This window comes from Anastrepha ludens, chromosome 2 (genome assembly GCF_028408465.1).
Source record: "Anastrepha ludens isolate Willacy chromosome 2, idAnaLude1.1, whole genome shotgun sequence".
Classification (NCBI taxonomy): Eukaryota; Metazoa; Arthropoda; class Insecta; order Diptera; family Tephritidae; genus Anastrepha; species Anastrepha ludens.
Window position 1 is genome coordinate 25,226,388 of NC_071498.1, and position 61,047 is coordinate 25,287,434.

General features: G+C 36.7%; 9 protein-coding genes and 1 long non-coding RNA gene across 16 annotated transcripts in view; 4 read left to right on the forward strand and 6 right to left on the reverse strand.

Moving 5' to 3' along the window:
* LOC128865796 (sodium-coupled monocarboxylate transporter 1) overlaps nucleotides 1-3,624 on the forward strand; it is an 11,226-nt gene extending 7,602 nt beyond the window's left edge. Inside the window, exons 5-8 of the mRNA XM_054106151.1 lie at nucleotides 910-1,061; nucleotides 2,314-2,519; nucleotides 2,596-3,014; nucleotides 3,074-3,624. Of these exons, the coding sequence (XP_053962126.1) occupies nucleotides 910-1,061; nucleotides 2,314-2,519; nucleotides 2,596-3,014; nucleotides 3,074-3,475 (1,179 nt within the window). The 3' untranslated portion in view covers nucleotides 3,476-3,624. The remainder of the gene's footprint in view (nucleotides 1-909; nucleotides 1,062-2,313; nucleotides 2,520-2,595; nucleotides 3,015-3,073) is intronic.
* A 6,429-nt stretch (nucleotides 3,625-10,053) lies between these two features.
* Nucleotides 10,054-26,595, forward strand: LOC128865804 (sodium-coupled monocarboxylate transporter 1). The gene is made up of 10 exons (XM_054106164.1): nucleotides 10,054-10,507; nucleotides 13,723-13,882; nucleotides 15,217-15,334; nucleotides 20,991-21,058; nucleotides 21,129-21,280; nucleotides 21,468-21,608; nucleotides 21,687-21,795; nucleotides 21,884-22,264; nucleotides 22,331-22,488; nucleotides 25,188-26,595. The coding sequence occupies exons 1-10, from the start codon at nucleotides 10,254-10,256 to the stop codon at nucleotides 25,534-25,536; spliced, it is 1,890 nt and encodes a 629-aa protein (XP_053962139.1). The 5' UTR covers nucleotides 10,054-10,253; the 3' UTR covers nucleotides 25,537-26,595.
* A 4,171-nt stretch (nucleotides 26,596-30,766) lies between these two features.
* LOC128865812 (uncharacterized) lies at nucleotides 30,767-35,475 on the reverse strand. 3 transcript variants are annotated; one of them, XM_054106175.1, is made up of 4 exons: nucleotides 34,886-35,475; nucleotides 33,408-33,746; nucleotides 32,468-33,338; nucleotides 30,767-32,394 (listed from the first exon to the last, which is right to left on the reverse strand). In XM_054106175.1, exons 1-4 carry the CDS (start codon nucleotides 35,129-35,131, stop codon nucleotides 32,324-32,326), a joined length of 1,527 nt encoding a protein of 508 aa, XP_053962150.1. In that variant the 5' UTR covers nucleotides 35,132-35,475; the 3' UTR covers nucleotides 30,767-32,323. The 3 variants fall into 3 exon arrangements, with proteins under 3 accessions (XP_053962150.1, XP_053962166.1, XP_053962158.1); XM_054106191.1 differs by lacking the exon at nucleotides 34,886-35,475 and adding an exon at nucleotides 33,992-34,120; XM_054106183.1 differs by lacking the exon at nucleotides 34,886-35,475 and adding an exon at nucleotides 33,975-34,119.
* A 146-nt stretch (nucleotides 35,476-35,621) lies between these two features.
* Nucleotides 35,622-38,219, forward strand: LOC128865828 (deoxyhypusine hydroxylase). 2 transcript variants are annotated; one of them, XM_054106203.1, is made up of 2 exons: nucleotides 35,622-35,771; nucleotides 37,165-38,219. In XM_054106203.1, the coding sequence occupies exon 2, from the start codon at nucleotides 37,193-37,195 to the stop codon at nucleotides 38,093-38,095; it is 903 nt and encodes a 300-aa protein (XP_053962178.1). In that variant the 5' UTR covers nucleotides 35,622-35,771; nucleotides 37,165-37,192; the 3' UTR covers nucleotides 38,096-38,219. The 2 variants fall into 2 exon arrangements, with proteins under 2 accessions (XP_053962178.1, XP_053962187.1); XM_054106212.1 differs by lacking the exon at nucleotides 35,622-35,771 and adding an exon at nucleotides 37,036-37,084.
* A 91-nt stretch (nucleotides 38,220-38,310) lies between these two features.
* On the reverse strand, nucleotides 38,311-39,484 carry LOC128865874 (uncharacterized). Its single transcript, XR_008454904.1, has 3 exons — nucleotides 39,395-39,484; nucleotides 38,702-39,321; nucleotides 38,311-38,642 (listed from the first exon to the last, which is right to left on the reverse strand). It is a non-coding gene; the product is annotated as an uncharacterized LOC128865874 (long non-coding RNA).
* A 28-nt stretch (nucleotides 39,485-39,512) lies between these two features.
* Nucleotides 39,513-40,395, forward strand: LOC128865852 (nucleoside diphosphate kinase). Its single transcript, XM_054106235.1, has 2 exons — nucleotides 39,513-39,754; nucleotides 39,959-40,395. The coding sequence occupies exons 1-2, from the start codon at nucleotides 39,581-39,583 to the stop codon at nucleotides 40,289-40,291; spliced, it is 507 nt and encodes a 168-aa protein (XP_053962210.1). The 5' UTR covers nucleotides 39,513-39,580; the 3' UTR covers nucleotides 40,292-40,395.
* LOC128865841 (uncharacterized) lies at nucleotides 39,982-41,389 on the reverse strand. Its single transcript, XM_054106224.1, has one exon. The coding sequence runs from the start codon at nucleotides 41,386-41,388 to the stop codon at nucleotides 40,582-40,584; it is 807 nt and encodes a 268-aa protein (XP_053962199.1). The 5' UTR covers nucleotide 41,389; the 3' UTR covers nucleotides 39,982-40,581.
* A 141-nt stretch (nucleotides 41,390-41,530) lies between these two features.
* LOC128865861 (tubulin-specific chaperone A) lies at nucleotides 41,531-42,184 on the reverse strand. Of its 2 annotated transcripts, XM_054106254.1 has the most exons (3): nucleotides 42,036-42,184; nucleotides 41,732-41,961; nucleotides 41,531-41,660 (listed from the first exon to the last, which is right to left on the reverse strand). In XM_054106254.1, the coding sequence occupies exons 2-3, from the start codon at nucleotides 41,938-41,940 to the stop codon at nucleotides 41,531-41,533; spliced, it is 339 nt and encodes a 112-aa protein (XP_053962229.1). In that variant the 5' UTR covers nucleotides 41,941-41,961; nucleotides 42,036-42,184. The 2 variants fall into 2 exon arrangements, with proteins under 2 accessions (XP_053962229.1, XP_053962221.1); XM_054106246.1 differs by having other exon boundaries at nucleotides 41,732-42,178.
* Nucleotides 42,185-45,571: 3,387 nt separating this feature from the next.
* On the reverse strand, nucleotides 45,572-58,672 carry LOC128865880 (elongation factor 1-alpha 2). Of its 3 annotated transcripts, none has more exons than XM_054106282.1 (5): nucleotides 58,575-58,672; nucleotides 49,279-49,361; nucleotides 48,093-49,011; nucleotides 47,349-47,554; nucleotides 45,572-47,268 (listed from the first exon to the last, which is right to left on the reverse strand). In XM_054106282.1, the coding sequence occupies exons 3-5, from the start codon at nucleotides 48,913-48,915 to the stop codon at nucleotides 46,909-46,911; spliced, it is 1,389 nt and encodes a 462-aa protein (XP_053962257.1). In that variant the 5' UTR covers nucleotides 48,916-49,011; nucleotides 49,279-49,361; nucleotides 58,575-58,672; the 3' UTR covers nucleotides 45,572-46,908. The 3 variants fall into 3 exon arrangements, with proteins under 3 accessions (XP_053962257.1, XP_053962249.1, XP_053962265.1); XM_054106274.1 differs by lacking the exon at nucleotides 58,575-58,672 and adding an exon at nucleotides 58,469-58,568; XM_054106290.1 differs by lacking the exon at nucleotides 58,575-58,672 and adding an exon at nucleotides 49,766-49,863.
* A 597-nt stretch (nucleotides 58,673-59,269) lies between these two features.
* Nucleotides 59,270-60,319, reverse strand: LOC128856890 (nucleolar protein 16). The gene is made up of 3 exons (XM_054092318.1): nucleotides 60,110-60,319; nucleotides 59,781-60,041; nucleotides 59,270-59,726 (listed from the first exon to the last, which is right to left on the reverse strand). The coding sequence occupies exons 1-3, from the start codon at nucleotides 60,205-60,207 to the stop codon at nucleotides 59,486-59,488; spliced, it is 600 nt and encodes a 199-aa protein (XP_053948293.1). The 5' UTR covers nucleotides 60,208-60,319; the 3' UTR covers nucleotides 59,270-59,485.
* Between the last annotated feature and the right edge of the window lie 728 nt (nucleotides 60,320-61,047).

Here is a 61,047-nt window from a genome sequence, read left to right on the forward strand (position 1 = left end):
ATGAGTGAGAGCTCGCATTGCCTTGGTGAAGGATGATTCATCTTTGACGGTTGGATCTTATTAATTCTCCTAAAACTTCTGCCACACAAATGTTTATGTGCGACTTAGAATTGACTGTTTTAAGTTTCTCTTATGTTACAATTGCGTCATGACCAGATTTCCCACAAAAACAGGCGAACATTTGATTAGAGCTGTTTCTTCCGGGAACAACTTTTATTGAATTACGTTCATCTTGGAGCACCCACACTGTCGATTGCTGTTTTGTTTCGGGCTCATATGCATGGATACAAGTTTCGTAACCTATTAAGATGTAATAGCCGGTGGTTCAAACCGCGGCTGAATTTCTTCAACATTCCTTTACACCAGTCGACACGAGTCCCTTTTTGGGCAATTGTCAAATTATGCAATATCCAACGACAACAACTCTTCATCCAATTTGAATCTATGCTGCCCCACTAATGTCCAAAGATGCCTCTGTGTCGCGATATGCCACATGACGGTCTTGCGTTATTAATATTTCTGGCACAACAACCATTTTTGGACGGCCTACACGAAATTTATCCTGCAAGGATCGACGATCACATTGGAACTCGTTGGACCAGCGTTTCATAGGGGTTTAGTGTGGTGCTTTAACGCCAAAAGTCGACGTAAGTTGATCAATGCACTCCTGTCTCTATAATCGTAATAAATCATCCGTCGAAAATTTTCACGTGTTAATTCCATCGTTTGGACAAGATTAAAAAAACAAAAAACTTTTCAATAGAAATATCGAATTACAGCTCACAACACATAGTGTAGCAAAGGCGCAAAATATGAGAGGCAGCCCTCGTATTAACTACTTACAGACATGTACATATATATATTTATGACATCTCAAACCTTTCAAGTATTTGAAACACATACTCGTAGGGCGGCATTAAAGCAATTGTGTGGACTGATGTAGTGCAGGCTGCCGTAATGGTTGCTTCGGTGGTAATTGTCGGAGTCTTGGGTGCGGTTAAAGTTGGTGGTGTGAGTAAAATGCTTAGCATAGCACACAAAGGCAGGCGCTTGGATGTCAGGTAAGTTGAAATTTGAAATACGGGAGCTTCGAAATGAATTTTAAGATGTCCGAAAGAATACTGGAAGAATGTCTGAATAGTCCTTGACCCGTTGTCTGCACTCGCCAAAGTATCAAAGACTGTTTAAAGACAAAATAGAGCAAGATTGTAAAATGTGAAAATTTGTCTTTGCTAGATATCACAATGAAGGTGGTTTGTTTTGGTTTGTTTTTGATGTAGAGCCTTGCCTTTCGGCTCACCGCACTAAAAATCCACCCCTGCTCCGTTTCCCTTTGTCCGTAGAACTATCTTTAGGTATTGCTTAGCGGAGGGGGAGCGGCGTATTGCCTTTCTAAATGTCTTGCACTAGGCAGAAAACGGCTACATCACCTTGGTGGTGTTGCCGTGCCTCCATATAAATTATGGAACTTTAACCCCAGAATGTGCTAAAATTTTCAAAATGCCTTAAAATATAGTACGCCTCAGCAGGCTTTGCACAATAAATCTCTTTTGGTCGCAATGAGCAGTAGCCTAATAATAATAATAATTGCTTTTCTACGAAAATTTACGGATACGCTCCGTGCAAAGAGACTTTGTGATGATTTTATTTGCTCTGTTTCTTTTGACTCAAGCTTAATATCAACCAGATTGTTCAGCTTAAGTGGTTTCCCTACCTTATTGCACAATCACACCTCTTCGGTTTCAAATTGCGGGCAGACAAAACCAATAATGTTGTGCGTCTTCAAAAAAGTCAATTGCACAGAAGGTGCAATAAGAGTCGTCTTTATGTCCGAATTTATATATATATTGGTGTGTACCCCCTTTTTTTGGTGTTTGGCCGAGCTCCTCCTCCTATTTATGATGTGCGTCTTGATGTTGTTCCACAAATGCCCGAATTTATGCAAATAAAATTTGAAGCATTCGTATCCTGTCAATTTTTGGGAAGGTGGAAATCCACTTCACAATGTCTCATCTGTGTAGCCAATTCCGTACGGTAGGAATCCAACAAGAGGTCGAACGTCCGTTCGGCGAATCGCTCTGCCATTTCTGCCAACAACTCTCCTTCACTGTTTTGACGACTCTCCTTATTTTTTGAGGATGCAGCCATCTCCCTCACCAAAATGTCTACTGAGCAATCCCAGATATTATAAGCGCAGCTTCCTCTAATCTTATACTGCAAAGTTGGGTACAAAGATCTCATTTCGCGTGCATATGGGTTTTTGTTCTTGTAAATAAATTTTTGAAGCCTTTGCCATCTTTATTTCTATTCCAGTTTCGCTTTTGATGCCACCACTCGCGTCACCTTTTGGAATTCTTCCATTACCTCTATCGTTTTGTGGGTTACTTATGTGGGTTTGCATCAGAGTTGTGTACAACGAATTGTTTCGCTGCCTTCACTCAAACATGCGAGGCATGCGCTCATCATTTTTGGTCTTGGCTTCTTTGTCATCATGTTTTTTACTTGTTTCACCGGCATGAGTAAGTGAATGCTATTTAGAATGTATACTTCCTTATTATTTAATGCTTAATTTCAATTTAATTTTCCTCATTTCAGTTATGTATGCACTCTATCACGACTGCGATCCGATTACCCGTGGCTACGTGCAGAAACTGGATAAAATGGTGCCGTTCTTTGTACAGGACGTCGTCGGCCACCTCAGTGGCATGCCAGGTCTATTCATTTCCTGTGTGTTTAGCGCCGCATTGAGCACCATGTCGGCTAGTTTGAATTCACTCGCGGGCGTGGTTTATTTCGATTACATCAAACCGCATGTAAAGCATACCGAAAGAAAAGCTAACCTCATAATGCGCGCTTTCATATGCGCTTCTGGTGTATATAGCATTATTAGCGGTTTCTTAGTAGAGAAATTCGCTTCCATATTACAAATGGTTTATTCAATTGGTGGCGTAACATTCGGCTCCGTTTTTGGCGTTTTTCTTTTGGGCATGTTAGTGCCACTAGCACATGGCAGGGTATGTAGAGATTGTAGTAGTAAGTTAATAACGGCATTAATAATATTGTAATATTTTAGGCCGCTTTCTGGTCCGTCATCACAAGCATTATAACTATGTGTGTCATTATTATCGGTGCACAGGGTCGTCTGCACTACAATTCTTTACCGATGTCGGTGGAAAATTGTACTGCAGCAAACGCCACTGTTTTGCTAAATTCTACATCTACAATTGCCATAACACCAACTCCATCTACAACTGAAAGTTTCAACATTTTTCACCTCTCCTTCAATTGGTACGCCGTTACGGGCAGCATAGTTCTTTTTGTTGTCGCAATACCCCTCAGCTATATTCTGCCTGTGGAGCAGAATTACAAATTAAATTTGAAGCTGCTGTCGCCTGTTTTACATCCATTCTTCAGATATGAATTACCGCCTACGGAGGAGCTACCAGAGTTAAAGCCGCTTAATTTTGAAAAGTAAATACTTCAGCTTAATCAACAGTTTAGTTTAATACACAAAATATGTATATTTGGTATGCTATGGTATATGAAAAGAGCTAGCAAGTTTGAGCGAAGAAGAGTACAAATAAAATCTAAATAATCATTAAAAACTAGCTTAATTATAATAATTCATTAAATAAATGTACTCATGACGTTTTAACTTACTGCATATGGCGGCCACCGTAGCCGAATGGATTTATGAGTGACTAGTATTCGGTAAGTCTACGCGTATTGGATAGCAGGTTGCGATTGACAATTACGAGATCGGCGTAGTCAAGGACTTTGTTTACTTAGAATCCAGCATTAACAGCAACAACAACCAATCTCTCTACCAATCACTCATCCTCTCGGTCTTACTATATGGCGCTGAGTCCTGGGCATTGACGAATACCGATGGACGGTTATTAAGAGCTTTCGAGCAAAAAATTCTTCGCAATATCTATGGTCCAATTTGAGTGAATGATACATATCGAATACGATGGAACCACGAGCTGTACGCCGACATCGACTCAATAAAGCGCATTAAAATTCAGCGTCACTTTGAGCGAATGGATAATAACGCTCCACCAAATAAGGTGCTCTGTTCGAAATGCACCGGTGGAACTCGCAAAAAAGGACGTCCTCATCTATGTTGGAAAGACCAGGTCGACAACGACCTGGCCGCCCTTGGTGTTTGTAACTGGCGTCAACGTCCGCAATGCAGAGGCGATTGGCCAGAACCGACGACATCGGTTGTAGTTGCCAGCAAAGTCAGTAAGTAAGTATTCGGTAAGGCCCGGTTCGAAACCCACTGTGGGCATAAAACACCAAATGTTGGAAAAGGTTTCTTTCTAATAGTGATCGCCCCTTGGCATGAAATGGCATACCTCTGAGTGTATTTCTTTCATGAAAAGTTTCTCAAAAAACCGTTTGTCATTCGGCATTCGGCTGAGTTCTATCAACCAATAGGACGTCAAATTTCGTCTTGCAAAATGAAAATTTTTCTTAACTCCAGACGACTCGGTCATATAGTGACTGTTGCAAAGTGCCGTTGGATATGCAACTTGAAGGGTCACGATTAGCTCTGCAAACGGAACTGAGGATAGCGAGAATAAGTTTAAACAAAAGTCGCTTAAAAATTGGATTTTCTAATCAAATTTCACCGTAAGCTGAAAACCTCAGTTGTTGAGAGGGAGAATCGGATGACGGGAGAAGTCGATTTATACATGTCTATCTATCCATTCACACGTTAACTCGGGCAAAAATTAGTAAATTTCAATGCAACTTGGGACACATTGCCTTGGGTAGGTTGGTATTGAAAATTGGCGAAATCGATCAGTAACAAGCCTCATCTCCCATATTAGGCTTTGGTGCAGATCATGGAATAAAGTTTCTGAACCATTTAAGCACGTTAAAATCACCAATAGTGCGTACGAGTAAACTATCCAAATGTGACAGATACAAGAATTATCTATTTAATTATTCTGTTATTATTATTATTTTGATAGTTCCCTACTAATAATAAACGTCAATAAACAAAGCTAACATTTAGGATGAACAACACAGGTCTGGCAATAAAACCAGAAGCGAAGAACATTAATTAAGAACTTTCGATGGCTTCGCGATAGAAAACCACAGCTTCAGATCTCTCGAACATTATAACTCAGGTGACGTCACCAAATCAAGTGATTACTACAAAATCGCTGAGAGCCGATTAACGATCCGATATTAGTCACACCACGAAGTCGCAGTGGACGGGTGAACAGTCGAAGCGACTTCCAAAAACTATTGCGCACGAAATATTGAGAAAGAGCCTTAGAATTCACCTCTTCAAATTTCAAATCATGCATGCGCTTAAGCTTAACGATTACAATTTGCGTAAAAATTTCTGCGAGACAATGTTGGAGCGATTTCGAATGTCAAACGCCAATTTTTTGGAGTAATGAAAGCCGTTATCATTTAAAAGGAAGTGTAAATAAGTAAAATTGCCGTTATTGCTCCCCTAAACGACAGAGCCCACTATTAAAATAGCAACAGCCACTTCACATACCCAAAGTGACGGTTTGGTGTGCATTAGCAAGCAGTGGAATAATTGGACCATATTTTTATGAAAATCGGCTAGGACAAACAATATCTGTGCGCGGTGTCTCTTAACGGCGCATGCTAAACGATTATTTTCTGCCAATAATCAGAGAACACTCTTCCTTCAATACACACATACATATGGTTTGAGCGAGATGGTACGCAGATGCGATGGCATGCCACGCAGGACAGTGGCAGAGAAAATGTCTGACGAACTCTGTAATAGTCGAAATGAGGTACGTTCAATTTTTGAGCACGTCGAACTAGGAAACAATGGCCGGTGATCGAAGCAACTAATATACATAGATACGGTTTTCCTTGACGTCCCATTTTGGCCAAATTCTTTTGGTAGCGTTGCATGGCAGACTATCAACTCATCTCGTGTTGGCTGAAGTGACTATGCTGTTTGTACCATAGACACGTCATAGACTGTAGATATACCCCTACACTCTCCATACGAAGAATGAGGCGAGTGGTGCTGCCCTGTCTCGCTAATTCATCTACCTTCCAATCCCCGGTATGTCAATTTACTCTGGCAGCCATATCAAATGAATGCAGAAATATTCCGTCATCTCGTTAAGAGATGTCCGCCATTTGCAAGCAATGATGGTATTAGTGACACACCCACGCTATAGTGATTAGGCAGATGGACCGCTAATTATTTCTTAATTTAGCTTATAATTCCTAATTCTGTCACGTTACACCCTGTACAATGTGGTAATTTGGTTATCAAAACTTGATGGAGGATGTAAACAAACAAAAAAGGCAATAACAAAGAAGCACGGCATTAAGACATTCAAACAGCATATCGCTAGAAAAACACACATCGGCTGCTTTAGATAACTCATCTTTTATGGATTCGCCTTGGCATCACAGATCAACGAGTACTTCATATTTTACTTAGTGCATGAAGAATTGCATAAGGAAAAGCTGTTCAGAATCATCATTGGAGTGAAAAAATTCGAGATTATACAAATAAAAAAACAGTTTAATTCAAAAAATCATAATATTTTATTTTTGCTTTATTACTTTTCAACCAACCTGTGCTATATAACATACATAAGAGTACTTAAATGCAAGTAGTCGATTATGGCGTCGGGTATTTGTAATAAATCCTTAAGGGGTCACGGTGCTCCAGAGCTCGAAAAGTTAGGGTATTTTCATGCATTTTTTTTACAATAAGAAAAATGAAAAACGATATGTAAAATTTTTAGGCTTTTACATACAAAACTGAAAAAAAAAAATTTTAAATTTTAAATTTATTAATTAATACAATAATAATTTTGATAAATTAAAAAATGGCGCTGAAGTTGACCCTCCCGAAAAATTGGACCTGGACGGTGTTGTCCATTTTGGCTATTCTATTTGCCTGAAACACAAAAACCAACAAAATTATTCATCGTATGACTGTAGCTATGTTACGTACTAGATCAAAAAAAAGAAAATTTGACAAAATGGCGCGGTTTTGATTTTGACGCTCTAAAAACCGGTTTTTTTCTATTTTTTAATAAAAAAAAGAGATAATTGAAAGAATAGTACTGGCGATAGCCATTGATGTTGTGAAAAACATATTAAATTTCAGACGATTCGGTTGAATAGTTTTTTTTTTGACAGCACCAGGCCGAAAAAAGTCAATTCGAGATAAATGAGTTTAAAGTTTGAGGTACAGGAGCGCGCGGACCGCTCTCTACCTAGTTAATGGGCTGTAGAAGCTATAATATTGGGAATTTCCGCATGAAAATTTCAGAGTATATCCTTAAGATACTTCGAAATATCGAAAAAAAAAAATCGTTTTTTTTTTTATTTCTAGACCACCGGGTCCCCTTAAGAAATAGTTACTTCTCTTCTACCATTATTAAATAAATGAATGTAGAAACGCCCATACTCGTCAAACTAAGTACGCGTGAATAAACTCGATGCTACTCACTTCTTACAGCATACAAAGCGATAATCATTTGAATGATTCAGCGAAATTATGCCTATAATAAATTTTTAAATTACCAGTACCTGCATATTTTATCAGGCGAAATATAAAGTTAAGAGCCCAATTAGGTGTATTTATTATATGTATTAGATTGTCACACCAAATAGGTGTTAATCTTTACCACTTTGACAAACTTTGATAAGCGCATTCTTCATATGCTTTTTATCTGAGTCGGATCCACATGAGTAGTACACAGGCATTTGCATATGGCTGTGTTGTGTGGTAATTATTATCTGTCGAAAAGTGTTAACTCATCTGTTTCGGTAAGGAAGTGAAAAATAGAATTGCCAATTTTTTTTTTTTTTGACGTAATAACGTCTTATAATTCGATGTAGCTCGCTGCACGCACCAAAAAATGCGTCGTTATCTTGCTCATGCGGCGTTACCTTGCTTGAACTGCAAGCTAGAGCGCGGAACGAACGACAAAGAGGCACAATCGGCACCCGCGTTCGGCAACGTTCGACATCTGTCTCTCTCCTACTTGAGTGAGCATATATATGTATGTATATGCGCATATGTATGTATATAAATTCACATACATATTTGTATTTTCATATACCTTCTTCCTGTGTGCATGGTAATGAACCATTTCTCTGTTGAGAATAGGACGATGATAGGAAAAGTAGGAAATGAAAGGGAGTGTTTCGAGGGTAATTTGTCTTGAAAAAGACAAATCGATGATGGTGCCTCTTAGTGTTGTTGACTTATTAACGTCTGATGCACAATCGAAATTGAACATTTCTTTCATGAATTTGATAAATGTTTCGTCATTTTTCACGTTTGTTTAAATGGAACTTGACCTATTCCATTGCGATTCTATTTACCTCCTTCTCTATATCCATACAAAATATCTATCAAACAAATAAAATTAAAATTTTCTTTTGAAAATACAACCATTCCATCAGCATTTTCTTACGACGTTGTCACGTTAAATTATCGTCAGTAAACCGACTTTGCAGACAACCTCTTTTTTTACTACCATCAATTGAATTATCCGATTTTCCGGAAATATTCTATTAATTCATTAAAAAGGTACAAATACATCTCTCTCATTTGCCGCAAAAGTGGCATAAAGGGTTTTGCATTTTCTTAAATTATAACATCTTAATAATGTTATGTGAAAATTTTAAGTGAATCCGACAAATACTTTTTGAGTTATTCAACAATTAACAAAGGATCCCCGAGCGCTCCTGAACATTCGAGAGCAAGTAGCAAAATTTTAAATGCGTTTTTCTCAAAACTAGGTGATCACTGTAACTTAAAAACCGCTTGGTAGATTTCAATAAAATTTAAACTGCTTTTGAAAAACAAGAAAAACTCGTGCCTAATCGAAGGATTTTTTTTTTAAATGTCGATTTTTTTTTAACAATTAATTGGCGGTTTTTTTTCTCGAAAACCTGAAAAATATTTCCTGTGGCCGCCATATTGTTAATTTTTAAAACGACAAGGTGCGATCAGGCGCAAGATTATCTATTAATAAAATAAAAAATCTCTTGTCTGATTGATTTAGGATGAATCTCCAAGGACTTGTGATGATCACCGCTAGGGACTTCTGGAGAAACGGGCTATACACAAACTGCGATAACTTTTACAATTATTAATTTTTTTTTTAAATTTTGCTAAAGTCAAGTCGAAACATGATATATTAATGCTATGGTTTTATTTTTGTAAAATAAAGCAGATTCCAACTCATGAATTCCTTCCCTGAAGTGAGAATTTGTTAGGGCTGCAAAATATACCCACATAGCTGTTATGACCTCATCATTTAATGAAAAACGCTTTCCATGCATGAATTTTTTAGGTCTGGAAACATGTGGATGTCGCTAGGGGCCAAATCTGGTGAATGTGGATGCTCCAATAATTCAAACTTTAATTCGTGGATTTTAGTAATTGTGAAAATGCTCTTGTGATACGTTGCATTGTCTTAATGCAAAAGAATTTTTTTCTTTTGCAAATATGAAGCAGACTTATTGATCCATAAAATGACGTCATATGTAGTACAAGGGTTTTCTTGGCTTAGGTAATAGAATTATGCCCGATACTTTACATTGCACTGGAAAATACTCTAATCGTATCATCGCATTAAATATTTATATACGTGACGAGCTTAGAGCCGCAAATACATAGGTAGTTCGATAGAGTGAAATTAAATCCTTGCGCTCTTCTGCAAATTAATTCATGAAAAAAGATTCTACTCTTATATGTAAGTGTATGGAGATGCGACCTCAACGTGTGATTGTTTGTATGTGTATGCAGAAAGCATATGCAAATAAGAAAATGATACTTATCTCGCTACTTATTTACTAAACAACATTTTAGCACATACATATGCACATTTTCTTTAAGTCTTGTGTCTCCCAAAAAAATATGCTATGCGAGTGTGTGTTCTTTTGCATACAGATTTAGACCGACTTAAATATTCTGATAAGAATCCATTCCATCCAGATAAGCAACAAATGTGTCAAGTATTTAAGGAGCAGCCTCTCACATATCGTACACAAGTTCATATTGAGTTGGCGCGAAGCGTAATTGCATTTATCGGATGTATGCACGAGAAGTAAACGCGAAAATTGTGTAGTGAAAGTGCATTGTCCTGTACCCTGCCCGCGCGCACACATCCACAAAATACAAGAGAGGAATGTAAAGGAAACGTGCTTGCATTTTATGTGAATACATACGTACATATCTATGTAAACTTTGAAGAATTACCAAAATGTCTACCACAACTACTGTTGCCGCTGAGCTGACGAGCAGATTGGCCACTACAACTGTCGCCTCCTTACCAGCTGGGCGTAGTTTTACATTCGGTACCGCGGATTATATTGTCTTCGTTTGCATGTTGGCTGCCTCAGCCGCAGTGGGTGTATATTTCGGATTCTTTTCAAAGTCCAAAAACACCACCGACGAGTACCTGATGGGCGGCAAGCGGATGAAAACTATACCGATTGCTATATCCTTAATCGCGAGGTCAGTTTTAAATGCATCCAATTGTTTATAATTTATTTGAATGTCTCATCTGGGAAATTAAAGCAATGGGAAGTTATGCCATGCTTTGTGTTCTATTTATTGAAAAAAAAAAATTAAAAACTTACTTACAGTCTGTGTCAGAAGAAAAGAACCGGTTTTGTTCTTGTAAATTTAAGATATATTTAGTTCTGCTTTTTGCTGCGTAATAGTCCCACTCAAGGGCTACAACGACAGTGCTAACTCAGGTTAGTGTCGTTCGAAAATTTCCCGTAAACGTAACCAAACAAAAATGAGTGAGAAGTACGCGAAGAGTTTTTATACCGCGGCTGCAAAAGTAATTAAAAAATCAAAAAAGTTTGTTGTGATGTGAAATCAGCGGTATAAGGTGTACAAAAATGTTGATGACTTTTCCGACCGCGGCTTGAAACGAGTGACGACAAAAAAGCAGGATAAAGTGATCGTCCAACTTTTTAAGCGGAACCCTTCTTGTGACTACGCCAAGCACGATCAGTTCTTGCTAAAAAGGGAATAGATGTGAATATCAACACCATCGAACGTCGACTGAAGGAGGCGAACATATCCTACCGTCCCACATCATCAAAACCGCTGCTCTCAGAAAAACACACTGAGAAACAACAAAACAAACGAATGGCGTCACAGTATTGGACTGGCCTTCCCAGTCCCCAGACGCCAACCGCGATTGAAATGTGTGAGAACTATGAAAACGCATCTTGTCGGAAGGCCAGTCCATAATTTATAACAACTCGTGCATCAAGTTCGCAAAATCTTGTCCTGTTTGTCGACGAGCTACGCAGAAAAGCTGGTTCAAAGCATGAAGAAGATGCCAGGCTATACTCGACAACGATGAGGACTACACAGCTTATTGAATAATTGCGACTCGTAGTTTTGTACATACTTTCATGTAAAAAATTTTAAATATATCTCTTTAATACTGCATGAATAATCGCGCTTCCTTTTTTCTGACACAGTCTGTATAATAAGATAACATAATAAAGAAACTTCCTGTTTTGGATAATCGCGCAAACCGCCGGTTACATTTAAAGTATTGAAAGCAATTTTGGTATTCGCAAATATTCAGAGAGCATTAGATGCTTGCCCAACGCAGGCTGGCTTTGCTTGATTGGCTTCGATAACTGTCAAAAATTAATAGCAAAATACTGAAATATATGAAATGCGAACAAATAGCAGCTTTGTTTGACGCGGCTGACGTACGACGAAATTTCAAATAGCTCAATGTTCTATTTGCCTCGCTTTTGACCGTTGGAATTGAAACTTTCGTCGTTGGCGTGATTGGCCTCTTATCTTGTACAAGATAAATTCGCAATATTTGTTATGCCGTTTGCTTTGGTGTGCAAATGTTGTTTTCCCTTTAGTGTAAAAACGTAGTGTAAAAAAACGAGTTAGTGCAGTGATATCGGGTGTTTTTTAAGAGCTTGAGACTTAAAACGATATTACAAAACCGAAATATTGTTGGAATGAATTTTTTTTATTATCCGGTAGATAATTTCATGGCATTTATTTTTTGAATAAAAAAATCTTCCGCAGCATCTTTCTCTCAAACACTCCAAGTGACGTCTCATCGGATGTTGTCATCGTGTGTGTTAGTTTTGTTACTCAATTGCCTCCGTTGTCCAAAGTAGTACTTGCTTGAAACCATCACCAACTATTTTTTAACTGAAAGAAAATGCCTAATATAATATTTCTTGTCAGACACCTTGAGGGTTCCATATACATTTTTCGCTGCACAAAATTTACAACATACAACAAAGCGCCTCCTACAACAACCCTTGTAAACGAATACGAGGGGTGCCTTTTGTATGTCGGGATTAGAGAACAAAAACAAATTTTAATCATCGAAAATCACTTTATTGTTTTTCAAAATATTCTCCATGAAGATCTATACACTTTTGCATGCGTTTGAACCAATTGTCGAAGCACTTTTGCCACTCGGAATGAGGTACCTCCAAAACATGCATTCTGAATGCCGCAACCGTTTCTTCAGGTGTCGAAAAACGTTGACCTCTCAGTTTGTTTTTTACGTACGGGAATAAAAAGAAGTCATTCGGTGCCAAGTCCGGACTATACGGCGGATGACCCATTAATTCGATGTTTTGGGTGCTCAAAAATGCAGTTGTTTGAGCCGATGTGTGAGAGCTCGCATTGTCCTGGTGAAGAGTGATCCGTCTTTGGCGATTGGTTTTCCTAATTTCTTGGAAGCCAACTGGCAAACAAATGGTTGTGTACCACTTAGAATTTACTGCTCTGCGTTGTTCTAGTGGTACGGTTGCAACATGTCCAATTTTTCCGAAAAAACAGGCGACTATTTCCTTGGAAGTGCTTCGAGCGCGAACAACTTTTGTTGGATTTGGCTCATCTTGAAACACCCATACAGTCGACTGCTGTTTACTTTCGGGCTCATACGCGTAAATCCATGATTCATCACCTGTCACGATGTCATAGACGTGCTTCGAAGCACTGCGATCGTATTTTTTGAGCATTTCCTTCGACCAATCGACACGAGCCTTTTTTTTTGCGATTGACAAATTGTGTGGGATCCAACGCGAACAAATTTTTTTGACAGTCAAATGTTTATGCAATATTGAATGTATGCTGGTCCCACTAATGCCTAAGATTGTCTCAATCTTGCGATAGGTCACATGACGATCTTGCAATATCAGTTCGCACACAGCATCAATGATTTTCGGAACAACAACTGATTTTGGACGACCTTCACGAAATTCGTCTTGGAGTGAACTACGACCACGATTGAATTCACCATACCAACGATAAACACTGGTCCTTGATGGAGCTTCATCGCCCAAAAATGAATTAATTTCATCCATGCAATGTTGCTGAGTTAATCCACGTCGAAAGTTGTAAAAAATAATCGCACGAAAATGTTCACGATTTAATTCCATTTTTGGACCGAGATTAATATTTTAAGTTACTGTAAACAACGCAAATAGCGCTGGTATTTCAAAACGTTCTGAGTACGTAAAAGCCAAAAAATGTCAAACTTTGCGATACAGCTGTCAGTTGCCAGATTGCAACACCAGGGTTGCCAAATCACGAAATATAAAAGGCCCCCTCGTACCACCTCTCCAAACAAATCACTTTCAATTTATGTACCCAATATTTTCAACTTCTAAATTCTCTAAGCAATTTGCCTACTGCTTAATGTTTTCTCTTTGCAGTCAATTATCAGCTTTTTCCATAACATCAGTTCCAGCCGAAAGTTATGCATTTGGAGTCAATCAGATTTTCTTTATTATTTCCATGTTTGTGGTAATTCCAGTGATCTGCTACGTCATTACGCCAGTGTTCTACGAAAACAATATCTCCAACTGCTATGAGGTAATTTCTATATATAGAGAAATATTAGATAAAACTAATAAAAATATGTTTAAAAAATATTTGGCCCAATATAAATTTGTTCTACTAACCCTTGTCCGAGTCAGGACCATTCACAGAAAAACGTCTAATAAAACTTCAACCAAAACACGCATGACACTTCCCTTTTTAGAAACTAGTTGATAGTTGCTCTCACTTAATGGGGACTTATAAATTCAATGGTGTCCCCCGTTTTGGCAAATTGGCCCCACTTTTTGAGATAACGGATAGGATCCAAAAAATAATTTACAGTACATTTAAAGGGTTTTTTTTTTATTTTTTAGCAAATTTGTTTGAATTTTAACTTATTTGTGTTTTAGTTATAAAGCCATTGAAATTACACACAGACCTTTTTTAATATGATTTATTCCTGAAAATCATCAAGATCGGTTTTGTTTAACATAAAGCTCCCATAGAACTGATTGCTCAAATGAGAGGTCGTTACCTTGAGATCGGCGGCCGCCGTAGCCGAATGGGTTGGTTCGAATCTCCCTGCATTAAACATCAAATGATAGAAACAATTTTTTCTAATAGCTGCAGCCCCCTCCGATTGTATTTCTAATGAAAAAGCTGCTCATAAAAAAAATTAATCCATTATTTCCCGGTAAATGGCTGTAGCGGAGCCTCTGGATGTTTATTCGCGGCACTATGTCTCATACAGCTCACTGTTCCATCGCCTACGACACTCGCCGACGCATAATGGGGATTTCTCGACACATTTTGTTCATAAATCCTAGAGAAGGCAATTATTGACCGATTTTAATAATTTTTTCTTAAAATGCTCGTAAATGATTTTGGAGAAAATTGTCTAGGCACGAATTTAATTTTTTCTTTATTGCATCACACACTACACATTACATTTACAACCTTTGTAAAAAATTCAGAAAAACTTTAAAAATAAGAAATTGTGTGTATTCAAATTCGGTTTGGCATTTTTTATTGTAGCTCTAATCAACGGTAATACATCCCGGCACGTACGCAAATTTCTGCTACCCCTTAACTACCTAAAAACTTAAAAACCAATTTTTTTCAAGGACAAACCTAGAATATTCACCAGAAAATTTGCAAAAAATTTATACATACGTTTTTGGGGTTGCGTCGCCAATGTGCAAAGGTTTAAAAATCTTCCGCAGAATCTTTCTCTCGAATACTCCAAGGGATGCCTCATCCTAAGCATCGTGTTTGTTGTTCTATTTTAGTTTTGAAACCCTATTTTCTTATTTTTTTGTTTTGCAATTACATACCTACACTTATTTTTAATACAATAAATAATGTAAACTTATATGTTTCCTTTTCAGTATTTGGAAAAACGGTACAACAAACTCACTTGCCAACTCGTCACGTGTACATTTATTTTAAATGCTTTTCTACTGCTGCCCGTTATCATTTTCATTCCTGCAATGGCTTTTGCACAAGGTAAGCAAAAACCAGCCAATCCTCCTTATATACCTACTTACATATATCTACATATGTAAGCACTTTTAATATGCTTTTGTTTTTGAGGTATACAACTTTTTTCAAATAAAGAAACTACTCTACCGAGCCTTATCTTACAGATTACCTCAAATTACGTTAAATATCGCATAAAAATGCCCAATTTCCATGTTTGTAATTGTAGTTGTATCAAAGCTGATAAAGTCTATTTCAAAATGGAGTTAACTCAACGTTACTGTTCCTACAAAAAATGTTTTTTTAACAGTCATAGCCGTACGACAAATGTAAAAATTGTTTATAACATACTTTCAAGCGCAACCATAACCGCATCCAAAGAATGCTAAATAATTATGCTAAAATATTTAACGCTTGCGGCTTAAAATGTAGGTGACAAAATTGTCTTTCAGAAAACCTATCTTATGTCGATATAAAAAAATTTTTTGTTCCAGAAAAAAATTAAGAAACTTTGATAATTTAGTAAAAAACATCAAAAATGCCTTTTTTTAACTTTCAACAGCTGTTTTGCGAAAACTACGACTTCCATTGACACGATTTATATATTGCCATGTAGGTTATACCTTCTGCTCAAATATGAACGAGACGTTATCAATAAAACGGTCCGCGGATGATATATGGCAAAAATAAATTTTTTGTTTTTTGGTAGGACTGTTATAAGCTTACATGGCAAATTTCAGCGTGATATGTCACATAGTTTGTTTTCTGTGCTACTGTAAACAAGTCAAGCTCGAGTGTGGTCTTCGAATTCTCTTTTATGACTTCAATTGTCTCAAAATGTTTTCCACGGAGCGGCAACGTGAGCTTGGGAAACAGGAAAAAGTCACATGGAGCCATATCAGGCGAATACGGTGCTTGCGGAACGATATTAACATTATTTTTGTTCAAATAATCGCGAACAAGACGTGATGTGTGAGCTGGTGCATTATCGTGATGCAAGAACCATGACTTGTTGTCCCACAATTCCTTCCTTTTAAGACGAATGTTCTCGCGCAAACGCTTTAAAACGTCTAAATAATATTCAACCGATGTACGGCCCTCTTTGAACGATTTGTACCACTGGAAAACACGTGCACGCGATAGAGCAGAGTCCCCATAGGTTGTCTGCAACATTTTTAAGGCGTCTGAAGCCGAAATTTTGTTGGAATAACAAAATTTCAAACAAATTCTTTGTTCAACTTGAATTTCCATCGTTAAATTCGAAGAACACACTCGAGCTTGACTTGCTTACAGTAGCACAGAAAACAAACTATGTGACATATCACGCTGAAATTTGCCATGTAAGCTTATAACAGTCCTACCACAAAACAAAAAATTTATTTTTTAAATTTATTTTATTGATACCGTCTCGTTCATATTTGAGCAGAAGGTATGTGTGCCTTTCGAAATTTATGCACTTCAAAGAAATGGCGCGCACTGTTTTCGAGATTGCAGGTAATAACTGCACTATTGCCCAAAAAAAAGGTTTTTTGGGAATATCTCGGAAACCGTTCTTTGAAAAAAAATTTGGTTTCAGCGACCTCAAATTAGTCTAAAAAGCGCTTTTTGGTCGAGGACCATTTTTGAAAGTGAAAATTCGTAAACTAGTGTAATAGTTCTTCAGCCGTCATAGCAGCTTCCAAAATATCGATTTGCTGTTGCCTACGTAGCAATCTACCTTTTCGAGTATTATCGTTAGCGCGCTTTTCTGCCACGTTCATACGTGTGTGCTGCTAGCTACTTGCTCTCGAACGCTCCGAAGCGCCCGCGCGCCCTTTAATTGTTGAATAACTCGAAAAGTTTTTGTCGGATTTACTTCAAATTTTCACACAATACTTTTAAAATATTACAGTTTAACTACCCCTAACCCCTTAAAAAACTATAGGTCCCTCCATTTTGTGGAAAAACATCAAGACGCACGCCACAAGTAGAAGTAGGAGCTCAGCCAAACACCCAAAAAGGGTGTAAACATCTACAAACATACATACATACTACATAGATAAAGTATATACACAAACGAAGTTCGTTTAAAAAATCCGTGCAAAGTCGGAGAGATGGCACAAGAACACACACAAAGTTTCAGGCAGATCGGTATATTTCTTTGTGTTTAGCATTCGTTTGAAATGAGGAAGTCGAGTGATTTTCCTTTTCCAACACGATAACGCACCAGCTCACGCCTCCGCAGTTGTGGTCGCAAAATTAATGGAAATAGCGTTCGAACTCGTTTCACATCCCCCTATTCTCCAGACTTGGCTCCCTCTGATACCTCGGACTACTATTTGTTCCACAATTTGAAGAAACGGCTGGGGGAAAAACGATTTTATCCAAACGAAGAGGTGATTGCAGAAATGAATGGCTATTTTTCAGACTTGGACAAATTGTATTATTCGGATGGGATCAACAAACTAGAACAGATTTGGACGAAGTGTATGTGCCTAAAAGGAGACTAACTCGGAAAAAAAGGTTTATCCTTCTTGTCTCTTCTTAATTGACGCGATAACCACTTACGCGTTTTTTTTTTACCGAATTTAACAAGGTGCGCCAGTCGTTTGTTTCTCGTGCTAGCCGACGCCAGGTTGAACACGCCGAGTGAAGCCAAGTCGTTCTCCACCTGATCTTTCTAACGCAGAGGAGACCTTCTTCTTCCTTTGCTACCCCCAGCTGAAACCGCAGCGAATACTTTCAAAGCGGGAGCGTTTGTATCCATTCGGACGTCATGACACAGCCAGCTCATATAAAATTCATAAAAAAGGTTTACCTCAAACAATTAAGTAATTTTTTACGCGGTCTTTTCAAACGACCCTGCTTGAAAATGATGGACGGAGTAGGTGCAGGGATTTATTGCGCAGAGCTGGACATCAGGTGGCCAACTAAGCTCCCTGACCATTGCAGTATTTTTCAAGCAGAAGTCTTTGTGGTAGGAAAGGCTACAGAAATGGCACTAGCAAGGACATCGAGAACTCCAACATAAATATATACGTTGACAGTCAAGCGGCATTAAAAGAAATAAACTCATATGAAATTTCATCTAAAAACGTTCTAAGCACCAGGGAATCCATAAAAGAAGACATATGGTTACACATCTATTGGGTACCCGAACATAAGGGGATTGCAGGAAACGAAATTGTAGATGAGATTGGCAAAAGCGCTGTTTACATTCAATTCGAACAAGAAAACGACATACTGAAACCTTTAAATACACAAAAACATCGCTGTGGAGATGAAACCACGGATAGACAGGAGGTGGAATAATCCAGCCACTTGTAAACCCGCGAAAATTATGTGTACTCAGAATGCAGATAAATACGTCCGATTCGTCCTAGGCCTGTCTACTATCGTAGATATAGGGTAAATTCAGAAACGCATTATAAATGCGCAGAAATTGCAGCGCTGGCAACACTGCCAATGTGACAAGTGATGCAATTGATAGATTTGTTGACGATTTGCAAAAAGATTTGTTGCATTTATGAACGCGTTTTACACTAAAATGGAAGTATTATTGAGTTTAGTTGTTGACGATATATTTGAAGTAAAAAGTGATAGTTTTTTGCTAAATTTAAGAAAAAAAAGACGTGTAAAGCTAAAAAGAAGATCACATATAGTAAGATGTTCATTAAAACGAAAAATTCCCAAAAATAAATCTTGTTTTCCTAGTCGCTAATGCTTTTTAATTTATTGTGATTGTAATTCATTACTTTTCCAATTTTCACAAAAAACAAAAAAAAAAAAAATCTTTTTTTGAAACAATTAGAAAATTTTCGCTGCGCGATTTGCCCGTCTATTTTCAAATCTTTATTCACTTTTTTTATTTCTTCCGCCACCTTATTCCACAAAACACTCTTTTTCCTCCTCCCTGAAGCAAATTCACTTTCCATGCTCAGTCGGACTCTGAGAAGCAACTTTACTTCCGATGTACTTAGATAATCGCTAAAATCAAGAAAAATGTAATAAAATATTGTTTTAATAACGTATATTTAATATATCTTTGCATTAAAAGCTAAAAAAATTAGTTTTATACTCACTTTTCATCAGACATCATATTAGCGTAATCAGCGGCAGTATTAAAATTTTTCCTGCAAATAATGAGTAGAGTAGAATGGGGTAAGATAGGTATGGGGGCACAATAGGTAGGTGGGGTTTTCGTCGCACTGTTTTTGCAGAGGTCACTCGTCTTATGTGAATTGAATACGTGGTGGGGAACAACGTTCGCGACTGTCATTTCGGCCGTCACCATTGATTAGTTATCCTAGTTCTGGCGTCGTTTAGTTTTTTGTGAGCTTTTCTCCGACATAGCATTTTTTTTATTCTACGGTGCAGTGCATTTAATGTATGTAAATATTTGTCAGGTGAGTTTTATTTTACGTAGAAAATAATGCTGAACACGAATAATGTGTTAGTTTTTTGATATTTTTGTTTTAAAAAAAAATATCGACACTAACATAAAACATGTGCTTGGGGGCACTATAGGTCAGCCGTCTGGGGGCATTATAGGTCACTACTGTTAATTGAATAAAATAAATTTTTATTGTTTTTGCAGCAAAATGGTGCGTAATTATGTGCGAAAAACGCCGAAACGAAATGAAGAGGATGTAAAAAACGCAATCGCGGCAGTCCGAGATGGCGCTAGTGTTCGATCAGCCTCTAAACAATTTAAAATTCCGTTCGAAACATTACGTGCTCGCGTGATGAATTAAAGAAAAATTCCTAACTTTTATAACATGTGCAGTGTTCATACTCTATAAATAAAAGTTAAAACGTTAATTTCCATGCCATGTACATTGTTCTTTTCCTCTCACACATAGTGACCTATCGTACCCCCCGATTTTGAAAATATCGAAAAAAAGTACCTTTGTCTTATTGAATGCAGCTTCCAAAAAATATTTAGCCAAACATAAGTCAGTATAACCAAAATGTTAGCAGATAAATAACCTTTCAAAATCTTGCTTATTTTTCAAAATCAATGCAAAAACACCGTAGCAAGAGCTCTCCAAAAAAAATGACCTATCTTACCCCATTCTACTCTAACGTTTGATACAAAAATGGCGTTTTGGAACGCGATGCATTTGCAGTACTGCCATATTTGCATTTCTGAACGCATTGCCAACACTGCAAAAGTACGTTGCGCATTATAATGCGTTTCTGAATATACCCATACTGACATGCCACAATTTGTTAGCGGCACACACATACAAGATGGGAATTGCAAACAATGATAGCTGCAGATTTTGCAATGAACTAGAAGAGAGAGAAACTCTAGAACACCTTCTATGTTCCTGCCCTGCATTAGCTAGAACCCGAATGAAATGCTTAGGAGCTCTACAATACGAGAGGTTAGAATGTCTCTCGGGGTTAGAGCTTCAGAGCTTATTTAGATTAGCAAAAGACGCATGCTTATTACAAGCAGTCTACTATAAAGAAACGTAAGGGTCAAGATCCATCTACCACTAAGGACCAATAGGTCTATGTGATAGCTTTCAGCCAGCCAGGTCAATGTAACCTAACCTTTCAAACTACCCTCGTATATAAAAGGCAAGCCAAACTGTTTGCCAGTTTATCTTAAATTTTTTTTTTCTTATTTTATATTCTATACATTTAAAATGTATGTTGTATGTTGTATAAAATTAAAAATTATTTTTATTTACAGTGACTGGCATAAATATTCACATAGTCAATGCAGTTGTATGCTCAATTTGTGTTTTCTACACGATGCTGGTAAGTCAGATCGCATAAATCCAATTTCAAATTTTGAAATTTTCATTTTCTTTTACAACTACTCACGCAGGGTGGCATCAAAGCTGTTGTATGGACTGATGTGCTGCAAGGTGGCATCATGCTTTCGTCTGTGGTGTTGGTGGGCATTTTGGGTACTTTTAAGACAGGAGGTCTGGGTAAAGTTTTTGAATATGCGTCAGATGGTGGGCGTATGGACTTAAAGTAAGTATAATAATATCCGTTCTAGAAATTAGGTAAACAGTTTTTGCATCTAGTTTCTTGCTGTGAGATTTAGCTTTTATACGATTTTTAATGAAGAATGTAATATTTGCGCTACTTGCTAGAGGGTGTTAACTTTTTTCAATTAGTCAACAAAAACTTATATCCGCATATAACGAATTCCTTGCAGTTTCTCTCTGGATCCACGCACGCGCATCACATTCTGGAATTCCTTTATTTGTGGCGCTATGATGTGGGTGGGCCATATTGGTCTAAATCAAAGTTGTGTTCAACGAATCGTTTCTTTGCCTTCCTTGAAGCATGCCCAAAGGTACGAGTAGTTCATGTAAACATTTAAAGTGCACTTTAAAGTTAGTAATATAAATTTGAAATTATGCATACATTGCAGAGCTCTTTGGTTAACCGGCATTGGCTTTATTGTTGTGATGACTTTAAATTGTTTCATCGGCATTGTGATGTACGCTTACTATCATAGTTGTGATCCAATCAAAGCAGGTGTAAGTACAACCGAGCAAATACCCAATCATACTAACATATTTAATTGGAAACTAACTGAGTACCGCCCACTGATTATTCTACCCTTAGTTAGTCAACAAACTGGATAGAATGATGCCATTCTTTGTGCAAGATATTATGGGCCACCTGTTGGGTATGCCTGGCCTTTTCATTTCCTGTGTCTTCAGCGCTGCGCTCAGCTCGATGTCTGCCATGTTGAATTCTTTAGCTGGTGTTGTGTATTTCGATTATATTAAACCGCGCATCAAGAAGTACCACACGGAGGAGCGCGCCAATTTCACAATGAAGGTCATTATTGTGGCAATGGGCTGCTATTGTGTAGCTGGTGGCGTGGTAGTGGAGCGTTTCGATTCAATGTTGCAACTCGTAATTACGATTACCGGTATCAATACCGGCTCTGTAGTAGGTGTTTTCCTACTGGGTATGCTAGTGCCCCGCACCAATGGCAAGGTGAGTGAGTTTTAGCGCACTCCGAAGCATGAAAATCATCCGAATTGTTTTTCTTTCTTGTCAAAGGTAGCCGCTGCTTCGATTATTTTCAGTATTTTGGGAATGTTTTGGATCATTATGAATGGTCAAGTGCGTGCTAAGGAGGGTGCCATACATTATGCGCCATTACCCACAAGCATTGAAGGATGTGCGTCGCAAAATCTACAGGTGGTGGTGAAATCAATGTAAGTATACTTTTCCATTTCTGTCAATTAAAGAAAGTCGTATACTAGATTTTTATAGAATTCGTATTCTGAAAACAAAAAGCAATGATTTTCTACGGAGCAACTAAATAGCCCTTGGGAAGTGAGCTAATGGTGAGAGGTCGACCCTTATAAGTTAATTATAAAGTAGAGTAAATTTTAAGTATTTGATACTTTGCAGCTTCTATTCACCAAGAGGTGAAAACAAATTTGTATATTAGTTTGAGGGAAATAAATCTACTATTTTCTCGCAAGGATGATAGATACCAGGTTTGCTCGTTAGGTATGGTGAAAAAAAAATTTTTGAGGGGAACTTTGGATTCTACGTCATTTGTTTTGTGTTTCACTAAGTTCAAGCTAAATTTTGTGAGTAGCTGGTTCCCTCCGAAGTTTCCCTCAGGATAGCTGGTGCATTTAAAATTTATGTAAGACGATCTTATCTGGTAAAGCGAATGTTTAGAGGCCTTAGAGTCGAAGCGATTTTAATCTATTCTCAAACTTTAAATGGGTAAGAAGCTCACATTTCTTGATATGAAGGTTGAGGTTATGATATAATGAGCACAGTGGGCCACTTTTGGTAAGCAGAACTGGCGCTGTGGGATGAACCAAACGTTATGTAACGGTGCCTAAATTTCACTAAGCTAAAGCTAAATTTTGTGAAACACAAAACGAATGACGTCAGCATACCTGTCAAATTCGCTTAGAGTCGAATAACGGTCTGCTAGGTAGAACACCTCTAAAAATATGTTCACCATAATTTTCTCGGTAGATGGCTGTAGTGATTGGTATCACGGAAAGTATTGATCAAACAATTTAAAGTATACGCCGTTGCCAAGAGGGCATTTCACGCTAAAAAAAATATTTTGCTGTTTTTTGTTTGTTCCGTTCAGTTGTTAGTTACAGAGTGTTAACAATCGATGTCAAAAATTCGACAGATTTTACAGTTTTTCTTTGATAAAGACAAACAAGTAAGCCAGTGGCAGGCCGCTGAAATTGTGAACGGTGTTCATGATGTCGATACTATAACAATTTTGGTTTCGCCGATTCCGTTCAGGCATTTTTGATGTTAAAGAAGTGGACGTATTAGTAGTCGTAGCATCGTTCAGGAGCCAAATATCGGCCATAAAACAGCAGAAACTTTAGCTGAGTTTTTATGAGGAGCTTTTTCATGGCAGAAATACCTTTGGAGGCTTGACATTATCTGCCTAGGAGCGACAGCCATTATATAAAACTTTTTCAATTGGTTTTTTCTCCCCACACTGGGTGTCGAAACCTGTGCAGTTCCGGATGGTAGTCATATATCAACTCATTCGGCTATGGCGATCGCCACTTATGGCACGACCGGTATTCAGGTTAAGGGACTAAATCGGCTCTTCATTGTTCTTCAGCTCTCTTTTGCTCTAAAAAGTAGCTATCATGTCTAAGCTGGATAGCTTACAGATAAGATAGCTACTTATATCCAGCTTAGATAACTACTTTCTGGTACTATCAGCAGAAGAAAGCTGAAGGACAATGAATTACCACAATTAACACCCAATGTTTCAAAAATGCAATGTTTCATGATATTGTGTGAATTATTGGTTTATTCCGATAGAATAAACTCTTTGCAGACAGACTCCGGAGTCGCATGGAAAATTTATTTTATCTTCACTTTTCAGTTCTCGAGAAGGGATTTATTAGTTTATTGACTCATCTGCTGTTTTTTTACTTGAAATATTTCAACACCTGTCACAGTAATTTAAACGAAGTTTTTTCTTTTTTATCCCTCTTTTATGATGTTCAGCTATTTTTAGTGTGTAGAACAAAGCGTGCTCACACTCATGATTCAATAATAAATAAATAAATAAAAAATAATTTTCGTCAGCCCAAGATGTATTAAATATTTTTGGAGATGCCCTAGCTCAGCTCGATTCATCTCAATGAAGATTTTTATTGGTATTTAATGAACTCAAACACAATTTTTATGAACTATGTAGGTGATTACACATTCCAATAGACCAACATATTACTCATCATTCGCACATTATTCTCAGCCTATTTTTCATGCGCCTATTCCTGCTGTAAACCTTGCTACAGACTTCATATTATAATAACTAAATTTATTATATTTTAGCGATTATTGATCAAGAGATGGCAACTAAAGTTTTCTTGCTGATCGGTGCGATCTAAAGCAGTTTCAAAAGGGTCTTATCTTCGAACTGACTCATCTGCCACCTTTATCACTATTGACAACATTTGTTTTTTGGTATCTGCTTCTAGAAAAGTCAAACAAGTCAGTATTGACTGTTCAACAGATTAATAATGTTTACAAATCATTAAAGCAATGATTGGTTTATCAAAATTGTAGATGATTATAGAGCACTACGCAAATTTCGATAATGACGAGATGCCATTGAATTATTTTCTTAGGAGTATGTCAAGTCACAAGTCATATTAGTTATAAATTATATATCAACAAAAACACCCTCACTACGATAACAGTTAGATAAAGATTGCCAACGGTCATTGAAAACTCCGATAAAAGCCAGACTAACTCGTTTCCTTCGAAGTATTGAATTACTGCCGTAAATTATATGCTAAAAACATTTTATACGATATATCCAACACACTTAGTAATAATAATTATTTTTACCATCTAATACTTTCATCTTGATTTTGCCTCTCCCTTCTCGTCCTAACAGCTATACCACGAATAACATCGATGTACAAAAGTTCGCTCAACACACCGAGATGCCAAAGGTTACCACAGCTTTCGGCAGCAATCGCGAATTCTCCATTTATGAGATATCCTTCTATTGGTACAAAGTTATTGGAGTTCTACTCGTTTGGATATTGGCCATTCCTCTTAGCTACATTTGGCGCCGTGATGAAGAGGAAAAACTTAATCCCCATCTTTACGCGCCCTTTGTACAACGCCTTTTAAAAGGACGCACGCCGCTAGAAATGGAAGAGTTCCCGTTGAAAACACCAATTCCAATGGAAGAGAAGGAAAATAATGATGGAACAACCATTTCAATGCCAGAGAAATAGGCAAATGAAGGACTTGTGGATAGGATATTTAAAAATAAAATAACTAGAAAATTTTAAGAAATATTAGGCAAATATCGAATTTCAGTATTAATAAAATAATTTCATTCAACGCAGAGACGACCTTCTCTTTCCGCTTCCACGACCATTTAAGCCACATTTAGCAACAGATTCAAGAGAACGCACTAATAGAGCAGTAATCCTTAAAAAAGTAGTATTTGATGTGTTCAGCACACCGGCCTAGGATGTGTTTTGCAATGTTCCTACAGCAACAACAAGCTTATGGCTAGCTAGTTGTGCAGGGACAAGCATTGATGCAATATAATTCATATACCCAAATGGTCATGGCAGCGTATCTCCTTTGTCTATCGCATTCCTTGTACCGCTCGGAAAAATGTAAAACTATTTGAACATTTTTCTTGAAATTTCTCTTTTTTACAAATGAAATCACTGCTGCGTTGTGAATTAAAAAGATCCGTTATATAACTCTGATATTTTAACTAAAAAAGTGAAAAATATTAAATGTAACGTAAGTAGCGAGTTAGATAGTTCATTCAATAACTAATAATTAATTTGAGTTTCTTTCAAAGATGGGTCTTGCGCAGCATTGCATAATTGCAAAAAAAAATCGTACAAATTTATCGCTGAGTCACTTGGATGGTTAATATTAGTACGTGAGTGGTTTTTACAAAATATTTTTTTAAAGTTAGGGATGGGCAAGGCCTAAACTCCAATGGAAACCTTTGGGGAGATTTAAAAAAAAAAGAATCGGGAAGGAAACATTCAAAAATAAGAAGGATTTATAGCAAAAACGCCAAAGAACTATGGTATTGCACTTCCACAGAAGCCTGCCGTAGGATTATCAATTCTATGCCACATCGAATACAAAATGTCGTTGATAGTCATGGCGGATGCAGTGCTTATTGATTAAACTTTGTTAATTTAAACTGTTTTTTTAATAAAATCACTAAGTTATTTTGTATCGCATCTACTTCTATTTCAAGCCTATTTTAATGATCACATGAATATTTTATTTTTGTTCCCATTGTCACGCGTTTAAGTCTTAAAAGGTCCTTGAATTTTTATTAATATTTGTTCTGCTAATCTATGAAATAAAAACCATGTACAACTGAATATCTGCTATCGTTAATTTAAAAACTTGCATTTTCCGTGTACCTATTTTAATGGCCACCCTACAAGACAGTGCTGAGTACTTTCGCCAAAAATTCCAACACATTATATATTACAATACAATACATTCGCAAAAAAAAATTTTAAATAATTTTATCATTCCTCAACCCCAACAACCTTATCCTTCCAATCCTTACTCCCGCTCAAAAGTCAGCGCATTACTTGCATTGTGGCTGCTAAAACAAGCAAGAAACAAAGAAAAAGACACAGTTACCCTTTGCATCAGTGGCGCCAGCAAGAGAAAGGGGGCAGCCGCGGTAATAGCGCAGACACACTAAATTTAGCGAAGTCCTCTACCATCTGTGTGATCCTTCTGCCGGAAAAATGTGACACACATATGGCGCTATAAACACTAAGAAGGCGTTGTTCCTAAGCAACGACAGGTGGGTATTCCCACTATTTAGAACTGGTAGCGGCAGGCTAATTACCTACACTGTCAAAAAGCAAAATAGATTAATGAAACAAACGCAGGGCCTTGTCGAAGCCCTATGCTCCCGAGTGGAGTGAACAAGGCAAAAAAAATTAAATGCGCATTCAGAATGGCATATACAACATTTTTTAATGGGGAAATCAAATATTTCATTTGATTTTCCTTTCCCCTTATCGGTGTGAATTCTATATATCTTTTACCAATAGCGATTTCATATAAGTGAAAAATATATCTACTGTACTTTAAACGGCAAAGCAACTCATTTGTATGCTTATAATGTGGCTGCTCTGAAAAAAGTACTAGTGTGAAATTTTGTAAATGTTTGTTGTAAGGTCGTCATAGCCGAATGAGTAGATGATTGGCTAAAATGCGTGAGTTCTAATCTCCGTGGAAGAAACACCGAATTGATATGAAAGAGTTTTCTAACGAATAAAACAATATTAATTTTGTATATTTCTAAATAAAACATTTTATGATAACGAAAATTAGGAATTTTTGTCATCAGTGCTGATAACTTTTTAACGGAAATGAGTAGTTTTTGTTTGTTTGTTTGTTAACAGTAATAGTAGCCCCGCCAGTGTCGGGAATATCACCGGTCGTCTTCATGTAGCTCATCTAGAGGTAGGCTCAGGAAACATGCTGTTTCGACAGGATGGGTCCAGAGGGAGAGGGGTGTTAGATGAGTCGGTTTTAGGGGGCATGTGAAAAGGTGGTTAGTGTCGTGCGGGGTGCCTTCACATGCCGGACATATCGCACCCTAAATACAAAAGGGTCGCAACTCAAAATTTTCCACACTCGAGCTTGACTTGTTTACAGTAGCACAGAAAACAAACTATGTGACATATCACGCTGAAATTTGCCATGTAAGCTTATAACAGTCCTACCAAAAACCAAAAAATTTATTTTTGCCATATGTCATCCGCGGACCGTTTTATTGATAACGTCTCGTTCATATTTGAGCAGAAGGAACATTTTGAGTTGTGACCCTTTTGTATTTAGGGTGCGATATGTTTGGTATGTCGGGGTCGATTCTGGATAAGTATGAGTTACAATATTCAGAACGTAATTGTGCCAGTGTTACACGTGTCTCACGAGGAAGCTGGAGCTCTTCATCTGCTATGTTGTTGTTGTTGTTGTTATAGCAGCATAAACATTCCCCATACTAACATATGGGGAATGCTGCTGGAGTGACACTCCTTGGCCGGATATAAATCCGGGTAGTTGCGGTGACGTAGAACCGACTGTCGTGAAAACGCTTCATCTGCTATAGGTGGTGGTGGTTGGACTCCGATTACGGCATTCACAGGACGGGAGCTTAAGAAGGTGGTGACGGTCTCCCGGTGAATGTCGTTTATTGACTGTCTAAACACTGTCAGGTCCAGTAGATTTCGGTCACTTTTGTTCTGCATTTCGTCAGCGTAGTTTAAGAGATGTCTCCTGACGTGCCTGGAAGGCGGCTCAGGCTCAAGCAGGTGTCTGCAGGGGTGAAACCTACGGTAACATCCCAGCAGGAACTGCTTGCTGAGCAGTTTGTTATGCTAAATTACTGGAAGCATTTGTGCCTCGTTGTGTAGGTGTTGAACCGGGGACATCAGGAGGCAACCGGTCGCTCTCCCAATGGCAGTATTTTGGCATGTCTGTAGCTTGATCCATTGCGTGTCACTAGTTCCAGGCGACCAGACAGGCGCTGCATAGTTCAGAACCGGCCGACCAATTGCCTTAAGGGGTTATACGCAGTTATGAAACAAATAAAAGACGGGTTGTCAAGGATTTATCTTGAAGAAACTTCAGAATATTTTAATTTGAAAATTTTTGGCGGTTATAAAAGCATCCTTCAAGAACGTAACAAAATTTTTTATTTATGAAAATGTTGATTATAGAGCGCGCTGCAGGCGATTTCTGGAACCTCCTTTAAAAAAAGACGATTTACGGTGTACATCGTAACTCAGGATTGGATTATCTGAAATCAAAAAACCAAACAAATTTTGTTAATATATTAGATTATCTAGTAATTAATCGTTCGGCTAATCAAAATAGTGAATTTTCACAAAATGGCAGCTTTTAAAAGAAATGATTTCGATTTTTACGTTAAAATTTGGCCGTAAATTGATTATAAAATGGAAAATAAGTATCAGATTTACAAAAGGAACGATTAATTACTAGAAAATGTATCTTTAAAGATTGAGTTAAAACGGTTGACCGATCAAACAAGCCGTTTTCGAGATATCGTGTACACAGACTTGAAAAATGCCGTTTTGAAAAAAACACGTTTAAAGTTTCAATACCTACCTTAAAACGTGCCGAGGCATCTCTACATATTTAGGTATAACTCCGAAAGTATTGCTTAGATCTACTTCAAATTTCGTGCGTATACTTTTGAATATATGTACATTACAAAAATGCAATAAAAAATCGATTTTTTTGAAAGTCATAACTGCGTATAACCCCTTAAATGTCGATAGCAACAGTTCTTTGTCTTTGCCCCAAGTGCTGCCGGCAAGCGATTTGAGGACTTGTTGCGGACCTTTGTCATCAATGCTGATTACTTTTTCACGATTTTAACGAAAATGAGTAGTTTGGCCCATCAGTGCTGCTTACTTGTTGAGAACAAAAATGAGAAGTTTGATTACACAGGCCTGCGAAATTTAACTTTTTTCAGTTTCTAGAATGGCTGTACTTGTTTCTTGTAGTTTTTTATGCGCTGAAAACGAATCTGACCTTCAAAATGCTCCATCACGTCAGGATTTTTGGTAAATGAAGCCTAAAAGGTAAAAAAATGGCCATTTTAGCCATTTTTGATAATTTTTTTTGGGATAGAAAATTTTTTTTTTCAATTTTCGACGAAAAGGTCGCATAGTACAACTCTTTAGCTTTAAAACCCATTTTTTAAAATTATTGTACGATTTTTTAAAAAAAAGTTATGACATTTTGAAATTAACAGTTTCAGTTACGTATACGTTGGGTATAACGTCTAATGGCCATTTTTTGACCTTTTAGGCTTCATTTACCAAAAATCCTGACGTGATGGAGCATTTTGAAGGTCAGATTCGTTTTCAGCGCATAAAAAACTACAAGAAACAAGTACAGCCATTCTAGAAACTCACCCTCGCAGGACTGTGTTATTAGTGCTGAGAAATTTGTGATGACAACAATGAGGAGCTTAGTTGTCAGCAGTTTTTAAATTGTAAGAATAAAATGATTAGTTGCCTTGCCTTTTAGGACATAGTAGATATATTTCTCAGTTATAAGAAATTGCTATTGGTAAAAGAAAGATAGAATATCACACCGACAAGGGGAAACTATCACAACTTTCCCATGGTTAGTGATGATGATAATATGAGTGTTTATATGATAGTCAGCTGTCTTGTAGGGCATGTGCATATATATGTATGTAAATTTTTCTGAAATACTGTACCAAGGAGTTATCCTCAAGAACTTTCGGCCAGTTTACTAACGGAATTAAGTTTAATTGTACTTATTTCATAAATTTAACGCAGCTGTTGCTTTTGTCTCTTTTGTATATATTTAAATTCTTTATTTACAAAAGAAAGAAATGTATATATAGTGTATATGTATAATTAAATTGTACAGATATCTTAAATGATAGGTTTGTTTACAGCTAAACTAAAATTTGTATTTTTTTTTTTTTTTTTCGTTTTGTTTTGTTGCTGTTGTTACCGTAAAGTAGTGTAGACGAAATTTGTGTTCTCATTTCGTTTACAAATTTATTTTTTTAATTTTTTTTGAAAAAAAATAAAATAAATACTCCAAATCCCATACAAGACCAAGACATTTTTTAATGATATTTTGCTTCTTTCCTTTTTTGTTTTTTGCTTTTGTTTTCAATTACATGCTACAGTCATTATACTAATACTTATACAAATATGTTTGAAAAAAAAAACATTATGCGCTGCTGACAAATATTAAGAAAACTAAATTTGCCTACGCTATTGAAAGCTGTTAAGGAGCACACGATAAAAAGACGGAGCAAACAAGCTTGAACTTTATATGCGTTATATTTAGTCATTTCATAAGAATGCATTTTGTGTTAAGCGAACCAATTTTTGCACCCTTTGCAAACGCAATTCTAAGTCCAAAATAAAATTTGTTTTGCTTAATTCAACATCAAAAAACTGCACACTCTTGAAAATAATCCCCATTTTAAATGAAGAATAATCTGAGAAATTACTTTAAACATTCATTTTTGTGGGGCTAAACTTGCTTTGATTCAGTATTTTTAAGTTTACATATTCAGAAATGCATTACTAACCTCTAAACGGTCCACCCTTTGGTGGCACAAACCTAAATTTTTAAAATGGAAAGCAGAAAACTTATTATAATTTTTGTTAGCCAGGTGAAGTTATCAAAGTTGAAAATAATGGCTTTATGGCGACTTCTGCACACACTTATTTTCACATGTTGGAATATCTTGGTTTTCGAATTTAGTTTTATAATTAATGTTAGTCTAATTTTATTGTATTATTGCTCTTGATATTCACCCTTTTAATATACAGCATTACTTAACTTTTAGTTCTGTTGAAATCCATTTTTGTCGTATTAAATTTTAAGCTATATTTTATAACTTTCCACGCACACACGCATATTTGTCAATTGATAGTTTTGTATTTGCTTTTTACTGCATTCATTAATAGAATTTGCATTTGCAATAAAAACAATAAATGATTGTTTAGGTTGTTTATTGTTTTGCATGGTCATTATCATCTAAAATAGTTGTAGATTTTGCTTATCTTCTGCATATAATTATATATATAATATATATTATTATACATTTATTTGTTTTCTGTTGTCCAATTAGAAAAAATGAATATTTATAGCGACATATTGACACTTATCCGGTGAAAGGCAATACAATTTAATCAATTAAATTTTTGCCATGAAAATAGAGAAAAGATAAAAAAGAAAACAAAAATAAAAATAAAACTAAACGTTCAGTAAAAATATTTCAGGCGGGTTGTGTGGTAGACATTCGTGCTTTAAAAAATGGCTTGCCAACTTGGCAACTCATTACTTTTTATGGTTATCCCTTTTGCTCCACTTTTGAATTTTGATGATGTTGTCCGTATTGTAGTTGTTTTAACTATTGTTGCACATCATGGCATTTTTACTGTCGACTGCTATAGCAATTTTTGACGTCCAAGTATTACGAATTTACAATATCGTTGCTACACCACCATCGTTATTTGCATTGTTTATCGATGGCGATACAACTTTTGGGACACCTGCGGGGGGAAAATAAATACAAAAAATAGTGTTAACTAATAATTCACTAAGGTTTAACTCTAAACGACTTACATAAATCATTTCCTGACTTAGCACTATCATCATTGTTAGCATTGACTTCGCTTTCTGCTACAGCAGGTTGGTTGGCAACGTCTACAGTTGTTTCAGTTTTTGCGATAGCGGCAACTTCATTCGTTGCATTTAACGTATTTACATTATATTCTACGCTCCCCACATCACAAGGAGCCGGCGCTTGTGAGGCAACTTCAACAATATCGGCTTCCGTGTTATCAATGTTATTGGCGTTGACCGCCGATTCTGCATCTATGATATTTGTGTTAGCACAATTAGCCTCCTGAATTGTTTCAGTTCCAGAAAGCGGCGCGGTACTTTCAACTGCTGCTGATGCCGGTACTGATACTTCAACTGAATCTTCAGACGTAGCAGGTGCCGCAGATTCAACTAGCTCAACATCACTACTCTTTGAATTCGAATCAACATCCATGGGTTCTGGTGTAAGCTGTTTTGGCACCGCGATTGGAGCTGATTGCTCGGTAGTTGATGCTGCTGTTTTTTCTGCTGTACTTTCCAATTTTGTCGGCTTTTCTGCTGGTGTTGGATCTGGGACAACTTTATCCGCTAAAGGTTCTTCCGCAGGAACAGATTCCCCTGTATCCATTGGTGTTTCATCATCTTTCTGTACTAATGGGGCTTCCGCTTCAGCTTCTTTGCTGGTTACTTGTTCGTCATCATTCTGTTGTTCTTCTGAAATAGGTTCCATGTCCGCTTTGGCATCTGTTTTATCCTCTGACTCTTCTATATTTGAAGCAGATGCCACCGCTTCTTCTCCTTTACTTTCTATGGACTTTTCCGAGACCTCGGCGGGTGGTAATGATTCATCAATCGATTCTGACACTTTGTTATTGGGCTTATCTGCCGGAGCCTTAAATTCGATAATTGAAGATATTTTACTTTTCATTCTATTGAAGTGTAGTTTGCTCGAATGTCTTACCTGTTTTTTGTCTGGGGTTTCTGATTTTTCCGGTGTTTTTGCCGATGGTGGCTCAGCTAACCCTTTAGCCTCTTCCGAATCTTCTGATATGTCTATTTTTCGACCACGTCCACGGCCACGGGACGGTGTGTTGCTAGCATTAGCGGGCGAGGTACGTGCCTTTTTGGCAGGTGGTGGAGTTGACACAGCTGTAGCGCGAGTTGGTGTGCCACGTGTGCTTGAACGCGTACGACGACCACCATCCAATTCTAAACTGCCACCCATATTCTTAACCAGCTCTTCACTTTCTTTTTGTGCCCGTTCTATGAAAGACATCCGTTTCGATGGAGTGCGCTTTACCTGAAACATACCCGAAATTAATGTTTTTGCCTCAAAGCGATTAATTGAAAAATATATATACACATATAACAAAAAGAAACCCATCAACAAAATAATCTTATCGAAGACAAGTTCAAAAGGATCAGTTGATAAGGTACATATTTCATAATATCTTTTTTTGACCCCTATTAGAACAACCCCCATTATAAGTTTAATATCAAAACCCCTTAAAAAATAAAACTAAACCACCTGGAAGTAGGGCATACCCATCATTTCGTCCAATTGGAATTATTTAATTTTTATATTTAACATTTTTCTTGTCAGAAACAATCAAAACATTATAATCATATATACAACAGAAGGTAGGGACAACATAACAGAGCAATGCCGACTGAACAAAAATTGAAGCGCGCGCAAATCCATTAGCATCACACAAATAACCGTGAAGTACAGCAAACCTCACAACAAATACATAAAACGCTCGCGTTCGCAGCGAACAGCGGCGCACCGCTCCATCACGACGAGTAAAGAATGTAGCGAGTATAAACAGCGAAACAGTGAATAACACTAATCGGAAAAGCACAGCAATGAAACTTGCGGCGACGATAATTCGATGGGGCAATACAAAAATTTTTTTAGAAAATTTCAAGTTAAGTAAATAGTGTGTGAACAAGGGACAATGTAAAGCAGCGTAGCTACTGCGTTTCAGACGTCGCAGCAGAGCATGACGGTGGGAGAAATGGTACTAGCGATATTGCCACAAGTACAGGATAAACATTTAATAATCCAGCGATGTAAAACCGCGCGCTTTTTATGCCACGAACAATAAATTAACTGACCTTTCAATGTGATATGTTAAGATATCAAAAATATTTTCATACATTAGACATAAATAATAGAATAGAAAAATATAAATTCCGGTTATCGCCACAAGTCGATAATAATCTTGTTTCTGATTCTTTACATGGCGATAGAATTTTAAATCAACTTTCCAGATGGTTCTGTCATGCACAGAACTTTTGAGTTAATACATGCTTAGATCAGATTTTATCGCACCGCGACGCCAATTATCGAACCCCCCTCCCTCATTCACAAACTCATGAGAATACTCTACGCACACATACAAAAGAGGAAATGCACCAATTGGTTGCCATACTTACGGGTGTCTTCTTGCTCTCCACTTTTGGTGAAGATTCCTCTATTTTGGCCGCCTCCGCAGCGCTCGTACCAGCATCGCCTGCCGCAGATTCTGCCTCGATGCTGTTGTTGACCACTTGCTTTTCGGGTGAAGCCGCCGTCTCTGCCTCAGCCGACGTTGGTGTACTCGCTGCCTCCACTTCGACTACGGTCTGTTCCACTGGTACAGTATTCTGCTCAATTTTATCAATATTCGCAACCTCAGACATTGTTTTAATTTGTGTTAATAAAATTTCTCAATAACAAACTCAATCCACAATTATTTGCACTTATACGAAGTTTTTGTTTTATTGTGATTTAAATGTATTATATGTACGTGATTCACAACGAATTTTTCCTCCAAAGCGCTTTTTTGCTTTAATGTTCTCGCAAAAGTAACTACGAATTTTCGATAGAATTTTATCGCTTGCACAACTACTACTTATCGAAATCACTTTTTTCCTAAATTTGTATATCAATTATACACGAAAACATGCAATTTTTATGAAACAATTTTTCCACTTCACAACGTAACGCCGCGCATTCGTGTAGCTTACTTACTCGCTTCTTTTTAACGAATAGCTATTAACCACAATGACTCTCAGTGTTGCATTTTTATAAGTGAGGACGAGTGGTGCCATCGTTTACAAGTTGAATTGCGACAACCAGCTATTTGCTCTAATTAGCGCACACAGTTCAAATTTATTTTTAGATTCTTATACGTACGTGACAAAGTACGTAAATAAATTAGTATCGAATAAAATAAAGAGTCTTCAATAGACGTAAAACACGTGTTGGTTTAAAGAAACGAACTCGTTGAATTTTGCCCCAATTGTAAAATTTGAAAAGGAATCAACGCACGAGTCGCAGGTTGGTAGTACTGCTGAATGCAACAGAGTTGTAATTAACCTCCAAATCATGAGTTGTTTGTAAATCCATCAAAAGCATCAGAAATTTATTTCAGATATTTAAAGCACCATAACGTATTTAATTAAAGTTATTGTTAAGTGATGACAAATTTTGAGACATGCGAGCTTAATTTTTTGTTAAATAAAAGCTTGATGTGCTCGTAATATTTTAATAAGGTTTTCAAGTAACGAAATTTATTAGAACATAACACCATTTGCTTAAACAAGTTTAAGTACAACAGAAAAAGTACAACAATTTGCAAGTTTTAGCAAGTCTTCTTTTTATGTAATATACTTTGGCATGTCATTCGATATTTTGTCAGTCAAGCTCATTCTCATCATTTTCCGAAGCACCACATTTCAAAGACTTTAATGCTGAACACAGTGAACACCGTAAACGCAATCCCCTGTCAGCTGTTCCGATCAAACTAATGAGAACCCCATGTAAACGAAAAATTCCTTCCTTCCGTATCGCAGTATCGTAGATTTTATTTCACGATTTTTAAAAGATTCCGTAATCCCCTTTCAGCTGATTGCTCTCTCACCACACAGTGTTGCCAAGCAGTACATTTCGAAATCATTTACAAAATAAAATTGGAAAAATTTTAAATTTTGTTAAAATAACTTAAAAATACTTTTGAATAATGTTAATTATAGATAAATGATGATAGATTGTGACTGATAACGCGGATGTGTGAAAAAGTGTGTAAGCAAAAATATCAATGGCAATATTGTGTAGATACAACCAAACACATACACACTCAAACCGATGTATTGTGTAAATACGTAATTAAAAGAATGCAGTTGTTCGCACGGGATGTGTTTTTGTGCTCGTTAGGGGCTGCGGCAAGGGACTGCGTACGGTGTTCACTGTTTTCAGCATAAGTCGGTGCGGTTCTAAACGTCCAAGCTTTACGTCCATATACAATACAAGTGTTGACTTAACGTAGCATTTTAGAAATTGTGTCAATAATTTAATGGGTATATCCCGGCGTATCAGTAATTCATTAATCTTCATGAAATCTGCTATATCGGTTTCTATTCTACCAATTTATTGATCACAGTCGATTTAGTCGTTCAGCCGTACTAATAGGTATTTAAAGTTTTTTACCCTTTCATTGTTTTACTTCTTATGGTTAGCCTCGCATTTGACTAGTTTCTGCCGCTTTTATTTACAATTTATTGATCAATTTAGTACAATAACACTCTTATTCAGGAATTGACTTTGCAACCCTCTACCATTTCTTTGGCATACGTCACTTTGAGTAGAATAACGTAAACACTATTAAGCACGTTCATATTACCCGTGACTTTCATCTCCTATCTTTAATTCAAAATTTACATTCTTTCTAAAGGTTTCCTAACAATCCTAATAAAGTTAACATGGTGACCCAAGAGGAAGTAAAGGCCATCGGTGCAGTACTAAATAGTAAAGAACGCCCACTGAAAGAACGTTTTCGTGCATTATTTACACTAAAAAATCTTGGAGGCGCTACAGCAATAGAAGAAATCAGTCGGGGATTCACAGATGACTCAGCGCTGTTAAAGCATGAGCTAGCGTATTGTCTTGGACAAATGCAAGATAAAAAAGCTATAAATATTTTAACAAAAGTTCTCGCTGATACAACACAAGAACCGATGGTTCGTCATGAAGCCGGTGAAGCACTTGGCGCTATCAGTGCACCTGAAGTTATACCGATATTGGAGCAGTACAAAGAGGACCCTGTAGTAGAAGTAGCAGAAACATGTTTAATTGCACTAGAACGTGTTCGCTGGCATCAAAGCGGACAAAAAGTAGATGATAACAATCCCTATTCATCTGTCGATCCCTCACCCCCTACGGCTGGTGACAAAACAGTTGAAGAGCTAAAAACAATCTATTTAGATGCAAAGCATAGTTTGTTTGATCGCTACCGCGCTATGTTCAGCCTTCGGAATCTACGAACCCCTGAAAGTGTTTTAGCCATCGCAGAAGGCTTGAAAGACTCTTCAGCACTATTTCGGCACGAGGTAGCATTTGTATTGGGTCAAATACAAGAACCTTGCAGTATTCCTTATCTTAAGGAGAATTTAGAAGATCGAAACGAAAATGAAATGGTACGTCACGAGTGTGCCGAAGCTTTGGGGGCAATTGCTACAGAAGAATGTATTAATATACTAAACCGCTTCGCAGAGGATGAACAACGCGTCGTAAAGGAGAGTTGTGAGATAGCATTGGATATGTGCGAGTATGAGAACAGCCCGGAATTCCAGTATGCAGATGGTTTAGCTAAAATGAGTTGCTGAGTCAAATATGTAAAGAGAATGTGATATGGAGTGAAATATTCATCTGCTTGTTGATTATATTTTTTCAATATATGTTTCTGTGCTGTGCAAAGTAAAATACAGTTTCACTAAGTAAATATTTTTATTTACATTGTTTCTAATTCTCTTCTTCTTAATTGGCGCCGTAACTGCTTACGCGATTTTGGCCGAGTTTAACAAAGCACGCCAGTCGTTTCTTTCTCGTGCTAACCGGCACCAATTGGAAACACCAAATGAAGCCAAGTCCTTCTCCACCTGATCTTTTCAACGCAGAGGAGGCCTTCCTCTTCCTCTGCTACCACCAGCTGGTGCCGCATCGAATACTTCAAAGCCGGAGCGTTTATATCCATTCGGACTATAAAATTACTTACAAAAATTATTGTAAATTATAACATGTAGGGATTTAATTTACGAAATTCTCAAATATTTCTTCTGTGCCTCCACTATACCATACTCGATTTGGTATAGCTGGATCTTCCTGACATGCCAAGCATTTTCGTTGGGATTAAATTGGACAATATGTTTTTCACTGAAAGCAGAAAACGTAAAGTTACTATCGTACAAGTATTTAACGAAATTTATACCCACTATTTTGACACGGCCGCAGAATTCACCATGAAAATGTTGTTATTAATATGCAAAAAGGGAGCCCTAATTGAAGGTATTCAATTTTCTTTCAGTTAATTCTAAATATGATTTTGTACTGATACGCTTTATTTGCCAATCTTTCTACAACTCTCCTAATGGAGGTTTACACGAATAAGTTTTAAGACAATTTGTCTTTCAATTGTGGTCTATCAATTATGCATTTTTTAATCAATACAAAATTCTACCTGATCTTTTATCACTGGATTACATTAGCTTATTTTGATATATTCAAACTCATTTCTCCTTAAATTCATCTAAAATTACACCACGGCATAAAGATTCTCGAAATGTCTTTTATCTGCGTATTCTTGTAGTATAGCATTTTCGGTATGCCTTATATCTATTATTTCTTTCTTAATTTGTATTTTAATATTCGATATTGTGCACTCTCGCTTTAAGTTATTACATTCCATTTTTTTTTTACTTGAGATATAGTATTTTGAATTTGAAAGCCACTGGTTCTTATATTTTTCCCCATTTATTTTTTTGTATTGTGGTTGAAATTTTGACATTCAAAATACCAATTGCAATTGTTGATCTAGTGTCACCACCTTATTCGCCTTGATAAAACAATTTTCAAATATAAGAATTAAACAATTACATATTTACATTTTTACGTATTTTAATACTTACACTTCCATTGTTTCCAGTTCGAATATGAAGAGTTGATTCAAAGTGTCTGCTTAATTTTCCATGCAACCCTGGCCACTACCGGCATTGTTTGTCGAATGGCTTGTGCGCAATAGCATGAAAAACTTGTCTTCCTGCTCTATCACCCTCTCGTTTTCACAAAATAATTTGGTGGGGAAAAAAGTTGTAATGATTGGTTCAATTCTGGCATTCTTCTCGTTGTTCTCATACGCAATGGCAGCAAACAAGGAACGTACTTTCATCATGGTGAAACCCGATGGAGTCCAACGTGGACTCGTCGGCAAGATCATCGAGCGCTTCGAACAAAAAGGCTTCAAATTGGTGGCTATGAAGTTCACATGGGTGAGTAGAGCTGTAGGAGGTGGCATCTAATCGAATTAATTGTCATTTGCAAAGTTGGGGTAGATTGGAATTTCGGACTTTCCAGTGTAAATTTTCCCGAGGGACTGATTTGAGGTTAGGTTTGATTTAGGGAATTTGCCACATGTCACTAATTTTGTTTTCAATATGTTTTCAATTTAATTTTATTGTTTCGTTTGCTTTTAGGCATCAAAGGATCTTTTGGAGAAACACTATGCTGATTTGTCTGCCCGCCCCTTCTTCCCCGGTTTGGTCAACTACATGAGTTCTGGCCCAGTGGTTCCCATGGTGTGGGAGGGTTTGAATGTTGTGAAGACCGGTCGTCAAATGTTGGGTGCCACCAACCCAGCTGACTCCCTGCCCGGCACCATTCGTGGTGATTTCTGCATCCAGGTAGGCCGTAACATCATCCACGGCTCCGACGCTGTAGAATCGGCAAACAAGGAAATCGCTCTTTGGTTCAACGAGAAAGAGTTGGTATCATGGCAACCAGCTGCTGAAGGTTGGGTATACGAATAAGATGTTAAATGTATTACTGTTCTGAATACTCCATACGAAACATGTTATTAAGTGAAAAGTACGCTTCTGCCACTATTCCAATAAAGTAAAGGGATGTTAAATAATTACCAAGTATTATTTGTAAACCTAATGGAAAAAGGTATGATTGTAATATACGTGAACAATATTTTGTTTGGAAGTGTGTAAAACTTCAGTGAGCTTTATTAGTTATGATTTTTTCGCTTATATAAGAGGAAGTACATTTTTTTTATTACTACGGCATTAAATGCAACAAGTGAATTCTGAAGTTATCACGTAAATCTGTATTCCTGCCACTCTACTGCAGAATTTTCGCGGGGTAAGACCCAGCCACAGGGTATACAGGAGCCGTGTTTACTATGCGTCAGATAACTATCCCAGATGTGCCTTACCCGCAGGAAATCGCTAATTTTTTGCTCACCGCCATAATACGAGAGCTCAGCAGGTCCAAAGAAAACCTCGGTCCATTGGTCCTCTACATTTTTTTCTTTTGAACACTCGGACGTGTTCTCTTTTAACACTTTGCTCCAAGTGGCGCGCAAATCGTGTAGTTGTGCGGCGAAATCTCTTGTTTTATTCTCGCTTCTTCCACGTGAAAAATGCAACATTTTTAACAATTCAAACGTTCGCAGGAAGCGTTGAGCGTCGTAGTGGCGATTATGAAGCTTTTTTGACATCAATTGAGTTGGGTGAACTGTAGACGACACAGGTTCGATATGAGAAGTAAGCGAAGGTGCTTCAACAGTTGGCGATGCTAATGCGGATGTTGAAGATGTTTTTGTCTTCAAAGTGCTTTTCTTCCCTGCAACTGTTTTTATTTCCTTTCTTTTCAACTTCTTGAGTTTACGCTGTCTTCTCCTTTTCTTCACCTTATTGGCAAATCTTTCTAACGACGAATTCTCTACTACGACGAGCAGATCATCGGTTTGCTGCATCAATCTGTTCACAAGCGTTACAGAAGCTCCATTATCGTCTGCCAATTCTTCCAACTGCCTTATATTAGTAACGATATTTTGTATGCTATTCTTTAATTGCGAAATACTTGAGATTTTACCATTTGCTTTATAGGAATGAGTCATATCTGCGTGCTCTGCGAGAAACGTCTCCAAACCTTAACTTACATATGCGCTTTTTAAGTAACAATAAAATTAGTTTTAAATAATGCTTCAATAATTAATCGTATAAAATGGAATTTGCTTTTCAATGTTTTTTAAGGTAGGGTTAGTTTGTATTCGCAAGCACGTTCTTTGCCTCGTTTACTACTTGTGTTGCGGTTTCGTATTCTTTTGTTTCTTTTAGCTCTTCCTCGTCTGACAAAAATTTTGTCAGAGCTTCCAACTCCCTTTTCAATCTGTAAAGAAAAGTTCCCAGTTGTTCAACATCACACTATTTTAAATGAACATCTGTTCGCCCCATGCTTACCTATGCAAAGTGTCTGGCACCATCATCAAACACTCCGAGATTACTTCTTGTTGCTTCCTTAAAACATGCTCATCAGCTCCCTCACTTTTGAATCTTTCTAAGCGTTTCTGCTCTATCCCCACCTCCTTTTCACAAACTGTTTTCTCTTTTGTCAAACGCTTCACAACGCCCGTTTTGATCGTCAACTGTCGCAAGCGCGGATCGGCCATGAAGTCTATTGCTCTGCGTGTCTAAACAAATATTAATAGCTTAAAGTTGCTTTTTATATGTGTTTTTACAATTCTACACCCTAAGCAAAGCGTACAATGATTTTCTAGCTTGATATAGTTTAAATTTATGAGTCACAAAACAGCCGGCCTCCTACGCTTTTATTTACTTGCTGCTATTGTCGTTGAATGTCCACCAATGTCAGAAGTAACTAGAGAAAATAGTCGTGTTCGATAACATACAAATTTGTAAAACTGTTCCTAATTTTAGCAAGTAGGCGTTCGTTAAAGCCAAACAATTTTCCCTCACTGAAAAACGAAAAGAGCAAAGTGACATTTCGCTGCAAACAGATTTTTAATGTAATCCGGTATTTCGTGCACTTTTGGCCTTCCGCTGGTTCGAAATTTGTAATTTATAGTCAGAAACGATAAAAAGGTAAATTTATCAACAAAACATTTTTGTATGTTAAGCATATTTATGGAAATTTTGTGGATAAAACAAACATTTATAAATAATCTTCTTTTGCCAGTTTTTGCAAGTGATGGATAATTTTTTGTTCGTTAATTTTTTGGTTTTTTTTTCACTTTGGGAGAGAATTTTGGCGTATGCTCTGTACAGAGAACCTCTGTATTTGGATTGACAGTTGGTGATACGGTGCACAGAATACTAAAGGTGACGTCTTCCGAGAACCTAAAGTAGCGGTTTTTCACGATTTTGACAATTTGCTGATGTTATGAGTCATAATAATACAAAACAAACAAAAGAAAGTGCAATTATGTGTTGGCTATGAATGCCAGTGAATGGCTTGTTAATATTGTAATGTGAGGATTTGTGACTTTTAAATTAAACAAACTAATGAAAAGAAGTCCCGCATGCTAAATTATGAAAGCAAAAATTAATATAAAGCCTCCAAATTAGTTTTTTTTGTGCTTTTATGGGGAAGACGGAAGACGTGGCAAGACAGTGTGTGTGAATGTATGGATTTCTTGGCTTTGCAGTTTTTATTGCTTTCGCTTGTTCTTGCACTTCATAAAAAAGTAATTTTTCTTCTTTTTCTTGTATATTCTTAGGACATGACGTCGCTGCGCCTTCGGAAGACGTAATCTTGTATTCTATCATTCTTTGGTTCATGAGGTTGTGGCATTCGTGCAACAACAACATTTTTAAAATTAGAAATGTCAAGGGAAAAAGAGAAAGAGAGTAGGAGAATGAAATGAATGACAATTAGAAAAAAATAGTTTTTCGTCCGTTCACAACGCAACAACAGCTTTCCATCATTCCGTTTCACTGGCATTTCTAAAATAAAGCAGAAATGAAGAAGAAGAACTCTATTACTCTAAAGACACCACCTTCTGTAGACACGTTTTGGTGATGGCTATTTTTTTTATCGAACACAACTAATAACAACCATTCACAATTGATAGAGCGGAAATGGTTATAGTCAAAGCGAAAACACAATTTTAGTATTGAACTACATAAGAATTTCGCCAAAAATATATGTATGTAATGATTATGTGTCTTTTTCTTATCAAATGTAAACTGGGACGGTTTTGATACCTTAACCTGATGATGCAAGAGAAATCAATAGGAAACCAAGTCTTGGACTCACGAGAAAAATTAGTACCAATAATATTAGTGATGCTCACCACTTTGAAATGTTGAAAACGCTGTTCTGACTTTTTAGCAATTTTATATACCCTTCTTTTTAAAACTTGAGACTATGAACCTTCTTTGAAAGAAACTTATGAAATGCACATTCATAATTTGCTCTAATATATTTTTCATTCAAAACTCAGTTATGTAATTAGAAATTTTTATAATTAAATATCTCGACAAAGAGAAAACATGCATAAGAAAACAGAACACTTGTACTTTAGGATGCTGTGTACAGTTTTTTTAGAAAAATAGAAATTATAGTGCTAAATAACTTCAAATATAGACCGAATCGTGTCTTTGCCATTTTAGGTTAAATTGTCTCGGAATTCTGAGCCATCAGAGTAATTGGCACGGGACTTGGATTCCGTACGTCAAAAACTTTGACGATTTACTTTAGTTTCCGGTGGACATTTTTTTCAGTCTGTATAATTATTTATACCGGAAGCAGACAATATTTAAACGTAGTGGCTGAGCGGTTTCAGAGCAGTTTGACTGTTTGGGAAAATATAAATATTATTTGTTGCAATTTCCTGTATTACCAATAGTACGGTCTGAAACACACAGCAGTGGTCTGGATAACGAAAAGCCTTACATCTCTAGCTGTTTAGCATACACACCTTTGCATCTGCTCCCTAGCTCGGATCCCTCAGTGTAAAATCAAATAAAGTAGACGGCAATAAAAAATATTTGTGGAAAAACATCAAGATGCACACTAAAAATAGGAGGAGAAGCTCGGCCAAACACCGAACAGAAGTATACACGCCAATTATTTATTTTTATTATTTTTTTAATCCATTAGATCCAGCTCTCTCATCATATCCGTCGTAGGGTGAACGTTGACAATAACAACATCTATTGATTCTGCAAATGGACTGGGTGTTAAGGCTCTGGGGCTTCGCTGTCTAAATAATATTGTGTGAGAAAGGGAAGATCGGCTATGTGCTGAGAAAAGGTGATGAAATGAAGGACTCTGCTTCCCATTGATTGACGCAGTTAGTGACGGCGCCAAGGTCTTTGGACTGAAAAACTGGAGGATGTCTGCAAAGGATCAATAGGTTCAACCCGAGCCCTCACTCTAAAAATGATGATCAAGGTGGTCTTATCTCGTAAGCGCTTACAACGTCTATTAGGAAGAGGAATATGAAGCAACAGCCATTGTAATGTTGATGTAAGTAGGCAGGTTTAACACGAAACAAGTATTTTCGCTAGTTTTGATAATGTTGCCAAATATCAGGGTTGGTCATTTTGCACTGCCACTAAATTGCACTATCGCTAATTTTTAGTGGTAGTTAAAATAAGAGTTTCATGATCACTAAATCCTCAGTTTTTTCAGTATTTTAACTATCCGCTTATTGCATTAATTATTTAGTGCACTATGCCCAACCCTGCCAAATATAGCGTATTACGTGTTTTTTTTTTTGTTTTTTGGTTAAGCCTTCTTTATTTCTCAATTCAAATTTTTAAAATTGGTTATTTCAATCGTACAATTGAAATGTTTCATCTTTATTTAAGCAACTCCAGCTTTTACATTTATTTTAAGTATTTATTTTCATATATATTTTTTGGGGTTTTCGTTTTTTTTTAATAGTACACATTCACTGTCTATTCATGCTTTGCATTTATGCATTCAAGTGATTATTTGTAATGTGGGTGTTTCCTTAATTGTGTGTGTAGATGTATTCTTTTGTGTCTCTGTATTTGATATCCTGTTTGCATTAATATTGATTGCATACGGCTTGGCAACCTCCTTATGGGATGTCAAGTGTCAGAAAGTTATATCGACTGCACTTTACGCACATATGTATGTACAAACAGAGGATTGGCAATAGATACTGTTGTTGGTCACTGCGTGATGCTTGCAAATGACGTTGACATATGGACAAGAGTGCAACCATGTGAATGTAGTGTAGGTGGAGTGATGCAGAAAATTGATGACTTGCAATTTTTCGGAGAACTTGTTTATGTGTGTGTATATACATATATATATATATATATATGTTGGTTAGGGAATTAAGAGTATTACCAACTTTGGTTGGGTTTCAGAATACAATATAAAAAACTTAATAATAATTATAAGAATTAATAACAAAATGAATTCAATTCGATTGAGTCTCACAGTTTGGTGTTGAAATACAATACAATACATACATAGTACATATGTATACGCTAAGGAAATTTATGAATTCGCATACAACTACAATGTACTTTGACGATCACTAATGTTTAATGAGGGAATACGATACGGGATAAGCAGTGATGAATGAGCGAACTTGCGAACGAGCAACATCCATGTACATTTTTATGTTTTTGGATAAATATTTTAATTATAAAATGTTTGACCACTTTGTAAGTGCAATTATGTTGTGACTGCGCGCGATTGATGATTGATTTGCGATAATTTTGATAGGGGTATTGATGAAGTCCGATTTCCTGCGAAATGATTTACGATGACGGTATAGATTAAGAAAGACGTAAATATAGTATATAACTGAAAATAATAAAAAAGCCAGTTTAGAGTTTCTCAAGAAGCGAGTTGCTTCGCGCGTGGCTAAGTTAAATTTGGAAGAGATTGACATAGTTGTTGTAGTGATTGGAGTTGAAATTGCTTGTGAAGAGGGTGTTGTGTATTTTGTTGTTAATAGTTGTTTTGTTAGTGTTATTAATGAATATTTTTCGATTTTCATGTTATCAATGTCTTTTATTTTGCTGTTGGCCACTTGCGTAGGGAATGACGCCTTAACACTTGACTCAATCGAAGTCTGGGGGTAGATCAACATGGCTTTAGTCGATGCTAATGGTGCTGCTAGTGATGCTATTGCTGATGTTTTTCTCATGTAGGCGGTCATAGTGTTGCTAATGGAGATGGAGTTGATGTTTGTGTTGTTGTTGTTGACACATGAAGTTCGTTCTTTGTATGAGTGTTGGTTCATTTGAAAATATTTGGTTTTCTTCTTTAAGATCTTGTTGCTGTTGTTGTCTATGTTGTTTGTGTTATTGTTGATGTTGTTGCTCACATTGAATGGCATAGCATTATTATCATAATAATTACTTATCATATTCATATTCATATCATTGATAATAGTAAATTGTAGTATTCTTTTAAATTTATGCTTATTAAATGTTTTCTTTTGAGATTTATGTAGTAATTTTGCTGTTGCTGCTATTGTAGTTGTTGGTGTTGATGACCACCACCACAATGGCAACTTCAACGACACCGATGACAACGACATTGATGGCGATGACGATAATACAAATTGTATTTGTATTTGCATAATTAATTGTTGTTGTGAATTAACGTTTTGCTGGCACTCTAGTTATTTCTTCTTCTGTGCCTTCTCGGCGGCTTTTGTGACTTTACCCGAGGTTGTCTCTTTAAAGGTGACTGACTTTATGACCCCCACAGCAACTGTTTGCCTCATATCACGTACAGCGAAACGCCCAAGCGGCGGAAACTCTTGAAAACTTTCAACACATAACGGCTTAGTCGGTACCAATAATATGATAGCCGCATCACCGGATTTAATAGCCTTCGGATCAGTTTCGGTGGTCTTACCAGTACGGCGATCGCATTTTTCTTTGATTTCAGCGAATTTGCAAGCGATATGAGCGGTGTGACAATCCAATACCGGAGTATAGCCGTTTGCAATTTGACCAGGATGATTAAGTACAATCACCTACGATGGATGGAGGGGAAAAATATATTAAAAATAATATTTTTATTTAAAAAGTATTTCTTGTTTAGAGAGCTTCCCACCTGAGCGGTAAAGTCAGCTGCACCCTTGGGTGGGCAATTCTTAGAGTCACCAGCTACATAACCACGCCGCAACTCTTTTACCGAAACGTTCTTTACATTGAAGCCCACATTATCGCCGGGCAATGCTTCGGACAGTGCCTCGTGATGCATCTCCACAGACTTTACTTCAGTTACCAAATTGACCGGTGCAAAATTAACCACCATACCTACGAAAATTTCAAAAAGAAGTGTCTCATGATGTGCATTTACTTATTTGCAGCAAAAACAAGCAACACCAACAGAATCACTTTGCTTTCAATAAACATCGATTATTTGCCGAGTACATACACACGCAAGCGTACCAGTTTACTAGCGAAGGCTTACGAGTGCGTGTGCACTCGGTTCGGCGTTGCCCGGATACGGAATCGTAGCCAGAGCAAGCGGCTGCACGGCACAAAAGTATGCATCAAAATGAGCCGAGCTATTCAATAGCAACAAAAGGCACACAAACATGCAGAGCGACGAAAACCCTACACTCACGCAGCGCATACAAGCGACCCACTTTTGCAACTTCGTTTGCGCTCACACCCATAGCAGTCTTCGTACTAAATTTTTCACCCACCCACATTTTCATACATGTTACAGATATACATACATACATCCTTATACTATATGCAGCTGTCATATCCGGTGCCTGGACATAAACGTACACTCACACACACTACTCAATTACCTCACATGACTCAGCCGCAAACCCTTACTCACCTGGTTTTAGTATACCCGTTTCCACACGTCCCACTGGCACCGTGCCGATACCACCAATCTTGTAAACGTCCTGCAGTGGCAGACGCAGTGGTTTGTCGGTGGGCCGCTGTGGTGGCATAATTGCATCCAGCGCATCAATCAAACACTTGCCCTCCACTTTACCTTCCTTGCGCTCAACAGTCCAACCCTTAAACCATGGCATCTTCTCAGATGGTTCAAGCATGTTGTCGCCATGCCAACCGGAAATCGGTACGAACGCCACTGAAGCCGGATTATAGCCAATCTTCTTGATGTACGATGATACCTCCTTCTTGATTTCCTCATAGCGGGCCTCGCTGTATGGTGGCTCAGTGGAGTCCATCTTATTCACGCCAACAATCAATTGTTTTACACCCAAAGTGAATGCTAGTAGGGCATGCTCACGCGTCTGGCCATTCTTAGAGATGCCGGCTTCGAATTCGCCGGTACCGGCAGCAACAATCAATACCGCGCAATCGGCCTGCGAAGTACCGGTAATCATGTTTTTGATGAAATCACGATGTCCAGGTGCATCAATGATAGTCACATAGTATTTCTGCGTCTCGAATTTCCACAAGGCAATATCAATGGTAATGCCACGCTCACGTTCGGCCTTCAGTTTGTCCAAGACCCAAGCATACTTAAAGGAGCCCTTACCCATTTCTTGGGCCTCCTTTTCAAACTTCTCAATCGTACGCTTATCAATGCCGCCGCACTTGTAAATCAAATGACCAGTGGTGGTCGACTTACCGGAGTCCACATGACCAATAACGACAATATTAATATGCGTCTTTTCTTTACCCATCTTGAATATCTACACTTCCTTCGCACTGATGTTCAAAATTCCGCCGAGAGTTTGTGGTATTAGCTGGGATTTAAGTCGCTTACACTGTGAACGTTACTGCGTTTCAGATGGAAAAAATGTGCGAATAAAAAGTGAAATAAGTGACGGATATCGCCAAGATATGAAGTATGTATTACACTTGTCGTTGAATCGATAAGTTAAAATGAAGGTGTCAGAATTGGAAAGTGTTTAGGAATTGAGTGCACGGACAGTGGAGGGATGGGCGTGTGAGTAGTTGTACGGTCGTACATACAAGTATTTATGCATATAGATATGAGCAAATGAGTGTATGAGATATATAATTTTTTGTGTGTGTACACTTACTTGCTTTGGTGCCGGCTTTGAAGGAAGCAAAGCAAATTTCCTTTGTCCGCACAGTCGTCGAAAGTTAGAGATTAGAGAAAACTCTACAAAAAATAAAAATTACCAAACGTTACACTAAGTTTAAGAATGTAAAGACGCAAGCTGCCGTGAATTGGGGTAGGTTGAGTGGTTGGTCAGGCCCTGAGTAGGTGGGCTGTAAAAACTGTGTGAATTTATGTTATTAACAATTTTGTGTGATGAAACACATTTCCAGCACTTAACAACTTTACAGCTGAAAATTTAATTTTTTATATAATATTCGAATATTTTCTCCAAATCAAACTTAACTTTGAAAAATCACTTCACCACCCACTGTGTGTTACACAATAGCTTTGCGGAAAAATTGCTGCTACAAAGGTTTAAAAACACTAAATTATATTTCTGATGGACTTTTTACATTATTCTACTATAATTCTCAATAATGTGAGAATTTTCACCTATTAATTACCGTAGTTTGTCGTGGACACACCGTAAATTTTGCGCCTGTACGTCTATGCACCGCTACAACACAAACGAATGTGCAAAAGTTTCGTCTTTTCTCTATACGAAAAATCAATAACCATCTCTGACGATGGAGTCATATGTCTGTACTCCAACCACCCGGTCGCCAGACGTGGCCACCACATGTTACCCGGCCCAATTGCACATCCCCAAAAATATGCATAGTGTATGGACGTCTGCAGGCTTGAGTGCAGCAAAATGTCAAAGAAATTGTGGGTAGATTGAGAGTGGCGAGCGGAAGGTAGAGGTCGTGTGCATGATGGGAAGATATATTGCGACATCGTTCTGCATTGGAAAGTGCGGTCGCATTCGTGCCATCCAGCCGTCCGTATGTTTGCTTTCGCTATTCGCTGTTCGCAACGTTTAAGTTGCTGTTCGAGCTGTGCTTGTGCAGATTAGGTTGGTGGGCCGCCATATTTATATGTATTACATTTGTGGTACAAATAATATATGTAGGTATTTATGTGCTTACATGAATATGCATATCTGTACATTTTTCTTCTTTTCGAGTGTTTGTGGGTATCATACATACATTTGTACACATGTACTTATATAAGTATGTATGTATGTCAAAAATCAATTCGAGTATTATAAAAATTTCCAAACCCATGCAGAAAGATGAGGCGTCGCCACATCGGCTACTCATAACAGTAATTGCAATCGGACTTCGTAGCGACGATTTCAAAACCGGTAAAAAAGGTTTCCAGCTTCGCAGGTTTTCACGAAAAAAAGGTATGTACAAGGCAAATTCATACAGGAGCAACTGATATTTTTCTTGCGATTTAGTATTTTGAATGTCAAACTGGTTTGCTTTCATTTTGATTGAAATTCTGCCATATAAAATCCTAAATCCCTAACCTGTACTTGCTGGTTAGGTTAGGTTATAGTGATAGTCGGTCTGTGCGATCAAAATAGACTCATTTATTTTTCTTCGTGGTACCATCTCCACGCCAAATAGTTGCGCAGGAGAATTGAGAAAATATTTACCTAGAAAAGCTGCTCTGATTTTAGCTAAGGCTGGACAGTTACAAAGGGAATGCTCAACTATTTCTTCCTCTTCCTCATCTCTACAACTTCTATAATATTCAACTCCTAATCTCGAGGAATAGCCAATGACCGGTTATACAAGCCACGACCTTCGAAATATTCCCTCTTGAAAGGCCAAGCAGTTCCTTTGTCTTTTTTTTATTTATTTGTGGCCACAGCAGGCTAGCTGTTACGCATGTTTCTTCATCTCTTCATGCCTTATTTGCCTCTTGGATAATGTTATTATTAATTATTAATTTGCTCGAGGCTATAGGCATTCCAATGGTACTTCTCTCGCTGAGCAGTTGAAGAGTATTTGTGCATTAAGAACGATGACGGATTTGCTTTGTGCTGCTGATGAAGTTCATCAGATTTTTTATATCAAGGTCAGCTATATCAGCAGCCGTAGGAAAGAAGTGGGAACCAAAATGCCTAAATCTTAGTCCCGCGAGAGCAGTGCAGCTGAGAAGAATATGTAGAGATAATTCCCCTCATCCTCCATACAGCTGACGCCAAAAGGACTCGAAGTAATTCCAAGTCTCACGGCATGCACCCACGAGATTTGAGAGCTGAAATTTTGTCATCAGTAACAGGATTCCAATCTACATTTTTTCTACTTATTTGGTATCTAAATTTTCAAATTTTGTTAATATTAATATTTGATTTAGATTTTAGATTTTCACATTCCAGGGACCAAAAGCAAAAATAAAATAGACTGTTCTTGTTGTCTTCGTTCTACTGATGCTACGAGTACCTGTTTAATGTGCCTTGGTTTTTACATCCCTAGTGAATTTTCTTGATATAAAACCATTCAAAGAATTGAGAAAATTAAATAAACTTCACAACTTAGTGTGCTATTTGATTTCAGTGTACTCACTCTCTCACCTCTTCGTTTACATTCACAATAACAAAAAATGGTCGACAGATATCGAAGATGGCATCGCGTTGAAAGTTTTGAAAAAAAAAAAAAAATTGTGTGTTTACTAAATAGTACAGCAAACGATTTTTTTGAAAATAAATTTGAACAAAACGGAGCAAGGAAATCGTTCGAGTAATCAAATGCCAGTAGGAATTTTATTTACTCAGCGTCTAATGAAATTGAATAAAGGTTTACTAGGTCAGGTTTCACACTAAATGTATAATATTAATGAAATTACCAAAAGCGTTTTCATATAAAATGATTTTAATTTTAATCACCTCAAACTACGTATTTACATTAAAAGTTTAGCTGCTTTGTATGCATTTGATAACTGACGGGTTGTGGTAAAAAAATCCCATAGTGGGGTTTTTTTGTTGCCAAAAACTGGGAAAGCAAAGCAACTAAATATATTTTCTTGCTGTGCAAGGCAAAATGCTCTCGCTGACACTGCTTTAAATGCATACTTTAATCCTTCGATAGCCTTATGGAACCCACTCGTTTAGTAATCACAAATCTTTAAACTTTCATGCCATTACGTCTATTTGTTGGAACAAATCGGCTTCCTTTTTTCCACTTATGAATATCCTTGGTGGAATAAACTGTAAAGAATTAATTAGAATTCTGTAAGGAATTTCAGAAATTACCAGCTTTTTCTGAAAAATATAAAATGGCTACTATTTTCTAAACTTCTGTATTTTTAGGCGTTATTGAGATCTCCCAAAGCGAAGTATGTAAAAAGAGAAAGTTTCGGCAGCCGCACGCTTTCAAAATGTATAAGTGAAATTTTCATGGTTTGGTTTTTGCTTAAAGGTATTTGGATCGGTTCAGTCATTTCAGCAAGATCCTTTTTGGAAATGCTGTTTGTTTAAAAACAGGCATTTTTGTTTAGGACTTGATCAAAAAGTTCCAGTTTATTCCTCAAAAGTGATATTATCGCCTTCAATGTACTCCTCATTAACTGCTACGCACTTGATCCAGCTCTCGAAACATTTCTGAAACTCTATTTTCGGTACATCCACCAGAGCCGTATTCGATTTTTCCATTACTTCCTTTCGGCTGTTAAAACGCTCTTCTTGGTGTATAATACCGCTGTCATCCATGAAAGCCGTTAACATCGCTTTTTTTTACTGAAAACACAGAGTTGTTTTTGGTCTTGGTTCATTCAGAGCTCTGCACTCACTCGCGTGTTATCTGGATTGAGTCTCGCACTCATAAACCTAAACTAAAATCTGATGACTCAGAGCGTCACCTGTCGTTTGTGCCGGTATACTCAAAGTGGTATGTATGTACTTTAAAAAATTACAATATGCCTTTGGATGATTATGGCCGAGAAACTTTAAAGCTATAGGTATTATAGAAGGAAAAGTATCATTTTATAGAAAAAACTTTACATAAATTAAAAAAAGAATTAAAAGGAGGAATAGAAAATAAGATGATCATACGCAAAGGTATAGGGAAAAGTGGGAAGGAATCGTATACTTGAAAGGTAGCACTTTCGGGAATACTCGAACGATAACGCAAAGTTATATTACGCAATATTTTTGTATTCGTACTAAAAGCTTTATATTTTTTTGAATCATAATGGTTTCCTGATATAGATATTGGAACTATTTAGTATGAAGCTGTCGACAAGAGATGCTCGTGAAAGGGTAAGGTACATTTTCTCCGATGAAACTCTAATTCCGATCTATAGTAAAAATGATATGACGAAGCGAAGTGGCACTCATAGAACTGATACTACATGATCGTGCTTTCAAATTACAAAATGGACATTTCCCAAGTTTCGTATGCAGGACTGCTATAAACTATGGTACATATGTATGTATGTATGCATAATCAGAATATATAGCTAGAAGTGTTCGCGTTAGTCAAATATTTTGTTCTCCCAGCAACTATTTTCCATCCGGGCGCAATAGAATTGTGGTTGCACAATGAAGGTACAAACTCAATTTCTGTGCTGATTTACATACGTACATGTATGAAAAAAGACGTCGAATTAGAAATAACATTGCAGCGAGAAGGAAAGTAAGGAAAAAAATATAGCGGTGAAAGTTACTTAAGTACATATGTATGTACGTATATACGTGGGTAAAAACAAAAATGCAACAGTTCAGCGGATCGAAAGTAATTGTAAAGCCTACTATACTAACAAACCATTTCTCCTCTTCCCCTTCTTCATTGGCTACACGAAATTAGTGAGGAATGTGTTGAGTCTATTTTCTAAAACTTTTAAATAAGCGTACTTCTTTCTGTTATGCCATTTCTGGTTCATACCTTATTTTCAACGACCTGTTTAACGACTAGCTATAGAAAAAATGTACGCTAAGATTCTCATCGGGCAATTATGTGTCATGTTTTTCTCATATAATCGCACCTTTATGGTAGATTTTTCATAATTTAGTGGAAATTACCACACGTCCGCTATACCATTTCCCCATTTATGTTGTTTTTGTTGTTAGCGCATGCCAGTATCATTCCATTTCACAGAATTGCGCAGATTTTCAAGATCTATGAAACGCGTGCATGTGGTGAGAGCATTTTTGTATGAAAAAGCTTAAATACGTACACATGTACATAAATAAATGCATCAGTTTGTAAGTATACACATACATACGTATGTTTGTACCACATATATAGGTATATCATGCGCTTGTTCCCATATTCAATTGTTCGTGAACAAGTGCATGTGCAAACATTCGTCATGTGGCCAGCCGGTCGGTGTAGAGAAATTTGAAAAATGTTCCCACACTTGAAGATATCAGTTCGAAAAACGTTTTGTTTTAGATACGAGTATTCTTCAGTGAAACACATGGAGTGCATTTGCAAATGATGAAAAAGGGTAAATAATCAATATTGCACTCACGAGTGTCCGATTTTGTGTAACTCTATGCATTTTTTTGGTACATACATGTATATATAAATACCCATGTATGCCGCATTACAATTTTCGTTAAAAAGTCTTATTAAATAAGAGATTAAACTTTTGGGGTGTTGTTATAATAAAGATTTTCATCACTTTAAATCGTTTGCTTTTTTTATTTAGTTAAAAAGTCATTCAAAAATAAAATTGGATGATTAATTTTGCACTACCTATGTCTGTATCGATTGCTTTATGCTGTTACATACAACAAAATTCTAATACACAGATATAAAAATATTCCAGTCTTAAAACTTCTAGGTTAGAGTACCTCGTAAACTTTGTGCTTTGGAAAGGATCATTTTATTTAATTTGAAATATTTCTTTCTTTTTAAAGAGCAGAGTTTCTCTTAAATTTATATTAAAGCCAAGGGTGTACAGAATTAAGTTGAGATATTTATTTATTAATCAAACACAAAACCATATGTTGTTTTACAGTGTTCGAGATTAATTCTAAAAACTTTAAAATAACTTAAAAATGGAGGTATTTAAGGGGGAAAAAACATATAGTCTGGTGTTCGCTTTTCAAAAAATTATCACATACTTCGAAAGAATAGTACTTATATTGAGAGCAAACTGTAATAAGCCGGAAAAAATTTAGACCGAAATTGTAGGTAATTACGAAGTTATAGCAAATAGGCGAAAGCACTAGGGGATCGCAAACTGTGAATGTTCAATGCTAACACAACTTTTTTAAGCGACGCGTTCAGAATTGGACACATGATACGAAAATATATTTATTCGATTTAAATAATGTCCGTGATAAAATTATTCGCGATATTATTGCTCCATTTAACGCATACTCCACATTTTTGCTATTTGAAAAAAAAAAACGCAACACCGTCAGCAAAAAAAAAAAAATTGTAAAAAATCAACCCGATTTTTTAACTACTTGAAACTCATTATTTGATGATCTATAAAACTGCATACCCGAACTTTTTTTTAAGAATTCTGAGTAAAAGGTTTGGAATTTTAATGGAAATTTGCCGAATTTTTATAAATTTCATGCAAAGTTCGAAACTTAGCTTTATATGGTTTTTGTTGTACTATGAACTATATTTTTATAAAAAATAAAAAATAATTAAAATTACAAAATAAATAAATATATTACTAAATAATCAAAACTTGTCAATATATGGTGTGAACTTTCTTTCGACGTTGACTGTAGCTTATTGTAACTTGTACGTATCTGCTGCTTGAAAAAAATACTAATATTAAGACGAATATAACTGTACTCGTGTTTATTTTAAATCATTTATAAATAATAAAATAATTTATGCGCTATTCGAATAATTTTTCTTTGAATAAAGTGAATTATTTGTTATTTAGGAGTAATTATTTGTTATTTAAATAGGAATAACAAATAAACAATTTATTTATTTTTCATTTGTTATTCGAATAAATTTTACCCAACTCTGGCCGCGGGGGATAGAAAAAGTTCAATCTAACCGATTCATCGCTCCAAAATGGCTCTGTCCCATACTAGATACACTTAACTATAATAAAAAAATCTGTTTTCACTGAAAAAATTTAGATTTCTTTAGATTTATATTTTATAATTTTTTTATACAATAGATAGGTGAACGGTTTTTGATTTAACATTAAACGAATAAACCAGAAAAGAAATGTGCGCAAAAAATTAATACAAAATAAAATAAAATATGTATATATTGAAAAACTATAACAATCCAGAGTCAATGTAGCGCCACACTGGTTTAAAATAAAAAATGAAAATAAGCAAACTTTAAATGCGCGTACAAAAAACTCGTAAATCCAAACACTTGGGTGTTTCTTAAGAGCTTTTGAACGTAAAATAATAATACAGAAATAAAAAAAGTTGGGATGATTTTTTTTTAATAATAATTGGGTAGATAATTTCGTGGCATTTACTTTTTGAATATAATTTCCAATAAATTTGGCCGTATGACGTCAATGGTGGCTTGGATATTGCAATAAATCGTTTTTTAAGCGCGCTGTATGGCAAGTTGCGCTGTTTTGTTGGAGCCAAGTTACGACAGCTCCTTGCTATTCCGAAAGAAATAAGGACCGTTGATGCCACCAGGGTTGTATTAACTTTGCGAACAGATTTTTTGTTTTTTTTTTTTATAGTAAATTTGCCAAAGCCCATGGTGAATAGATTTTTTGTGAAACACGAATGACGAAGAATCCAAAGTTCGTCTTTTTCACCATACCTAACGAGCCAACCTGGACATTTCCACGACAGTCGGTTCTACGTTACCGAAACGACCCGAATTTATATCCGGCCCAGGACTGTCACTCCAGCAGCATTCCCCGTATGTAAGTATGGAGCATGCTTATGCTGCTAAAAAACAACAAAAAAACACCCGATATTATTACACCATGGAATTTACTTCATAGTGAAGTCCTATAATTTTTTTTAATGGCGAACCTACAAAAAGTGGTACCAGTAGACCAGCTGGTTTGTTGTTTTCTTTTGCCGTGTACATTCGAATGTCAACACCAAAATTAATTACGAAATTACAAAATTTATAATTTGAAAATTTAAATGTAATAAATTTAAATTCAAAAGTAATAAAGAACATTTCCAAGTAATTTCAACACGATTTGAATTTTTTTTTCTATTTTGTTTTCACAAATAAATCACTTCTTCGTTTTCTACTTTGACGTAACATTCTAATGTACCCTAGTGCAACTACCTTTTACGAATTGGCTTTGGAGAAAACCTCCTAGATGTAAATTTTTACGTCAGGGGGTTAATGAAAAATAAAGTAGTCTTGGACGTGGTCTAGGAAAAAGCTTCCGGACATCTCGAAATGAAAAGCAAACATGTCTTAAAATGTTGACATTTTCTGTTATTCCATAAATTTGTGCAAATAACATAAATACCCCTACTATATTTTTGGCATTGCATGTTCCAAATCACATTATATTATTAAAGGGAATGGGAAACGTAAACGTGTTTTGATATATAGTATCATTCTATTTCTAACTGTTACCTGCCAGTTTGTTAGTCATCTCTCCATTGTTTATTAAGAACAAATGCGTAGATCACTTAATAAAAACATATTTTCTTCCTCGACAGATTTGCTCTCTTACTTAAATTACTGCAGTTGGCTAAATGCACATACGAAAATGACGATATTGGGGAGAGAATTTCATTCCTATTTACATAATTTGTAAAAGGGTTATTTTCATTTGGTAACGTTTTTTTTATCTAGCTGACTCATACTTCTGCTAATTAGTATGCATTTAGCCACATACATACGTGTGCATATGGTGTATACATACATATATGTAGATAAATTTGGGCACTTAATTAAGGTATGAACAAAATTGACTAATAATTCCTATTAATGAAATGGAAGAGAAAACGTTCGTTGACTGAAATGTTTGCACACAAATCAGTTAGTTCGTTATTTCGTAAATGAAGACCACATTTCCTGTGTCAGTTATTTTAAAGTCGGCCATGTTGTAAGCATTTAACGGAAACTGTTGAAGAATGGGGTTGCAGCTAATGCAACATATGCAACAAATTAACTGTTCGCAAGCAAATGTTGGAACTGATACAATTAACTATTTAACATTGAAATTTTTGCTTCCTTGAGTGAGTTATTGTGGAGTTTTTCCCAAATCATCACAATTTTCGCTATTATGCCGGCCGGCTTTGTAATAACCACTTCTCGTCCAGCCAGAAAACTTTTATTAATGGCAATGTGATACACATTTTTAGATGGAAAATTTTTTAAACGCTGTTTTTCACAATCAACTTTTACAGATGATAAAAAATATTATTACTTTACACTTACCCAATATGAGTTTATAAGTTTTTAAAACAATTTACGGAATGATGTTGAGAATTTTTGTAGTAATTTTCAGATTTGTACCAAACGTTAAAAAATATCTGCCACTTACCTCGAGCACAAAAGACGGAAAGGCCGATTTTCACAATGGCCCTGATGCACATGCGCTGGAATAGTGCCACCACTACCATTGCCAACATCATCACCACCATCGCAGGCGGCAGTACATTTGGCTAGCCGATTCGCACTTTGTTTGTGGTTGTATGTGCAAATGTACCCTTTCCGCCGGTAATACTTGGCCCAACGTCATCCTCATTTGAATGGGGTATGTTAGATGGATGCATTGGCGCATTTCCCATATGAGTGTATGCCCACAAATCACAGTTGAAGAGAAACATGCAACGAGCGAGTGCACTAGCTAATGCGCTATGCATTTTGCCTACGCGTGCAAGCAGGAGCAAGATCTTTTCCTGCTGCATTCGATTATCGACATGTTCGTCTCATTGTCGATGTTTTTGTGTAGGTATTCTATAGCGGAGACTGTGAAATGGATTTGTAGGCTCTGGGGCGGGTATATTGTGCGCGGCAGGGCTACGAATTGTCACTTTTGTGGCTAAAAATATGCAAATTTCACCAAGTACCTACGAAAAAGAGATGCTAATTTCGCAATGCACTCTCATTATTTCACAGCCAGGTACCGTAGAAGGGACTAAGAGTTGATCAATACACGTATAATTTAGAATATATCTAATGCGCTATATATTTTGACTGTTGTTGGAATGCCTTTTAATTTGAATTGAAATCACTTTTGAGTTATTGTAAAATTTATTTAAAACTAACCCTTATGTATACATACATATATATTATAATATATAAAATTGGCACGCACACCCTTTGTTGGGTGTTTGGCCGAGCTCCTGCTCCATTTTATGGTGTGCGTTTTGATGTTGTTCTACCCATAGATGGATATTTATGAGGAGCTCTTTTACTGCTTATTAAGCTATACATTATTTTATTTTACAATTACTTCCATTCGCTATCTGATTCGTATTCCTCCCACGCCGGCTTTTCACCAGGTTTTAAATTTCGTTGTTTCAAGAACTCGTCAAATTGCTCGGGAATTGACATGAACTTTCGTATTTTCATGCGAAATTGTTTCCATGTCCATTGCAAATAATTTCGTCTATCCGTTACCATTGCTTTGTAGTTAAATTTATACTTATCTAGGAAATAACTCAAATGATCCACGGAGTTTTTGGGTAACCTATAATATCAAACATATTTAAGGTGCTCTAAGTAAATGCGTACTGTTTTTTACCTTAACAACTTTTCTCTCGGCGCAGTGGCAGATGCTTCTAACTGCTCGATGACATAACCCCTTGGGCGATCCGTTACTTTCTCCTTTAGCTCTTCATCGTCCATTTCCTCCTCAACAAAACCATTTACTATCTTTACAGTCTTTAGGCGGCTATCCTTGAAATTTGGTATTGGCACTACTTTATTGGGATCGGAAGCTAGACCCATTTCGTAAAAATTCTTGTTGCGCTTAGTTTCTATCCACAACTTTTTCATTTCAGGGCTGTAAGTACATAGCTTAATTATATGGATTTAGGAGGGCGAATTGTCCGGACGTTGTCCAAAACTTACTCCTTTATTTTCCCGGTGGATTGACGCGTTTTGCTCATTGTCTTTCTATTTACACTGTAACGATAACGCTTACGGTGATGATTTTTCCTTATTTTCATTTTTAAATTTTGTATGAACTCTTGTGGTAAAGGAAGAAATTTTATCAATCCAACAACCAGTCGCACGTGTTTATTTCTTTAGTGGTTCTTTTTGAGATTTTTTGACAACATGTAAACAAAAACAATGGATAACTCACGGTGGTTTGACAATGTATTACTATTGTAAATGAAGCATTTCACAAATCAGCGTTGCTTACTGATTTTTTAATTCGAATACATTACTAACATAAAAAATCTGTTTTAAAATTAGAATTTGTTTTTAAAAATGTGTGTGAAAGAGTTGACTGATAGGGTGTTTATAGGATGCGATTTTTAGCTCAAAACAACAATAATCTGGTGGAACCGGCCTTTCAACTAACGCTTTAAATAAAGTTGTCCGCCCAACTTTTAGCCATTAAATTTTTTCTTCGAGCAACATTCTATACGACATCTGTGTGCGTTTATTCTTAAAGTGAGATTGTAGTGAGCGGCTTCGTTAAAACATATAATTTATAATAAATAGAATAAAATCAATATTTCAAAGTTTTTGATATGCTATTTGGCGTTTTAGCTTTATTTCACTAATTGAATACCTAATTCTTATTCAACTAATAATCGACTAGAGTTAATAGGATAGATAACTTTTCACATTTACCTTTTGTTTCAACTAAACGCCTGTATAATCGCCTCATGAAAACGCCCTATGAACGGCGGAAACTTGGGTCATGGTATTGTTAAATTAGATGTTTTCCAATAGATTCGAGATTTGTGGCTTTCCTAGGGGTAAATATTGATTGGCCAAATTTCCCCAGCATTCCCCGTACATTTATGGCGAATGTTTATACTGCTACAACAAAACCA

Excerpts from the sequence above, each read along its gene's own strand:
- LOC128865804 (XM_054106164.1), top strand. The coding sequence starts at position 10,254 with ATGTCTACCACAACTACTGTTGCCGCTGAGCTGACGAGCAGATTGGCC. Across the intron at positions 10,508-13,722 it reads GCTATATCCTTAATCGCGAG|TCAATTATCAGCTTTTTCCA; the intron begins GTCAGTTTTAAA and ends TTCTCTTTGCAG. Across the intron at positions 15,335-20,990 it reads TGCAATGGCTTTTGCACAAG|TGACTGGCATAAATATTCAC; the intron begins GTAAGCAAAAAC and ends TTTTATTTACAG.
- LOC128865812 (XM_054106175.1), bottom strand. The coding sequence starts at position 35,131 with ATGTCTGAGGTTGCGAATATTGATAAAATTGAGCAGAATACTGTACCA. Across the intron at positions 33,747-34,885 it reads TGGAGAGCAAGAAGACACCC|GTAAAGCGCACTCCATCGAA; the intron begins GTAAGTATGGCA and ends GGTATGTTTCAG. Across the intron at positions 32,395-32,467 it reads TAAGTCAGGAAATGATTTAT|GTGTCCCAAAAGTTGTATCG; the intron begins GTAAGTCGTTTA and ends TTCCCCCCGCAG.
- LOC128865828 (XM_054106203.1), top strand. The coding sequence starts at position 37,193 with ATGGTGACCCAAGAGGAAGTAAAGGCCATCGGTGCAGTACTAAATAGT.
- LOC128865852 (XM_054106235.1), top strand. The coding sequence starts at position 39,581 with ATGATTGGTTCAATTCTGGCATTCTTCTCGTTGTTCTCATACGCAATG. Across the intron at positions 39,755-39,958 it reads TGGCTATGAAGTTCACATGG|GCATCAAAGGATCTTTTGGA; the intron begins GTGAGTAGAGCT and ends GTTTGCTTTTAG.
- LOC128865841 (XM_054106224.1), bottom strand. The coding sequence starts at position 41,388 with ATGACTCATTCCTATAAAGCAAATGGTAAAATCTCAAGTATTTCGCAA.
- LOC128865861 (XM_054106254.1), bottom strand. The coding sequence starts at position 41,940 with ATGGCCGATCCGCGCTTGCGACAGTTGACGATCAAAACGGGCGTTGTG. Across the intron at positions 41,661-41,731 it reads GTGCCAGACACTTTGCATAG|ATTGAAAAGGGAGTTGGAAG; the intron begins GTAAGCATGGGG and ends TTTTCTTTACAG.
- LOC128865880 (XM_054106282.1), bottom strand. The coding sequence starts at position 48,915 with ATGGGTAAAGAAAAGACGCATATTAATATTGTCGTTATTGGTCATGTG. Across the intron at positions 47,555-48,092 it reads AACGGGTATACTAAAACCAG|GTATGGTGGTTAATTTTGCA; the intron begins GTGAGTAAGGGT and ends AAATTTTCGTAG. Across the intron at positions 47,269-47,348 it reads CAGCTGACTTTACCGCTCAG|GTGATTGTACTTAATCATCC; the intron begins GTGGGAAGCTCT and ends CATCCATCGTAG.
- LOC128856890 (XM_054092318.1), bottom strand. The coding sequence starts at position 60,207 with ATGAAAATAAGGAAAAATCATCACCGTAAGCGTTATCGTTACAGTGTA. Across the intron at positions 60,042-60,109 it reads TCCACCGGGAAAATAAAGGA|CCCTGAAATGAAAAAGTTGT; the intron begins GTAAGTTTTGGA and ends ATGTACTTACAG. Across the intron at positions 59,727-59,780 it reads CCGAGAGAAAAGTTGTTAAG|GTTACCCAAAAACTCCGTGG; the intron begins GTAAAAAACAGT and ends TTGATATTATAG.